We start from the raw sequence: 60,948 nt of genomic DNA, 5'->3' as shown, positions 1-60,948 counted from the left end.
CTCGTTGGAGTTAAGGGGTGAAGGACTAGTTTTGTTCTCAGTGTGGTACATGAATAGAGCCCATTTCATGGGTGACAAAACTGAGGCTTGGAGAGATGAAGACTCTGAGCTTAGACTGTTGAACTGTGCTGTGTTCCAAGGTGAGCCACAGCCTGCTCTAGACGGGGCAGGATCGGGTTCAGATGAGTATGAAGGAAAAAATGAGTGTAAAATGCTACGCGCCTGGCAGGTGGTAAGCATTCAGTATTACTCCCAGCTTCAGGGTGACCAGAGCCAAGGGGAGGGGGGCCCCCGCCTCCCAGGCCCTCCAGGATTCCTGTGGGGACATGGCCTCTCCTGCTTTTTCTACCCTTGCTCCTCTTTGCTGCCTCCACTTCCTCCTCCCCAGCCCCAGATGGGGTCTGGCTGGCTTCTCCCAGGCTGTAAAGTTATTTTCTCCTTTCAGTCCAGACTCCATTTCTATCCCCGGCTGTACTGAACAGGGCAGAGGCACTGAGCAGTTCAAGAGCTCAACTAAGCGTCTTCCTCAATCCTCCCCCACCAACGCTGACCAAACAAACACCTCACAGGAAAAGCCATGAGCTCCCGGGACAGGTGCGCCTGAAGGTAAGCCCAAACCCCTTCCCCATCAGACTGCCAACCGTGGTTTCTTCCAGAAGGTCTGGCTCCACCCTGGCTTGGCATGATCCAGACCCTTCACCCCGCCCCCCAGCTGACTTCTCGAGTCAGACACTGGATCCTGGGGTCTCCTGGCCCATCCTCACCGTAAGGCCTGCCCCCCCACCCCGAAAACACACTCACCCTCCAAACCAGTGGGCTGGGCTGGCTTCCCTCTAGCTTTGACCAACTCAAGACCCCTCCTCACTCTGTGCCCGGGGCCCTGCTGTGCCCCCAAGCAGCACCCCCCTCCTCCGGCTGTTAGCCTGGGAAGGGGGCCAGCCCCTGAGCTCAGACCTTGGCCATTCCAGTGTCTGAGGCCGCCCGCCAGCCCCGGGGAAGAGGGGGAGGTGGCAGGGTGGGCACCGGGAAGCTCTCCAATGGGGGGGGGGGACGGGACGGGGGAAGGAAAACTGGGCGTCTAGCGCGGTTCTTTCTGATCCTCTTCCGGACCCCACTGGCTTCTTCCTGGGACCTCACTGAACCTTGGCCAAAGGGCTGAGCCTCGGAGGGGAGAAGTGACTTTGGGGGGCGGTGAGGACTCCCCCCCCCACAGGTGGCAAGGACGGCTGGGGAAGAAGAGCCCACGCGGCCTCCGATCGTCCGAGTGACCCCAGGCAAAGCCCTTCTTCCTCCCCAGCCTCGGTTTCCCGCCCGGACGCGGACCGGGAGGCGGCGTACCCCGGGCCTCCCCGCCCCGCCCGGAGGAATCTGGCGGGCCGGCGCGCGGGTCCCAGGTGAGGGCTCCCTGGAAAGCGCCCAGCGGCGGGCCCGGCGGGGGAGGGCGCCCGGGGGGGCCCCGGCCGCGCACCCGCGCTCCGCGGGGCAGCCGCGACCCCGCGTTAGCCAGGAAGAAAAAAAGTGAGCCAAAAAAGAGAAAAAAAAACAAAACTGTCTCCCTGGCCCCGGGCCAGCGTCCCAGCCCCCCTCGCCCTCGCCGCCGCCGCCGCCGCCGCCGCGCTCCAGCCAGGGAAAACAACTGCTCACTTCTCCCTGCGTCCGCCCCGCGCCCTGCGCCCGCCCCGCGCGCCCGCGTCCGCCCCGCGCGCCCTGCCTGCGTCCCGGCGGCCGCGGCGAGGGGCGCGGAGCGGGCCGGCCGCCCGGCCTTCCTCCCTCGCTCCTCCTCTCCGCCTCCGCGGGCTCCCGACTCCGGCCCGGGCCTGGCCGGGACGTGTCCGCCGCTCCCCGCGGTCCCAGCCTCCACCTCTCGGCCTCGCCCCGGGGGCGCCCCCGGCCGCGCCTGCCGTCCCCTCCCCGCCCGCTCCCTCCGCTCCTCTCCACCCTCTGCGGGGTTCCCGACCCCCCGGCTCCCCCTCGCCCCCCTCCACCCCCGGGGTCGCGCGGGCCCCGGATGCCCGGGCCCCTCGGGGCTGCCGGCGGCCTGGCCCCTGCGATGCGCGGGGCAGGGGCGGCGGGGCTCCTGGCGCTGCTGCTGCTGCCGCTGCTGGGCCCGGGCGGCGGGGCCGAGGGGGGGCCGACCGGCGAGCGCGGCGCCGGCGGGGGCGGGGCGCTGGCCCGCGAGCGCTTCAAGGTGGTCTTCGCGCCGGTGATCTGCAAGCGGACCTGCCTCAAGGGCCAGTGTCGGGACAGTTGTCAGCAGGGCTCCAACATGACGCTCATCGGAGAGAACGGCCACAGCACCGACACGCTCACGGGCTCCGGTTTCCGCGTGGGTGAGCACCGGGGGCTGCGGCTGGGAAGTGCGGGACAGACCGGCGCCAGGACCAGGCGGGAGACGCGCAAGAGTAGAGGAGCCTTGGGCAGAGAAGATGAAGGGGGCGGGGGGGGGGAGATGGGGTACAGAGAGCCCACCCCCATCTGGGGCCCTAGGGAACTGAGGGGCTTGGGAGGCTGCAGTCCTCAAGGCCAGAGTTGGGGAAGGGTGCGGGCGCACGGAGGCCTGCACTTGGAAGCTTTCGGTGAGAGTTGGGGCCTAGACTGGGGTCCTGGATGGCAGAGGCAGAGGGGACAGGGCTGTGCTGGAGAGGTGGCACACACCCCTGTCGGTGCAGGAAGTCTCCAAAAGGGGGGTAAATATTTTCACAAGAAACAGAAGCCTTTTAAAAAATGTCTAAGGCAGGGCCTGCCAGGGGACACCTGCCTTCTGGGGGAGGAGCCAGGGCAGAGAGGGGGAGGCATTGAGGCCTGAGAAGTAGGGTGCAGGCCTGGAGTTGGGGCTGTTTTAGGTCACCAGTGCCTCCTCTCCTCCTGCCTCCCAAAGAGCTCCCTGTGTGCCAAGGCTGGGGGGGGGAGGTGTCCCAGTAGTAATTACCCTGTTGGACAGGGTAATTAGGCCGAGCCCAGGATGGCACCAGCAAAACAGCCCCCCTCACACATTCCTCATCCACTCCAGACCTGAGGAGCCCCACTCATGCGGTTCACCCCTCTCACGATAAGGATGTGTGTGTGTGTGTGTGTGTGTGTGTGTGTGTGTGTGTTTACACAGGCACATTGTGATTAGTTCATGTCTGTTATTGTCTCTGGTATGTGTCTGTGCTCACTTCCAGGGAGTGGATGGGAGTGTTTACATAGTGAGTCTGTGTTGGTGTCAGAATGAGTCGGTGTGTGCTTTGACTGTGCTTGTGAGTATATGTGTGCCCAGCCTCCCAGACCCCCTGGCCATCCTTGCTGTCTCCATATGTGCTGCCCACATCCCCCAGGCTCGGTGCCCAGGCCACAGTGGGCGGATGTCACCAGGAGGTCATCCACGCCGCTATGAGTGACTCATTGGGAGGCAGGAAGGAGAGGATCCTGCCTCCCCCGGCCCAGGACACACCTCTTGTGCCTGATGAGGCCTGGCCCCAGGGGGCCGGGCAGGGGAGGGGGGAGGGCAGGCTGGGCTAGGATGCTCTTGGTGTGACCCTAATTTAGCCAGGGATAGGGCTGCCCCTCTCTATGAGGAGGTCTAGGTATCCAGGAGATGCTGGAGCTGGTACAGGATCTCAGGACCCAAGGCTAGAAACAGGTCAGGTGTGAATACCTGGAGAAAGAGGGTCTCATGTCTTGTTCAGTCACCTCTTCCCTCATCCTCCTGAGCCCCAGCTCTGGCCTCCAAATGCTTTTTTTTTTTTTCCCCTGTACTGGGGCTTAAACTCAGGGCTTCACGCTCTCATTTGACTTTTTGCTCAAGGCTGGCACTCTGCCATTTGAGCCACATCTCCACTTCTAACTTCTTGCTGATTAATTGGAGATAAAAAGTTTCATAAACTTCCCTGCCTGGGCTGGCTTTGAACTGAGATCCTCAGCCTCCTGAGTAGCTAGGATGACAGGCTTCCAAACACCCTTTGTAGTAGGGAAGACATGACACTGTAACCAACCATGCCAAGCCGCACAGAGGGGCTGTAACTCAGAGAACACATGGCAGGGATGGGGCAGGACGATGGTTCTTCCTAGGGAAGATGAGTCCAGGAGGATCAGGTTTTAACAGAGGTGGCCAATAGGACTCTGGGGTGGAGGAAAAGGCAGGAATGGAATATATATACCATGGAAGGGGCAGAGGGGGATGAGCTGAGAGAAAGTTCTGGATGGTAGAGAGCCTTGAATATCCAGGAAAGAATTGGAGGCACAACAAGCCCAAGTCATTGAGTTCACACCTCAGAGCTGGGGAAGAAAATAAAATAAAGGTTCTCTCGTATGCCCAGCAGAGGATGAAAATGGTGAGCTGGAATTGTGAAATGCCAGACTTGCCTGAGGCAGGCGTCTCTAGGGATGCTGGGATTGTAGCCTGGCAGGAGAGAGACCGGAAGCCAGGGAGGGTCTGGGCATCATGACCAGACACAGAGGAGGGACAGAGGCCAGGGGTAGAGGAGAGATGGGTTTCAGGAACATTTCAGAAGCTGTAACTGGAGGAGCCTCTGTAAATGGGGGCCTGAGGCTGGGTTCCATGTATCTGAGCAAGCAAGGGTTCCCAGTGGTGACCCCAGGTAGAGAGCTGTTGATCTTGGAAAGTGTTAGGGAGAAAGTTCTGGAAGGGTCAGAGGCTGTGGTTGTGTCCACAGATGGGGTATTATTGGCAGCAGTGTGAGCCCTTGGGGGCTGGTGGGGGGTGGAGGTGGTGTTCAAAGAGCTGAGGAGAGAGGGCAGAGGACTAAATTAGGAGAAACAAGTGGAGGGGTCAGAAAGAATCCATCCCCAGGAAAGGCTGTTCCGTAAGGGTCGCCATCATCCTTTACTGCACCGTACTCTCAACAGTCTGTGTGTGCGCCCCACTGGGCCAGGCATCTGTACAGTCACTGCCTTATTTGGCACAACAGCCCCGCAGATGAGTGCAAGCGGGGACGTGAGTGCCACACAGGAGCCAACCACCATTTAAGTTGGCCACTTAAGACTTTAGAACCTGGGCTGGGAAGGTGGCTTAGTGGTAGAGTGCTTACCTTGCATGCATGAGGTCCTGGGTTCGATTCCTCAGCACCACATAAGCAGAAAAAAGCCGGAAATGGCGCTGTGGCTCAAGTGGTAGAGGCTAGCCTTGAGCTGAAGAGCTGAGGGACAGCGCCCAGGCCCAGAGTTCAGGCCCCATAATCAACCATGGTGGGAGGGGGGTTGTCAGGGAGGGCTGTTTTCACTTACATGACCAAAACCATCTTCCATGTGAGAACAGGGCCAGTGTGTGGCAAGGAAGTGGTGGGTGGGGTCCTCCCAGACCCTGACCCCCACTTCTCCTCCCCAGTGGTCTGTCCTCTGCCCTGCATGAATGGCGGCCAGTGCTCCTCCCGAAACCAGTGCCTGTGCCCTCCGGACTTCACGGGCCGCTTCTGCCAGGTGCCCGCTGGAGGAGGCGCAGCCGCGGGCACCATTGGCTCCGGCCCCGGGCCGGGCCGGGCCGGCCCCCTGTCTACAGGTGCACTAGCTCCGGAGGGTGACTCGGTGGCCAGCAAGCACGCCATCTACGCCGTGCAGGTGATTGCCGACCCTCCTGGACAGGGGGACGGACCCCCAGCCCAGCACGCCGCCTTCCTGGTGCCCCTGGGGCCAGGACAGATCTCAGCAGAAGGTACCAGGCCAGGGGGCAATCCTGGGATGCTTACCAAGGGGGGGCTCCCAAGGTGGAGCAGCCCTGAGGCCACCACACCCTGCCCCCAGTGCAGGCCCCGCCCCCCGTGGTGAATGTGCGTGTCCACCACCCGCCGGAGGCCTCTGTCCAGGTACACCGCATCGAGGGGCCCAACGCCGAGGGCCCGGCTCCCGTCCAGCACCTGCTGCCTCACCCCAAGCCCCTGCACCCGCGGCCACCTACCCAGAAGCCCCTGGGCCGCTGCTTCCAGGACACGCTGCCCAAGCAGCCGGTGAGCGAACACAGTTCAGAGCCCAGGCTGCGGAGAGAAGGGGTGTGGAGGGGAACGGACCTCAGAAGGTGGGTGAACAGGGCTGGGTGCCGCGTGTGACCCCTGTCCACGTTTCTCCCCGCAGTGTGGCAGCAACCCCCTGCCAGGCCTCACCAAGCAGGAAGACTGCTGCGGCAGCATCGGCACAGCCTGGGGTCAGAGCAAGTGCCACAAGTGTCCCCAGCTGCAGTGTGAGTGTGTGGGAAGTCCCCTCCCCACGCCACGCTCCCCGGTGCCCTCTGCACCCCCTCCCCCTTGCCATGCTGTCCTCTCTTTGCAGACACCGGGGTGCAGAAGCCAGGACCTGTACGTGGGGAGGTGGGTGCTGACTGTCCCCAGGGCTACAAAAGGCTCAACAGCACCCACTGCCAGGGTACGGACAGCGGGAGATTGGGATTCTGGGACGGAAGGGGGTGTGGGGGGAGGTGCCGAGGTTCTTGCGGCAGGCTGCTATCACTCAAATGGCCCCAGACCAAAGGGACCAAACTCTCCCTCACCACAGACATCAACGAGTGCGCAATGCCCGGCATGTGTCGCCATGGTGACTGCCTCAACAGCCCCGGCTCTTACCGCTGCGTCTGTCCACCAGGCCATAGCTTGGGCCCCTCCCGCACGCAGTGCATTGGTGAGACGGAGTGGGTGAAAGGGGTAAAACTTAAGCAGCAAGAGTCAGAGGCCTGGAGAAATTTAGCCACTCAGGAGGCTGAGATCTGAGGATCACAGTTCAAAGCCAGCCTAGGCAGGAAAGTCTATGGAACTCGTTTATCTCCAACTAACTACCAGAAAGCCAGAAGTAGAGTTGTGGCTCAAGAGTGCTAGCCTTGAGGAAAAAGAGCTTAAGGACAGAGTCCTGAGTTCAAGCTCCAAGACCAAAACACACACACACACACACACACACACACACACACACACGCACGCACGCACGCGCACACACACCAGAAGCTCCAAGACCAACACACACACCTACCCCAGAATCAAGTCAAGAGTTGACTGCAGGAAGCTGAAGGCTAGAGCAGGTAGGATCAGGGTTGATGGCGCTGGGATTCCGTGTCAGGTCCTTCATCTGTGGAAGGAAGAGTGAAAAATTGGGTGACATGAGGTCAGGGCCACCGTGGGAACTAGAGAAGCAAAGTCTGGAGCAGCTGGGCAGAGGGATGAGGGATGTGGGCAGTGCTGAGGGTCATGAGCCTGCCCTTCACCCCTGCAGCAGACAAGCCAGAGGAGAAGAGCCTGTGCTTCCGCATGGTGAGCCCCGAGTACCAGTGCCAGCACCCCCTGACCACGCGCCTCACCCGCCAGCTCTGCTGTTGCAGTGTGGGCAAGGCCTGGGGCACACGGTGCCAGCGCTGCCCTGCAGATGGCACTGGTGAGGACACGTTGGAGGGATCGTGTTGGGGGCTGGCTGGCCACGTATACCAGGCCAAACACTCATGTCTGTGTCCACTGTGGCCCCTGTCTTGTTTGCAGCTGCCTTCAAGGAGATCTGCCCCGCGGGGAAGGGCTACCACATCCTTACCTCCCACCAGACACTCACCATCCAGGGCGAAAGCGATTTTTCTCTTTTCCTGCATCCAGATGGGCCACCCAAACTCCAGCAGCCCCCTGAAAGCCCCAGCCGGGCACCATCCCCCCAGGACACAGAGGAAGAGAGAGGTCTGCTCTGACTCCATGACCCCTAACCCACAGATATGACTTCATGTTTAACTCCCTAAAACCCACTGACAGGACTTCACATTTAACTCTCTTTTAATTGTTGGTGGTACTGGTGTTTGAACTCAGGGCTCTGCTCTCTTGCTAGGCAGGCATTCTACCGCTTGAACTACACTCCTAATCCTTTTACTCTAGTTATTTTTCAGATTGGGTCTGAAGCTTGAACTCTGGGCCTGGGGCACTGTCCTTCAGCTCAAGGCCAACGCTCTACCACTTGTGCCACAGCTCCACTTCTGGTGGTTTATTGGAGATGAGTCTCCCAGACTTTCCTTCCTCGGGCTAACTTTAAATTTTGAGCCTCAGATCTTAGCTTCTTGAGTAGCTAGGATTACAGGCATGAGTCACAGGGCGCCTGGGTCGAGATATGATTTTTGAACTCTTAAAGACCTACCCTAGCCAAACATAGGCTCACTTGCAATCCTGTTCAGGAGTCTGAGATCTGAGGATCTCACTTTGAAGCCAGCCTGGGCAGACAAATCCAGGAGAATCTTATCTCCAAATAACCAGCAAAAAGCTGGAAGTAGAGTTGTGGCTCAAGTGATAAAGCACCAGCCTTAAGGGAAAAACTCAAGCAAAAATGCAAGGTCTTAGCCCAGCCCAGTGGCTCACACCCATAATCCTAACTACTCAGGAGGCTGAGATAGGATGATCCCGGTTCAAAGCCAGCCCAGGCAGAAAAGCCCGTGAGACTCTATCTCCAATGAACTACTCAGAAAACTAGAAGTGGTGAAGTGGTGCTGTGGCTCAAGTGCTAGAGTGCTCACCTTGAGCTGAAGAGCTGAGGGACAGCACCCAGGCCCAGAGTTCAAGCCCCATGTCTGACAAAAAAAAAAAAGTGCAAGGCCCTGAGAGTTCAAGCCTCAATACCAACACACGAGCACACACACACACACACACACACACACACACACACACACACACACACACACACACACACACACACACACACACACACACACACACACACACACACACACAAGACCCAGTCTAGCTCACACCCAGTTGCTCATACCCTGACCTCTTCTCCCACCTCAACTTTTAATATCTCCATCTTCTTCCTTTTTAGGGGTGACCACGGATCCAGTGAGTAGGACAGCCTGGGCGGGAGGGGTGGAGGCGGTGGGGGAGACGGGGGCCCATGCTGCTGTCACCCACAGCCAGTGAGCGAGGAGCGATCAGCGCAGCAGAGCCACTCCATTGCCACCACCACGCCTGCCCGGCCTTTCCCGGGTGAGCTGGGCACTGCAGGGAGGAGACTTCAGGGATTAAGTCACTGGGAAGTGGGGGGTGGGGTGGGGGAAAGACATTTATAATGGGATGGAAGAGGGAGCTTTAGTCACCCCTCACCCTCTGAGGAGTTTGTGTTGCTGCCTGCAGAGTTGATCTCCCGCCCCTCACCACCTACTATGCACCGGTTCCTGCCAGACCTGCCTCCTTCCCGAAGCGCCGTGGAGATTGCCCCGACCCAGGTCACCGGTAAGGCAGGCAGCAGGCCATGCCCTGCTGTTACTTCCCAAATACCCAGGAGGCCACACCCCCAGTTTATTTTTCTCCTTCTAGTGCGGCTCTCCCTCCTCCCAACAAACAATCATTCTCTACCACCAACATGCTAATGCTTGCCCAGGGCTGGGCACTAGGGAAGTTCTGGTGAACTGCAGAGATCGCACCCTACTCCCACATGAGCCAGGGAATATATGGCAGTGAACCCAATCTGAGGGCATTCATTAATTCAGTTTACACTGAATATCTATTATGTGCCTGGTTCTATTGAGATGCTGGGATTAGCATAGTAAACAAAACCAGACTGGAAAAAAAAATCCTTGTCCTTGCAGAGCAGACAAAACAACAACAAACCCAGATAAGTAAACATCTAGCCTGTCTCATAAATCCACTCTGACCCACCCACCATGCAGTGATGAGCAGGTTAAGTAAGTCAGAGAATAAGTAAAAATCTAATATATTTCAAATGCTTTGAAAGAATAAACAAAAAAAAGGAACTCCATAGGATATGATAATATATATACAGGATGGCAACGAGAGACAAGGCTTTCTGGAGAAGGCTTTAAAGATTGTTAAAAATGTGGAGCCAGGCACCGGTAGCTCACGCCTGTCATCCTAGCTACTCTAGAGGCTGAGGATTATGGTTGAAGGCCAGCCTGGGCAGGAAATTCCATGAGATTCTTACCTCCAGTTAACCATCAAAAAAGCCAAAAGTGAAGCTGTGGCTTAAGTGGTAGAGCACTAACCCTGTGAAAAAGTTGAACTCAGTGCCCTGGTCCTGGCACCAAAAATAGAATAAAAAGGAGGAGGAGGAGGAAGAGGAGGAAGAGGAAGGGGCATACAGGTTCCTGAAAGGAAAATTCCAGGGGGAGTTCAGTTTGGGCAAAGGAATAGAAGTATGAATCACTGGTGGAGGAGGGAGACACTACACTGAGATCCATGTTTCTGAACAAGCCTAGGGCATGGGCCTTGTTAGCCGGCCTATGTTTGCTGCCAGAGGCTAGGAGAAGTGAGAAAGCACTTTAATCAATGTTAGCTCAGACTGAGCAAACCTCTCTCTGATGGCCACTTCCCCCCCAAAAATTAAGATGGTCACTGGTGGCCCACACCTGTAATCTTCACTTAGGAAGCTTAGATTTGAGGACCACATTTTTTTTTTTTTTTTTGGGTCTGGTCATGGGGCCTGAACTCTGGGTTTGGCCGCTGTCCCTCAGCCCTTCAGCTCAAGGCTAGCACTCTACCACTTGAGCCACAGCGCCACTTCTGGCTTTTTTCTTTTTGCTTATGTGGTGCTGAGGAATCGAACCCAGGGCCTCAGGCATGCAAGGCAAGCACTCTACCACTGAGCCACCTTCCCAGCCCCAAGGATCACATTTTGAAGCCAGCCTGGGGAAAACGTCCATGAGGCTCTTATTCTCCAATTAACCAAAGCCAAAAGCCAAAGGTGTAATTTAGGTGGTAGAGTATCAGCCTTGAATGAAAAGGTCAAGTGAGAGCCAGAGGCCCCAAATTCAAGTCCCAGTACATGTGTGTGTGCGTGCGCGCACACACGCGCATGCACACACACACCTTCTCATACTGTGAACTAAGCATTGCTTGCCTCAATTTCAGATAAGAAAACAGTGTCAGAGAGGTTAGTAACTTGCCTGAAGTCACCCAGCACAGCCAGATAGATCCAAACATCAGATCCACTGTGGGCTACAAAGCCTCAAGAGAGCTGGCAGCCTGACTGATCCCTAAGCCTAAATGAGCTCCTGGGCTCAGGTGGAAGGGAGGCTCTTGGGATGTGGAGGACAGGGCAAGCAGGGAGGGTACTGAGGAGGTCCTGGGAGAGGTACTTCAGGCAGAAAAGAGCCCGCAAAAGCCCACTGGCATGTCAATTTGGGGCAGAGCAGAAGTCAGCCCTATTCTAGGCTGCATCTGACCACCTATCAACAGCTGTGGCACAAGTCAGGGCTCCCGGGGACACCGGCTTCTGGCCTGCCTGGGGAGGGGGGGGTGGTAATCAGCCACTCTGGAATAAGGACAGAAGTGACTGGCGCCGAGGCTCGGGGTTTAAGGTCCGGAGCGGCTGGAGGGTGGGGTATTGGGAAGGCTGGGGGGTCGAGGGGCCCCCCCTGACATGGAGATTCTTCCTGAGTGAGGAGGATGGTGTTGGGGAAAGTGAGGTCACCGTGGCCCCCTGGGCGTCGAGGTGCACAGGGCTGGGGTGGGCCTTGCCCTCTGACCCACCCCACCCCGCCCCGCCGCAGAGACCGATGAGTGCCGGCTGAACCAGAACATCTGTGGGCACGGCGAGTGCATCCCGGGCCCCTCTGACTACTCCTGCCACTGCAACCCGGGCTACCGCTCGCATCCCCAGCACCGCTACTGCGTGGGTGAGCGGGGGCGGGGCCCGGAGGGGCGGGGCCCGGAGGGGCGGGGCCCGGAGGGGCGGGGCTCGGGGCGGGGCCCGGCTCACGTGTCTCCACGCCGCCCTTGCAGACGTGAACGAGTGCGAGGCGGAGCCCTGCGGCCTGGGCCGCGGCAGCTGCCTGAACACCGCCGGCTCCTACAACTGCCACTGCAACCGCGGCTACCGGCTGCACGTGGGCGCCGGGGGGCGCTCGTGCGTGGGTGAGGGCCGCGCGAGCGTCCCCGGTGGGCGGGGGGGGCTCTGCGCCCCGAGCCTTCTGGAACACCCTCGGGCGCGCCCCTTTCCTCTCGCGCAGACCTGAACGAGTGCGCCAAGCCCCACGTGTGCGGCGACGGCGGCTTCTGCATCAACTACCCCGGGCACTACAAATGCAGCTGCTATTACGGCTACCGGCTCAAAGCCTCGCGGCAACCGCTGTGCGAAGGTACGCGCCACGCCTGCGAGCCCAGCCCCTCTGACGATCGCGGTTCAAAGCCAGCCCGGGCAAGAAAGGCAAAGCCGGAAGAAGAGCGGCGGGTTAAAGGGTGGAGCGCCAGCCTGGATGGAAGAAAAAAAAAGGGACATCGCCCCGGCCATTAAGTTCAAGTCTTACTCCTGACACGCGCGCGCGCGCACACACACACACACACACACACACACAGTTCCTCAGTTGGCCCTCGACCTGGGGTGGGACCTACCCGCGCAGCCCTGACGCTGAGGCTGGGGGTCCGGGAAGCCCAGGGGGCTCAGTTTGCCCAGGACCCTGAGAGCCAGCAAGCGACAGCGCACCTCCTTCTCCCTCCTGTGCAGACGTCGACGAATGCCGGGACCCGAACTCCTGTCCCGATGGCAAATGCGAGAACAGTCCTGGGAGCTTCAAGTGCATCGCCTGTCAGCCTGGCTACCGCAGCCAGGGGGGCGGAGTCTGCCGCGGTGAGGGCGGAGCCTGGCTTCCCGGGACGGGGCGCGTGATGGAGGGGCGGTGCCAGGTCCCCAGTGTTTAAGTGGAACTCTCTCTGCAGACATCAACGAGTGTGCAGAGGGCAGCCCTTGCACACCTGGATGGTGTGAGAACCTCCCGGGCTCCTTCCGTTGCACGTGCGCCCAGGGTTATGCGCCCGGGCCTGATGGTCACAGTTGCCTGGGTGAGTTCTACTATGCACACCGGGGCACCCACCATCCATTCCCCGGCTGAAGTCAGGGAGTGGGTCACCCTGTGAAACCAGTGGATGGGAGGACACTAATTTATAGTAAAGGGGCTGCAAAGTGGCCTCCAAGGTCTTAGGAGGCCAGGTTTACAGCTGCATTTGCAAAACATGTTACTTAAGTTTGAAGATGGAGGCACAGTTAGTAATTCTCCCTCTCCCCCCCCCCCCCCCCCAGTGTTTATTAGGCACCAAGAGGCAGGGTAGGATTCAGGGAAACAGAACTGCTGCAGGTCTGAATGGAGACTGGGTGCTCTCTGGACATACCAATAGCACTTAGAGGAAGGAGCCCTGAGCTATGTTGAAGGACAAGTAATAGAAATTAGCCAAGGATGAAAGAACAGCATGGCACACTGGAGCTGGTAGCTCATGCTCACAATCCTAGCTACTCAGAAGACTGAGATCTGAGACTCCAAGTAACAACCCAAAAGATGGAAGTGGATCTGTGACTCAAGTGGTAGATGGCCAATCTTGAGCTAAAAAGCTAAGCAAGCTGGGATGTAGCTCAGTGGCATAGCGCCTGCCTAGCAAGTGTAACATCCTGGGTTTGATCCACAGTTTATAAAAACAAAAAACAAAAAAAAAAGCCAGGCGCTGGTGGCTCACGCCTGTAATCCTAGCTACTCAGGAGGCTGAGATCTGAGGATCCTGGTTCAAATCCAGCCTGGGCAAGGAAGTCTGTGAAACTCTTATCTCTAATAAACCACCAGAAAACCAGAAGTGGCGCTGTACCTCAAGTGGTAGAGCGCTAGCCTTGAGCTGAAGAGCTGAGGGACAGCGCCCAGGCCCAGAGTTCATGTCCCACCACTGACAAAAAAAAAAAAAGACAAAAACACAGGGAAAAAAAGTAAGCAAATCATGTCTTATGACTATAATATGAGTTATTCTTATGACTATAATACTAGTTACTCAGGAGATCTGAGGACTACAGTTCAAAGCTAGCCTGGGCAGGAAAGTCTATGAGACTATTACCTCCAGTTAACTACCAAAAAGCTGAAAGTGGAGCTGTGGCTCAATGTGGTTGAACATTAGCCTTGACTGCAAAAGCTCAGGGACAGTGCCCAGGCCCTGAGTTCAAGCTCCAGGACCAGCACACACACACACACACACTGAAAATAAGCAAGAGCCTGAGGTCCTGAGTTCAAGCCCCAGTATTAAAGCATGCACAAAACAGCAGGTGGGCTGAATGAGAGCAGAGGTTTGGGATGACTGCAAGATGGTGTGATATTAGGACAAATGACCTAGGCTTGTTGGCTACAAGTCAAGATGGAGGAGGCAAGTGATTGATGGGCCCTCCAGGTGTCTAATTTGGTGACAAGGTGGGTGGTGTTGCTCTGGTCCCTGAGGGCTGTCCAGCTGGGGATGCTAGTAGAGGATGGACTGAGTAGGTTGGGAATCTTAAGCCAGACATCTCCATCTGGAACCATTCATGAGCTGGTGGGCACGGGGTGCTGAGGTGGGCCTGCTCCATCAAATGGGGGGGTAGGTTAAGGGGAACATCTGGTAGAACTTTTATGGGCACACATACAGGGGCAGGTGGGGAGAAGGGCAATAAATGAGAGCGAAACCAGAGCAGGGTATGGAGGGAGTCCGGGAGGGTTAGCTCTTGTCTGGTGAGGGCAGATGGCTCAGGGAGCCCCTGGCTTGGCCAGCAGCGTATGAGAGCCATGTGTGGGCACCGTGCTTCTGACCAGCCTTGCTGCCTTTACTCCAGTGCTTGGGTCCATGGGCAGAGGCCTTGGCCTGACCCTCTGACTCTCCCTGTGCTCCACAGATGTGGACGAGTGCGAAGCTGGGGACGTGTGTGACAATGGCATGTGTACCAACACGCCGGGCTCCTTCCAGTGTCAGTGCCCCTCTGGCTACCATCTGTCAAGGGACCGGAACCACTGCGAAGGTGAGGAGTCCTAGAGTTGGGGTACTGGCCTATCCTTCCCTACCCTAGGGATCCTTGCTACCCAGGTCTAGTCCCCATCCATATCTAAGGTGTGGTGTGGGGGTGTGGGAACGGCCCAGGCTGGGGGGAGGGGCACTGGCGGCTACATGTAGGGGGTCAGTCCAGATTCTCCACCTCCTTGGTCCTCTGCAGACATTGACGAGTGTGACTTCCCTGCGGCCTGCATTGGGGGTGACTGCATCAACATCAACGGCTCCTACAGATGCCTCTGCCCCCAGGGGTACCGGCTGGTGGGTGGCAGGAAGTGCCAAGGTATGAGGAATTGGCAGGGCATGGTAATCCACTAGACGCTGTGGCTCCCGCCTTCCCATCCCCCATCCACCCATGCTACACTCATCCATCCTGTCACTCACTTGGATGGCATGGCATGGGTAGCAATCACCGTGTTTCCATTGTAGCACAGTCACTGTAAAACTTTTTTTTTTGGTCAGTTATGGGGCTTGAACTCAGGGCCTGGGCACTATCCCTAAGCCTCTTTGTGTTCAAGGCTAGCACTCTATCACTTGAGCCACAGCACTACTTTTCCTGCTTATGTGGTACTGAGGAATGGAACCCAGGGCTTCATGCATGCTAGGCAAGCACTCTACCACTAAGCCACATTCCCAGCCCCCCTGCCAAACTCTTTACACATATATTAGTCTAGCCCACCAACCCTCTCTTAGTCTATTCACTACCAACAAGAGATAATTGGCTAAACATATATACCAAGTCAGGATGATCTTGAGTTTGAGGCCAGCCTGAGGTACATATAAAGACTGTTATATAACATCATCATCAACAACAACAAAACAAACAAAAAACAAGAGGTAACTCAACACCTACTATTTGCCCAGTCAGAGCGACAGGGCAGTTACGTGGGACTCCTAGTTGGAAGAGAGTAACATGTACACTGTTTCTCTGGGCTTAGGTACCTGGGAAAGTTTGGACTAGTAGTTAATGGGGTGACTACTAGAATTGGATCTTGAGAATAATAGGGATTATGCAAATAGAGAACTGGATTGTATTTTGCCTCCAAAACATTATGTACAAAGTACCGAGACCTGGAAGCACCTAGGTTTTTTTTTTTGGTGTCATTGTTTTTTGGTTGGTTTTGTCCTGGGGCTTGAACTCTGGGCCTGCGCACTGTCCCTCACCTCTTCAGCTCAAGGCTAGCACTCTACCACTTGAGCTGCAGTGTCACTTCTGTTTATATGGTGCTGAGGAATCGAACTCAGGGCCTCATGCATGTGAGGCAAACACTCTACCACTGAGGCACCAGCCCTAGTTATTATTTATTTTTGCCAGTACTGGAGCTTGACTCCTGGGCTTGGGCACTGTCCTAGAGCTTTTGTGTTCAAGACTAGCACTCTACCACTTGAAGCCACAGCTCCATTTCTTGTTTTCTCTAGTTAATTGCAGATAAGAGACTCATGAACTTTTCTCTCTGGTCTGGCTACCAACAGCTATTCTCAGATCTCAGCCTCCTGAGTAGCTAGGATTAACAGTGATGAGCCACCAGCACCTGGCTAATGAATACTGATGTGCTGAGCAAAGGATTTAGGACAAGGACTAGAATGAAGATTGATGGGATTTGAGTATAATGAAGTTTGCCTATAATCCTAGCCACTGGGGAGACTGAAGGACCATCTAGACTTTGAGATCAGCCTGGGCTATATAGCAAGACTCTGTCTTAAAGTAGAACAAAACAGTCAGTGATGAGTCTGAACGGCATTGGGAAGCCAAACTGAAGGTCAAGTGCCAAAGTCTTCGAGGGCTTCCTTACGTTGTCAGTGGCGGCCTTATGTTGATTTACAAAGGCTGGCACCAGTGAATATCAGACATGGACACCCCCCCCCCACTGTTGTGTTCTGTTGTATAGGTTGAAATCAAAGTGGAAATTCAGGTTCCCAACTTGTGCGGGTGAGGCCTGGGGAAGAGGGAAGGGTCTCCTTAGAGCCACTTCTGCTTCTATTCTTGCTTCCCAAGACATAGATGAGTGCAGTCAGGACCCTGGCCTGTGCCTGCCCCACGGAGCCTGTGAGAACCTGCAGGGCTCCTACGTTTGTGTCTGCCAGGAGGGCTTCACACCCACCCAGGACCAGCATGGCTGTGAGGGTGAGTACCCTCCTAGCTCTCCCCCAGACCACAGGATTCCCTGAGCTGCTGCTGAGGTTCAGAGCTAATGGCCTGATCCCACCCTCCTGAGTTCTGGGAACAGGAAGTAATCCCTTTTGCCTGTGGGGAGTTGGGGGGCTAGCCCTCTGAGGACTCTCTGAAGGCTCTTGGCTCTGCCATAGCCATAAAGAGAGCCAGGGAAAGGGGGGAGGAAGGGGGGCAATGCCCAAGGCCACCTGCTACAGGACTTAAGCTACAATTTGCCCCCCTCAGAGGTGGAGCAACCCCACCATAAGAAGGAGTGCTACCTTAACTTCGATGATACCGTGTTCTGCGATAGCGTGTTGGCCACCAATGTCACCCAACAAGAGTGCTGCTGCTCGCTGGGCGCTGGCTGGGGAGACCACTGCGAAATCTACCCCTGTCCAGTTTACAGCTCAGGTCAGGAGCCAGGCAGGCCTCTTTTCAGAGCCTGTGTGATCATCTGGAAACCAAATGGGAAAAATGGTCTCTCCTCCCCCCTCCTCCCCCCTCCCCTCCCCCTCGCCCCGGGGTAGCTGGGAAGGGACGGGAGAGCTCCAACCTGTTTCTGGTCGCCAACAGCTGAGTCCTACTTTCTTCCCTACACATGGCCTCTCTTAACCCGCAGCCGAGTTTCATAGTCTATGTCCAGATGGAAAGGGCTACACGCAGGACAACAACATTGTCAACTATGGCATCCCGGCCCACCGTGGTAAGCCCGGAGCGGCTCTGCCCTCAGCCCCCAACCTCCATCCCGCCTGCAGATTGGCTTTGGCTCTCTGGTGTAGTTGGCCCGGCGGCAACTGGAAAACCACGCCCAGTCCGTGCTGGCCACGCCCGCCAACCCTCCGGAGTGCGGCCTGGAGCTGTGGGCGGGGCCTGTCTGGGGTTGCAGCCTCCTTGTAGGCCCCGCCCTCCCCGCGCACCTGCGCTCCCGCCCGCTGAGCTGCTGGGGCAGACGAGGCCCGGCGCCCACGGGGCTCGTCACCCCACAGATATTGACGAGTGCGTGTTGTTCGGGGCGGAGATCTGCAAGGAGGGCAAGTGCGTGAACACGCAGCCCGGCTACGAGTGCTACTGCAAGCAGGGCTTCTACTACGACGGGAACCTGCTGGAGTGCGTGGGTGAGCGGGGCGCCCCTCTTCGCCCCCCCCCCGGCGGCCCGAGCCCCGCAGCCGCTCCCGCCCCCCCCCCCGCATGAGGCCTGGCCCTGCCATCATCCCCCCCCCCCCGCAGACGTGGATGAGTGCCTGGACGAGTCCAACTGCCGGAACGGAGTGTGTGAGAACACGCGGGGAGGCTACCGCTGCGCCTGCACGCCGCCTGCCGAGTACAGCCCGGCCCAGCGCCAGTGCCTGAGCCCCGAGGAGCTGGGTGAGGCCCGGGCCGGCAGCGGGGACGCGGGGCGGGGCGACGGGACCGTGGACCAAGCGGGGACCCGCGGCCGCCCCCGAGCCTGGCGAGGGGGCGCCGTGGAAGCGGCCGCGTCCCCGTCGGTCGGTCGGTGTGGAGCGGAGCGGAAGCCGGGCGGCCCCCGGCTCCTCCTTGACCTCGGGTCCCACGCAGAGCACGGTCCGGAGCGGCGCGAAGTGTGCTGGAGCCAGCGCGGCGAGGACGGCATGTGCGTGGGGCCCCTCGCGGGGCCTGCCCTCACCTTCGACGACTGCTGCTGTCGCCAGGGCCGGGGCTGGGGCACCCAGTGCCGTCCGTGCCCACCGCGAAGCGCGGGTGAGCCGGCCGCGGGGGGAGCGGGAGCGGGGAGCGCGGCGCGGTCGAAGGGGTGGGGTACACCCATGAACCCTCTGCCCCCAATTCCAGCGTCCCAGGCCCAGTGCCCGTCGCAGAGCGAGAGCAATTCTTTCTGGGACACGAGCCCCCTGCTTCTGGAGAAGCGGCCGAGAGGTGAGGCGGGGGCAGGGCGTGCGAGGCGGCGGGCTGGGGGTGATGGTGATCCGTTACTCTTCCGGCCTGACAGATGAGGACAGCTCCGAGGAGGACTCGGACGAGTGCCGCTGCGTGAGCGGGCGCTGCGTGCCTCGGCCCGGCGGCGCCGTGTGCGAGTGTCCGGGCGGCTTCCAGCTGGACGCGTCCCGCGCCCGCTGTGTGGGTGAGTGGGGCACCAGGGGCCGGGGCCGGCAGCTGGGCCGGGACCAGACGCCATGCCAAGTTCACACCTGCCATTGCCACCTGCAGACATTGACGAGTGCCGAGAGCTCAACCAGCGTGGGCTTCTGTGCAAGAGCGAGCGCTGCGTGAACACGAGCGGTTCCTTCCGCTGCGTCTGCAAAGCTGGCTACGTGCGCAGCCGCCCGCACGGGACCTGTGTGCCCCAGCGCCGCCGCTGACGCCCGCTTCGGCCTCACCTCCGAGACTGACAATGGGTGGGGAGAGTGAGCTTGGTGTCTTGCTCTGGTCTAAACTTGAGACACAGACCCAGGGACCTTCTGGGGTCCACAGACCTCTTCCTGCACCCTAACACCAGAGGTGCTCAGAGCAGGCCGCCCGTCATGAGCTGTTGGGTCTCCAGGGCACTTGTCACACCCTTCCTCCGGAGGACAGTTCCTGTAGTCTTTGCTTTCACAGCAGACTGGCTGTTCACATCAGCAGTCTGGCTGGGGCTAACTGAACCTGGGCCAGGGGTGTGAAATAGAATTTATTGTGGCTCTGATTATGTACACATGAGATGTGCCAGGCCAGGCCAGCCAGGCTCACATGGTTTGTACAATAAATACATCCGCAGGGCCTCCCCTCCGTGGCTGGAAGGCCCAAGAGGGTTCAGTCCAACTTCCGGGCTCCCAGCTTCATGGGGCCCTTGGCCGCCTTCTTCTCTGCACGTTTGGCTTCCATCTCTCGCCGCCGCTCCTCGCGCTTTTTCCTGGCCAGCTCAGCCTTCGCCTGTCCTGAGGATGGGAAGGACTGGCTTTCAGTTTCCCACCCAAAGACCTGCCTGCGGTCGGTGACCCAGAACCTCGTCTACTTCCGGGGGAAGTACTTACGGCTCTCAGTTTCCAGGCCCTCCCAGTTGTCCTCACCCCATGAGTCTGGGTCTGGCCTGGGCTGCAAAGGGAAGTGCAGACTGTGATGGTGGCCAGCTCCTCACTGACTCTACCCAACTGTACCCACGCTGGACCAGTACCTGGGCACTAGGACGCACAGACAGGGCAGCGAAGGGGTCACCCTTGTTGGACTCATTGCCACCCCAGTTATACTCGCTGGCCAGTCTCGTGCCTTCAGGGAGTGGCACGGGGGAACTGGGCTCTTGCCAGCCCTGATTCCAGGAGCCCTCGGCTTCCCAGCTGCTCCAGTCTGACTCGAGGGCCTTGCGGTCTGGGTGGCTGACCTGTGGAAGGAAAGGGGCGAGGCTCCTATTGATGAGAAGGGCCAGATCCTGCCCACCAACAGCCTGTGGCCTCAGCCAGCTCACCTGCCCAGCTTGGCTCTCTTGGCTCTTGGCACTCCAGTCATCCTGTTGGGCCAATACAGACTCAGCTTCCTGCTGTGGTGAGGGAAGGGGGGACATGACCAGTGAAACCATCAACTCCCAAAAGGACAACTAAGTTCATCCCAGTGCCTTCCTGGCTAGGGGTTCCACCCTTTTGGACATTTGCTTTCCCTGTGAAGTTGGCAAGCTGACCCCCAATCTGCTGTCACCCCTCTTTGAGGCCAGGGATGAGGTCAAGATGCCCATGGCCCACCCTCCAATCTCTGGGGTACACAGGAAATTCCCAGTAGGCTTGGTCTCGGTGTAGACCTGGGGGTGGCCTCTCCTGGGAGGCCTAAGCCTGGGACTGGGTGGACACTGAAACAGGTGATGGAGGGACAGGTATGAAGGCATGTAAGAAGTTCACAGGCTCCCCAACCATTTCCTTCCCTGCTTCCTCCCGGTGGCCCTTGGAGCTAAGGGGTGACTCAGTTGCTCACTCTGGCTTCCAGCGGCCAATTCCATGAGGCCTTCCTGCTAAGGATGCGGTCCGGGCTGATGAGGTCAGGTCAGACTCTAATATGCGCCCTTGATGCAGCATAGGATTTTAGACTAGCGCCGCTGGGGAGTTTCAGCCCCACTCACCTCCAAGCTACCCCAGTCTTCCTCATCCCATCTGTCAGCAGGGCTGCTGTCCTCTGCTGTGTCCTTGTCCTCCTCCTGTGTCTCCCAGTGACTCGAGGTTGTGGGAGTAGCAGGGACCGAGGTGGGGGCCGGGGCAGGGTGTCCTGGAAGAGGTCCCTGAGCTGTCAGGGAGATCTTGGGACAGGGTAGAGGGTGCTGAGGGGAAAGCCCACAGGGGGACTAGACCCCACTCCATCCCCTACACCCCTGTCACTACCCCAGCCTGACAGTAGCAACTCTGGGGGCCAGCACCTCCCAACCCTCTCAGCCACTGACGTGGCCGGGCTAGAACGCTTACCCTCAGGGGGTGATCGCTGGGGAGCATTGGTCTCAGCCGGTGTGGTGGTGGGGTGTGCGCGGATCAGCTTGGAGGTGAGTGAGGACATCCCTGTCACAGCCCAGCCTGCCCAGCTGGCGGCAGCTCCTCCCACCCCAGGGCTGGAGGCTGCGTGGACATCCTTCTCTGAACAGTGTGGGAGACAGAGGCAGGTATGGGCACCAGAGGCCCTGTGGGGGATGTGAAAGCATGACCTCCGCCAGCGCCCTCTGCCGGAGCTCCCCACAGCCCTCCCAGCTCACTGACGTGTTTCTGGCTTTCAGTCACCGCAGTGGAGGTGGGACACAGCAGGTGACAGTCAAGCATGTGGCAGTGGGGAGAGGGAACACCAGCCTGGGGCACTCACCCACTTCTGCCAGCTGGGTGGGGTCTTCTGACACGGACTCCAGTTTGGACAGAAAGCTTCGAATGGCCTTGAAGGCCTGTGGGGTAGCAAGGAGCTGAACTTAGGGCCTGGGCGCTGTCCCTGAGCTTTTCCTTGCTCAAGGCTAGCACTCTACCACTTGAGCCACAGCGCCACTTCTGGCTTTTTCTGTGTATGTGGGACTGAGGAATCGAACCCAGGACTTCATGCATGCTAGGCAAGCACTCTACCACTAAGCCACATCCCCAGCCTCCAGGGTTCCTGAGAACCCCAGGCCGACAAGGGTCTGGACAGACAGACCCTAGAGCCTCAGCCCAGGGCCCAGCCTTACCTGGTCCCGCACAGATTTTTCAGGATCCACAGTGAGGCCACAGAGCACAGGCAGGATCTTGTGGGCACAGTCACTCATTGAGTAGAGGTTGTGGGTAGCAGCAAAGCCCAGGACCCCTGCAACCCGGGACGGTGGAAAGGGGTCCTTAGTGGCCCGGCTGAAGGCAGAGGTGAGGACTCTGTGTCTAGTCTGGAACAAGGAGGGGAGAAAAGGAAGAGAACTAAGCACAGGGTCAACGTTATACCCAGAACCTCCTGATCGAATGTCCTTGAATGGACCGTCACGGGACCCCCTAAGTCTAACATTGTGAATTTACACCACTTGTGCGTAAATGAGAATTAACTCAAACCCCTGGATCTGGGCTTCTCCCAGACTACTTACTGGGCTCTCTGTTCAGGCTGTCTCAGGACCTCAGGGCCTGAGCAGCAGCTACCTGGGGCCAGGCCTATAGATCTCCTGGGCCTGGTATAAGCCCAGTTTACAAACAGGGGAAACAGTCTTGGGGTCAAGCAAATCTGGGCTCAGACTGCAGATCCACCTGCTACGGGTGCAGCCCACCGTGTCCAAGAGCTCAGGCCTGTGCCAGGCCTGGGAGACCAGGAGGAGAGCCTCCACACACAGGATTCCTGGCCCCAGAGGAAGCCTCGGTCCTGTGGCAGCAACTCAGGACACTCACGCTGGCGCTGAGGTAAGAGCCAATTTTGCCTAGGCAGACGGTTGTGTTGCAGCGGATGGGGCCCTGATCATCCTTGGCCTGCAGCCGGGCAAAGTGCTTCATCAGCTCCACATTGAGGTTGGTCTCGTTAAGCTTTGGGGCCAAAAGCAGCATGGACTGTGGAGTGAGGAGGACAGTGAGTACTGCAGACACAGCAAGAAGGGATGCCTGGGAGAGGGGAGGCCTCTGGCAGCCCTGCCACAGCCCTGCCAAACCCACCAGGCTACGACCTGCCTCATTCGGCAAGTTGGGGAAGGGGATCCTCCACTTCTCTGCCCCCCATTTACAGTAAGGTCTCAGAGGCATGATCACACTGCTGGCTGGATTTCTCCTCTCTGCTCAGTCTACCCAACAGGCCCAGGCAGAGGTCACTGTTGACCTCTTCATTGCTACACTTAATGGCCAATTCTCGGTCGTCAGCACGCTTGACCCTTCTGCAACTGTGACTACCCCTCATTCTCTCTCCGCCTTAGCACTTTCGCTTCTGCTCTTCCAGTGCACAGTGGTTCATGGTCCTCTGACCTCATTGGCCACCCATTTTGCTGAGATCTTAGCTGAGTTTTTGTTGTTGTTGTTTTCCCCACTCACAATTGTCAATTTACCACTTGAGCTATGCTTCTAGTCTAGAACACCTTTGCTGGTTACTTGGAAATAAGAGACCCAGAATTTTTTTTTTCACCTGGCTGACTTCCAACCACAATCCTCAGATCTCAGCCTCCTAAGTTGCTAGAATTATAGGCGTAAGCCAATGGCACCCAGCTTGACTTCTTTCATTATTTAGTTGTTATTTTTTGTTGGTACTGGGGTTTGAACTCAGGGCCTTGTGCTTGCCGAACAGGCACTCTACTACCTGAGCCAAGCCTCCAGCCATTTTTGCTTTGGTTATTTTTCAGACAGTCTTGCTTTTTAAGCCCAGGCAAGCCTGGACTGCCATCCTCTTATTTATGGTTTCTACTGTACAAGGGGATGAGGGGATGACAGGTGCACACCACTACACTTAGCTTATTGTTGAAATGGGGTCTCAGGAACTTTTCCCCCAAGATGGCCTCAAACTGCAAGCCTCCCAAGTCGCTAGAATTATAGTCATGAGCCACTGTGCCCACACTCTGTGCTGAGCGCCTATAATATTTAACAATAGTGCCCTGAGTGACAGCACCTATTTCACGGTTTTACATGCTCCTGACATGCTTTCAATCTGGAATACCCCAAAGGCTCAAGTGAAGGCTTGGTCCCCAATGCAGCCATGCTGAGAGATTGTAGTTTGGGAAAATTATTAGATCATAACAATTGGTTGCTTGTAGCTCATGTCTGTAATCCTAATTTCTCAAAAGGCTGAGATCTGAGGATCTCAGGAGCCATCCCAGGCAGATAAATCCCAAAGACTCTTACCTCCTATCAACCAGCAAAAAGCTACCAGGGGAGGCATGTCTCAAGTGGCAGTGACAGAGTGCCAGCCTTAAGCAAAAAGAAAAAAAAGGAAGTGGTGCTATGGCTCAAATGGCACAGCACTAGCCTGGAGCAAAAGAAGTCAGGGCCAGCCAGGCGCCAGTGGCTCACGCCTGTAATCCTAGCTACTCAGGCTGAGATATGAGGATCTCGGTTCAAAGCCAGCCCGGACAGGAAAGTCCATGAGATTCTTATCTCCAATAAACCACTAGAAAACCGGAAGTGGCGCTGTGGCTCAAGTGGTAGAGTGCTCGCTTTGAGCTGAAGAGCGCAGAGACAGCGCCCAGGCCCTGAGATCAAGCCCTAGGAATGGCAAAAAATAAAAATAAAAATCAGGGCTGGGAAGGTGGCTAGAGTGCTTGCCTTGCATGCATGAGGCCCTGGGTTCGATCCCTCAACACCATATAAGCAGAAAAGCCAGAAGTGGCACTGTGGCTCAAGTGGTGGAGCTCTAGCCTTGAGCTAAAGAGCTGAGGGACAGCGCCCAGGCCCAGAGTTTGGGCCCCACGTCCAGCCAAAAAAAAAACAACAAAAAACAATCGGACCTCATCAATGGGTTAATCCATTCTTGGGCTCATAATTCCACAGGTTATGGGAGGTGTGAGCACTTGGCGAGGGGGGGGGGTGTTAATTGGTGCACCTGGGAGCTGTATCTTGTCCCAGGCACTAGCCCTATTTTCTGCTTCTCACCAACCAAGAGGTGAGCCGCTCTGCTCCCCACTCTCCCTGTGCCTCACCAGAGGCCCAGAAGCAATGGAACCAAATGGTCATGCCTGAGACCAAAGCATATCTTGCCTCCATTTTGTTCCAGCAGCAGAAAATGAACACAGCTCCAACATTCATTCCTAGCCCAGATTTCTTCCCTAAATTCCACACATGCACAACCCACGGCCAGCTAGACATTTCCACCTGGCTGTCAAGCAGAGATTGGTTGAGCTTGGGCTCAACCTTTCTGGAACTCTGCACGCACCTCAGTCCTCTCAGAAAAAGGTAACAATGTGCGGAACCTTTGGGCATTTGTCATGGGGCCTGAACTCTGGGCCTGGGTGCTGTCCCTCAGCTCTTCAGCTCAAGGCTAGCGCTCTACCACTTGAGCCACAGCGACACTTCCAGCTTTTGTTCTTTTGGCTTATGTGGTGCTGGGGAATCGAACCCAGGGCCTCATGTATGCAAGGCAAGCGCTCTACCACTGAGCAACCTTCCCAGCCCCATTTTTTTTTTTTTTTTGGTTGTTTGTAGGGCCTGAACTCTGGGCTTGGTCGCTGTCCCTCAGCTCTTCAGCTCAAGGTGAGTGCTCTACCCCCACACATTTTTTTAAAAATCAGTACAAAGGGTACCTTTTGAAAGGAGTTCCATCTTCAAAGCTGCAAACCCTCTTCTTCCCATTCTCCATCAGCCTCTCATTCTCTAATAATACGCATTTCCTAACTCTGTTTCTCAACTGCCAGGCCCACTCTGTGCTGCTTGAGGACAGGGGTCTTGGGCTGCCTTGTGTCCCAGCATGAGCCACAGGAAGAGCAGAGAGGTGTTCAGTGAATAACGCTCAAAGCCCGCAGGCCACGCGCCCACTGCAACACTGCTGGCTACAGGTGGGACATGGCCTGGACCAGCACACATGCATACACACACAGCCCCTCCCACAGCTTCAGACCCACAGGCTGAACCCAGTCTATGTCCTGGAGAGCCCTCTCCACACCCTAGAAAACCAGCATGGTCACTCCTAGCCTGGCCACACCCACCTTGACCGTCTGCTCCCGGATGGCAGGATTGGTGTCCAGGAAGCCATGCACCACATGCGGAAAGACCTGGGTGTTGACGGTTGGCTCATCGAGGTATTGGATGAACTGCTCCATCTGTGGCCAAGGGCAGGGTATGAGAACATACATATCTAATCCTCTCCCCCTGCCACGCCCCACCCTGCTCCCTGCTTTCCCCCCCCAGTACCCCCCAACACAGGGCCACCCTGGCTTTCGTTTTCCTATTATGCAGACGCTGGCTGGCCAGGGCAGCTATCTGGTCCATGTGTTTGGCCTTAGGAGGGCTCGTGGGTTTGGTAGTTGGACAGGGATTGGTACTGGGATTGGTACCTGTTCCTTCTGTCTCACAAGGGCCCCCTGACTCTCTAGACCCAAGAATCTGATGCTCCCAGCAGAAGAGATGCATCCTAGCCTAGAGGGTCACAGGGACAGAGCCAAAAACTGGGGACTCTGAGCCCTATAGCCTGGGCAATGCGCTCTGTCACAGGCTCCACCTCTGAGAGTCTGGCCTGATACTTCCCTCTGCAGAGTTCAGGACAAAGGATCTCAGTGTAGGCAGGGCGGGCGCTCTCGTCACCTGCCTAGAGCTGGAGATGAGGCAGGCGCATCCGCCATAGCCAGCGAAGGGCCCAGCCAAGGCTCTCACCTGTTGGAGGAGGCGGATGCGCATGGCGCGGTCGGTGGATGAGAACATCTTGACCACCACCGGGATGATCTTCTGCTGATACTCCTCGGCACTGAGGAACTTGCCCACCTGAGGGGAGGAGCAGGAAGGGGCTCAACCACATCCATGGCAGCAGGAGGCTTCCCAGGGTGGGGAAGCGGTAGTGTTTCCTCTGCAGCCTCCTGTGCCCACACTGGGCCTTAGCCTTTCTGGGCCTCTCGGGAGGCTGCGGAAAGCTCTGTGACCATCCCAATAAATACAGGCACCTGTAGAACATGCGCACAGAATTGTGCCCCCAGTTTCTGGGGATCCAACTAAATGGGATTGAATGGCTGTCCCTTCCCTTGAGTCCCTTCAAGGAAAAAGAGTCCCCTGGAATGCGCAGGATGGGAAGGGCAGGTGCCTGAGTAAGGGTGGCCAGGACTAAGGAAGCAGGGAGAATCCAGCCCCAGAAGTCAACAGCTGAGTAGTCAAGAGGAAGGGTAGGCTGGGCACCAGTGGCTGACACCTGTCATCTTAGCTACTGTCTCCAAGTGCAAGAGCTGCAGAGCTGATTAGGTGGCCCTAAGCCACCAGGAAAGCGGCAGGAAGCTCCTCCTAGGTGAGCGTTAGCTTGTCCTGGCAGGGCTGTCCCCACCTACATCCCTCTCTTTGGCATCCCAGATGCTACACCAGCTCTCTGCTCCCCAGTTCCTGAGACTCCAGGCCTTTCAGGTCTCTCTCACAGGGGTCCCTGACCCCACTGACCTTGAAGAGGGGCGTGAGGACCACGGCCCCAGCACTGCCAAATTCAAAGGCAGTCAGCAGCTGGGGCAGCACCTTGTGCCGGCAGAAATCCTCAGGGAAGGAGTCCAGGCTTTTGCTCAGCTCTTGGAAAAACTTTTGCTTTTCGGATGGCTCTTTGATCTGAGGAGAGAAAAGGACAGAGGTCCAACCCAGCCGGAAGAAGTAGGAGTGAAGACCCAGAGCCTAACTACCTGGGTTCAAAGACTAGCTCTCCTCCTTAGCCTCTTGTGACCTTGGGCAAGTGCTCTTCTTCATAGTAATTCTTCCCCCTCTGAGGCTTCAGCCAGAAAATGCACATGAGCCGGAACAATGAAAGGAGAAGGAGAGGGGGCAAATGTGATATCTTATATTTGGAACGGGAACTGGTGGTTCATGTCTGTAATCCTAGCTACTCAGGAGGCTGAGATCTGAGGTTCATGGTTCAAAGCCAGCCTGGGCAGGAAAGGCCATGAGACTTATCTCCAATTAACCACCAGAAAACCAGAAGTGGCGCTGTGGCTCAAGTGGTAGAGCGCTTGCCTTGAGCTGAAGAGCTGAGGGACAGTGCCCAGGCCCAGAGTTCAAGCCCCACGACTGACAAAAAAAAAAAAAAAAAATTGGGGTCAGCTTGGGATACATTTTTAGTCCCTCTTGCAAAGCAAACAAAAAAAAAAAATAGCCAGGTGCTGGTTGGTCATGCTGTAACCCTAGCCACTGAGGAGGCTGAGATGTGAGGACAAAGACAAAGGGTCCAATTAACCAGCAAAAAGCTCAAAGTAAAGGTATGGCTCCAGTAGTAGAGTGCCAGCCTTGAGTGGACAAAGGGAAAATATGAGGCCCAGGGTTCAAGCCCCATGATGGTAAAAAAAATGTTGTTTGATGCAGGTAGCTCAAGCCTGTAATCCTAGCTACTCAGGATTGCCGTTTGAAGCCAGCCGGGGCAGGAAAGCCCATGAGACTCTTCTTTTTTTTTTTTATGGTCGGTCATGAGTTTGAACTCTGGGCTTGGGCGCTGTCCCTGCACTCTTCAGCTCAAGGCGAGTGCTCTACTGTTTGAGCCACAATGCCACTTCCAGTTTTCTAGTTGTTTATTGGAGATAAGAGTCTCAAGGACTTTCCTGCCATGGCTGGCTTTGAACGGTGATACTCAGATCTCAGCCTCCTGAGTAGTTAGGATTACAGGCGTGAGCCACTGGCGCCCGGCTCCTGAGACTCTTATCTCCAATTAATCACCAGAAAACTGGAAGTGGAGCTGTGGCTCAAAGTGGTTGAGCACTAGCCTTGAGCAAAAAGAGCTCAGGGACAGTGCCCAGGCCCTGAGTTCAAGTTCCAAGATCCCACCAAAAAAGTTGCCAACACAGTGCCTGGCACAACACCAAGAGCCTATCAGCAACCATGTTTTGGGGTTTGTTTTTGCTGGTACTGGGTGTTCACTTTAGAACCTTAAACTCTCACTTGGCTTTTTCTATTCACAGCTGGTGCTCTTACCACTTGAGACAGGCCTCCAGCTCAGCTTTTTTCTGTTAATTGGAGACAGAGCCTAGAAGACTTTTCTGACTAGACTGGCATCCAACTTTGACCCTTAGGATCTCAGCCTCCTGAATAGAATTAAAGGTGTGAGCCACTTGCATCTAGCTGTCCACTATTTCATCTCTACCAGAAGAATACTCATACCGGAACCAGACCCTTTATCAGCATCACCTCTACAGAAGCTCACAACCCACTTGAAGAAACTGAGGCTCAAAGAACTAAGGGTGGGGCTGGGGATGTGACTTAGTGGTAGAGTGCTTGTCTTGAATGCATGAGGCCTTGGGTTCGATTCCTCAGCGCCACATAAGCAGAAAAAGCTGGAAGTGGCAGTGTGGATCAAGGTAGAGGGCTAGCCTTGAGCTGAAGAGCTGAGGGACAGCACCCAGGCCCAGAGTTCAGGCCGCACAACCGGCAAAAAAAAAAAAAAAAAAAAAAAAGAACTAAGTGTGTAAGTGTGCTAGGCATCCATAGCTTACACCTGTAATCCTAGCTACTCAGGAGGCTGATTTGAGAATCACAGTTCAAAACCAGCCCAGGCAGGAAGTTCATGAAACTCTTAACTCCAATTAACTACAAAAAAAAAAAAAAAAAAAAAGCAGGGGGGCTGGGAAGGTGGCTCAGTGATAGAGCGCTTGCCTTGCATACATGAGGCCCTGGGTTCGATTCCCCAGCACCACATAAGCAAAAAGAAAAAAAAAAGCCAGAAGTGGCGCTGTGGCTCAAGTGGTAGAGCACTAGCCTTGAGCTGAAGAGCTGAGGGACAGCGCCCAGGCCCAGAGTTCAGGCCCCACGACTGGACCCAAAAAAAAAAAAAAAAGCAGAAGTGGCTCAAGTTGAAGAGCACTAGTCTTAGGCAAAAAAGCTTAAGGACAGTATCCTGGAGGAGTTCAAGCCCCAGGGCACACCAAAAAAGTAAGGGTGGGGCTGGGAACATGGCTTAGTGGTAGAGTGCTTGCGTAGCAAAAAAAGAAACTCAGGAACAGTGCCTAGGCCCTGAGTTTAAGCCCCAGGACTGGCAAACACACACCTAAGAAGTGGCCAGGGCACCTCTGCTGTACTGTACCCTTCAAAGGGATGTTGTTGCTCCCAAGTTTATAAGGGAGGAGACTGAGGATCGAGGTCACCAGTCAAAAGTGGCCAGAAAGTACCAGGGTGACCTAGTGAATCCCAGGCCAGCCTGGGCCATACGCCTGGTAAGACTGTGAGGATTCTGTCGCCAAACACAAGAAGGGCCAAATGCTGCACATAATGGTAGAAATTCAAGAGGCTCACACAAGAGGATTCGGAACTCAAGGCCAGCCTAAGCTATAGAATATGACCCAGTTTCCATCAATACATTAATCATGGGAGGTGGGGGGGGGGGTAACTGAGAAAGTGGGAGGGAAGGCAGAGTAGGGGAAAAGCAAAGAGGAGGCAACAATGCTGGATAAGAAATGTACTCATTAACTTGCTCATGTAAATGTAACCCCTCAGTACAGTATTTTCACTATAAAAAACTTAATTAAAAAATACATTAATCAATAAAGACCAGGCATGCTGGGCCCCGGTGGCTTACCCCTGTAATCCTAGCTACTCAAGAGTCTGAGATCTGAGGATCGCAGTTCAAAGACTTATCTCCAATAAACCACTAGAAAACTGGAAACGGTGCTGTGGCTCAAGCGGTAGAGAGCTCGCCTTGAGCTGAAGAGTGCAGGGACAGTGCCTAAGCCCAGAGTTCAAGCCCCACGACCGACCAAAATTAAAAAAAAAAAAAAAGGCCAGGCACTGGTGGCCTAGCTACCCAGAAGGCTGAGACCTGAGGATCATAGTTTGAAGCCAGCCCAGGCAGGAAAGTCTGGAGACTTGTATCTCCAATTAACAGCAAAACCCGAGAAGAGGAGCTGTGGCTCAACTGGTAGATTACCTGCCCAGCAAACACAAAGCCCTGATTTCAAAGTATCACCAAAAAATATAAATAAAAAAATGGACCCAGTGCTGGTGGCTTATCACGCCTATAATCCTAGCTACTCAGGAGGCTGAGATCTGAATTTCATAGTTCAGAGCCATCCTGGGCAGGAAAGTCTGTGAGACCCTTTTCTCCAATTAACCCCCAGAAAACCAGAAGAGGCACGGTGGCTCAAAGCAGTAGAGTGCTAGCCTTGAGTGAAAAAGCTCAGGGACAATGCCCAGACCCTGAGTTCAAGCCCCAGGATCAGCAAAAAAAAAAAAAAAAGGGGGTCTGTGTAGTACTTATTCCAGAGTCCCTGTGCATCTGGCGTACTCCCATCCCCACCACTGCTGCTTAGGAAAAGAAAGTGACCTCTGGCTAGGGATAATAAATAGTTGGAGGGGCTGGGAAGGTGGCTCAGCGGTAGAGTGCATGCCTTGCAAGCATGAGGCCCTGGGTTCAATTCCTCAGCACCACATAAGCAAAAATAAAAAAGCCGGAAGTGGTGCTTTGGCTCCAGTGGTAGAGTGCTAGCCTTGAGCTGAAGAGCTGAGGGACAGCGCCCAGGCCCAGAGTTCAGGCCCCATGACCAGACCCCCCCCCCCAAAAAAAAAAAAAGAAATAGTTGGAATGAGCCGAGCACAGGTGGCTCACACCTGTAATCCTAGCTACTCAGGAGGCTGAGATCTGAGGATCATGGTTCAAAGCCAGCCCAGGCAGGAAACTCTGTGAAACTCTTATCTCCAATAAAGCACTCAGGAAACCGTTAATGGTGCTGTGGCTCAAGTGGTAGAGTGCTAGCCTTTTGCTGAAGAGCTCAGGTACAGCACCGAGGCCCAGAGTTCAAGCCCCATGATAGACAAAAAAAAAAAAGAAAAGAAGGAAATAGTTGGGATGGGGCTGGGAATGTAGCTTAGTGGTAGAGTGCTTGCCTAGCATGTATGAAGCCCTGAGTTTGATTCCTCAGTACCACATAAACAGAAAAAGCCAGAAGTGTGCTGTGGCTCAAGTGGTAAAGTGTTAACTGGGCTCCCAGTGGCTAATGCTAAAATCCTAGCTACTTAGGAGGCTGAGATCTGAGGATTGCAGTTTGAAGGCGACTAGGGCAGAAAAGTCCCTGTGAGACTCTTATCTCCAATTATCCACTCAAATACTGGAAGGGGAGCGAGGGATTATCTCATGCCTATAATCCTAGCAACTCAAGAGACTGAGATCTGAGGTTCGCAATTCAAAGCCAGCCTGGGCAGGAACATCTGTAAAACTCTTATCTCCAATAAAATGCTCAGAAAACTGGAAGTGGTGCTGTGGCTCAAGTGGTAGAGCACTTGCCTTGAGCTGAAGAGCTGAAGGACAGCGCTCAGGCCCAGAGTTCAAGCCCTACAATGGACAGAAAAAAAAAAAGAAGAAAAGAAAAAGAAAAATAGTTGGGTTGCCTTCAAGCAGCTCAGCTCAGTGTGGAAGGCAGAGTTGGGGAGTGGAAGACAAGAGAGACCAAGGACAGAGACGAAGGCGCACTCATGGCGACACGGGCAGCTCCAGCTGCGCCATCCCGCAGTGCCACTCAACACCGGGAGGGAGGCCCTGCACACTGTCCTCCCACATCCTACTGGGGGCCAGCCAAAAATAGCCCATTCCCTGTGGACACCTTCTAAAGGAAAGGCCAGGCATGAGAAAACTTCATGTAACAAACTTCCTGCTGCCCCCACACTGGCCAGCAGGCAGCAGGCTCAGTTCCAAGCAGCTTCTTCTCAATGCCGCTCCACTGTCCACTAGCTCTGGCCCGACTCTAGCCAAGATGGCCCCAGTTCAGTTCCTTGGAGGTCTGTGGAAGTGCCTGTCACTCTTCTGCCCCAATCCCGATTAGCTGCCACCTCGCTGTGTTCTCCACACACACACGCTGGGTGGAGTGGTGAGCAGGCAGCACGCCCTCCTTTGTTCCCCACCACTAGAAGCTAGCAGATGCTGCGACTCTCCCCTTACAGAGGTGTAACAGGGGGTGCCATCTCCCCATCTTCCCATGTGCTGGTCATTCTTCCTCGTTATTATCCCCTGGCTCCAACTTTCAGACCCTGGCTTAAATCCCAGCTTTCCGAGAGTGCTTCCTGGGACACCCCACCCCATTTTCCCTCCATCCTAACCCAGAGAGCACAGGTTTGTCATTGACACGTCTGCTGTCTCTCTCCCAAAGGAAAAATTCCCAAACTTAGGGATCTAGCCTGTTCACTTCTTCCTAGGTACTTAAGGGCAGGCGCAGGTCTGATTCTCCTGTCTATGCCTTAGACCAGTTAGAAGACCAGAGCCAGGATGCTGTGTGGAGTTCTAGAGTGATGGGGCAGTCACTAAGCACCTGCTGTGTGCCCAGCTCTGCAGAGCAATGGGCTGAGAAGGTGGCTCAGAGATAGAGTGCTAGCCTTGCATGCATGAGGCCCTGGGTTCTATTCTTCAGCACCACATAAGCAGAAAAAGCCGGAAATGGCGCTGTGGCTCAAGTGGTAGAGTGCTAGCCTTGAGCTAAATAGCTGAGGGACAGTGCTCAGGCCCAGAGTTCAGGCAACATGACCGACCAAAAAACTAAAATAAAATAAAAATGCCAGAAGAGCTGGGCACCAGTGACTCATACCTGCAATCCTAGCTACTCAGGAGGCTGAAATCTGAGGATCGCCATTCAAAGCCAGTCTGGGTGGGAAAGTCCATGAGTGGCGCAGTGGCTCAAGTGGTAGAGCTCTCACCTTGAGCTGAAGAGCTCAGGGACAATGCCAGGCCCAGAGTTCAAGCCCCACGACACACAGACACACAGACACACAGACACACACACACACACACACACACATAATGTAGCTATACTGATCTTTCATAAACATATTCTTCAGCCAGGCGCCGGTGTCTCACGCCTGTAATCCTAGCTATTCAGGAGGCTGAGATCTGAGGATTGCGGTTTAAAACCAGCCCAGGCAGGAAAGTCTGTGAGACTCTTATCTCCAATAAACCACTAGAAAACCGGAAGTGGCGCTGTGGCTCAAGGGGTAGAGCGCTCACCTTGAGCTGAAGAGCTCAGGGACAGTGCCCAAGCCCAGAGTTCAAGCCCCACAACTGACAAAAAACAAACAAACATATTCTTCATGTCATTATTCCTAAACAATACAGTTTAATTACTGTTTACACAGGTTTTATAATTCATCCAGACACCATTTAAAGACTACAGGACTTAAAAAAAAAAAAAAAGCACAGGTCTCCTGCTTTGATCCCTACCACAAAATAAAGACCATAGGAGGATGTAGGTCATACGCAAATACTCCGCCATGTTATATGAGAAACCTGAACCTCTGTGGCTTTGGTTTTCTCAGGAGTCCAGGACCCAATCCCCACAGACAGCGGGGAACTAAGCAATGTGCTTTAAACTCTTGGTCTCCTCTCTGTTCTCCTATGAAGCTGGCACTGTTATCAGGGCTGAGCCAGGTTTGTACCTAAAAGGCCTAACTGCACAGTTCATGTTTGTCTTCAGAAGGTCCCTGAAAAGTGGGATGGGGCACAGAGACAAGGAATGCAGGGCGAAGCCCAAGTGAGTGGGGGCACTCACCTGAATCTCTTCCAGGAAGAGGTTGGTCTCCACAAAGCGGTTGTTCATGAAGCCATTGGGGGCCCGGCAATTCTGCAGAAAGCGGGCCGGATTGGGACGCACCTTGGGGTTGGCTCCCACCAACTCACAGTAATGGGGTACCAGGGATTTGGGGATCTGTAAGGGAAGGCTCAGTATCAGGGAAAAGATGGAGGGAGGAAGATGGCAGGAAAAGCATGGGGTGGAGCGATTAGGGACTGAATGCTTACCTTCCCAGGGTTGCGGAGGGCAGCTGCCCGAGGTAAGGGCCCATTGAAGACTTCCCAGATGAGGCAGCCCAAGCGCCACATGTCTGCTGACCTGTGGCAATAACCCCCACCTACTCAGGGACCCACACCTACAAGTGCCAGTCTCCAACCAGGCAGCCTGCAGCTACACGGCAGGCCTGCAGCTAACCCGTCAGCCCGAAGCAACTGGTTTCCTTCATCCCATTTAACAGGGTGAGCCAGGCACTGGTGTGGCTCATGCCTGTAATCCATGCTACTCAGGAAGATGAAATCTGAGAATAGTGGTTCGAAGCCAGCCCAGGCAGGAAAGTCCACGAGACTCTTTATCTCCAATTAACCACCAAAAGCCAGACATAGAGCTGTGACTCAAAAAAGGTAGAGCACTAGTCTTGAGGGAAAAAGTTAAGGAACAGCACAGCACCCAGGCCCTGAGTTCAAGCCACCGTACCACAACAAAAACAAAAACAACAACAACAAAAAAAGGAACTAAGGATAAGAGAAACAAGGACATGTATCCCTGGTCAAAAGGCTTTCAATATTCAGAACCATCTAACCCTGAGACCTGCATCCACTCTGCCCTACAGCTGTGAGAACTCGGGAAAAGGCCCCTCTCCTAAAACCCTGTTCCCTCCCCAGCCAGGCAGGAAGGGGGAGCAGGAAAGTGCCAGCTAGTATAGGGGTACAATGATGCAGGAACCTCCCGAACACCCACCACTTCTCTCTGACGGCTCTGCCACTGCTGTCAGCCAGTTCTGGGGGATCATACTGCTCAAGCTCAGGGATTCCCTTGCGTGGGGGTCCCCCACCATTGCCTTGGGCTGAGTACATGTAGTCCAGGCCCCCAAGCTTCCACTCGCCCGCTCGGTCCACGAACACGGCAGCCATGCAGACATTGTTGTGAATGAGGTTGCAGTCGTTGACCAGGAAGCTGAGTGCTTTCACGATCTGGTGCAGCCCCCAGGACAGCTCCTGCTCCTTCAGGCCACCAGCTTCCACCCGGGCCTTGAGGTACATTCCCAGGGGGGTCACAGCCTCTGTCACTACATGGAGGCACTTTTCTGTCTGGGGAAGGAGATGGGGTATCAGGGCAGGGATGAGGACACGAGGAAGGAGGGAGGGAGATAGTGAAGCAGAAACCAAATGGGGGTGCTGAGATCCATAGATGGACAGAGACAGGCTGAGAGGCAGGAGGTGAGAGACGAGAGATGGGCAGTCTGGCAAGCAGATACCTCCAGCCCATCGATGTAGGCCAGGATGTTGGGATGCCTGAGCGTTTTGAGGCGCTTGAAGGCAGCTTTGGCCACCTGGGTCTGCTCCTCGGAGCCGGGCTTCACGTCATACACGAAGATGGACACCGGGCTGCCTGTGGCCTGGGGGAGGACAGGGCGGCAGAGGGGCTTGGGATCAGATCGTCCTCTCGACCGGGCCTGGGTCTCACCGGCCCCCCATCCAAGCGGAAGGAACGGGCCGCCCGCCGGCCCCTTCCCAGGTCAGCCCTTAGGAGCATAACCGGGCGCACGTGACCCCAGGTCTGCCGGCCCTTCCGTCCCTCAATCCTTCCTCCCGCCACGTCGGCAGTGCCCGCCCCCTCCCCGGCCCGTTGCCCCGGAGCCCCGGTCGCCACGTCAGGCCAGGCGCGACGCGGCGGGGCCGGCGACGCGGACTAGGCAAGGCCGAGGTCGGCCGCGGCCTGTGGAGCGGCGCCAAACCTCACCTTCTTGCGGCCTCGGTGCAGGACCCAGGGCCCTGGTGAGCTGCCCTCGGGGGGCTCCGGGCTGAGCTCGAACGGGAAGTCCCGGACGGGGTCCCGCGCAAAGAACCACATCGTCCCGGCCGCCGCGGCGGGCTCGGGCGCCTCAGCTCCGGGTCCTCCGGCAGCCCGAGCCGGGGCGGGGATGGGCGGGGCTCTGGGGCTGAGAGATGGGCGGGGTCCTGCCTGAAGGGGCGTGGCCTCTGGCGCTGGGAGATGGGCGGGTCTGCTCAGTTGTGGGCGGGACCTGGCCGGAGATGGGCGGGGCCTGAGGTGGGGTAAAGCGGGGTTGGGGCGGGGTAGATCAACACAACAGTAGACTGACTCTGCTCTGGCGGGTCACCTAAACTGCTGTCTTTATATAAAAGGGGCGTGGCAGAGTCCATCTTTCTTTGTAAGGATAAAAGCTTGAGAAGGAACGGACGAGAATGCCACTGGTAGGCAGGCCTGGGTTGAATCCTGACTCAGTCCCTCAGTGGCTGTGGGAACTCAGGAAGATCCTGGGTCTTCGTGGGGTCTTCCCCCATCTATCAGATGACCCAGAACAGCCACACTGCAGATCCTTCCTTTCTTTGTCTAAGTTAACTGTGGAGCTGGGCACGGTGGCTCACGCCTGTAATCCTATTGGCTCAGGAAGCTGAGATCTGAGGATGATGGTTCGAAGCCAGCCAGAAGAGGCACATCCGTGAGCCTCTCATCTCCAATCAACCACAAAAAGCCAAGCTGTGCCTCCAGTGGTAAGAGTGCCATCCTTGGGTGAAAAAAAACTAAGGGATAGCACCTAGGACCTGAGTTCAAGACCTAGTACTGGTGCACATACCAGTACTACGGGATGGTCATGCAGAGGCAGTGTCAGACAGTGTGGGCTGTTCAGCACATCTTAGGAATCTCAGCTGGAGCTCAGTACAGTGGCACACACCAGTCACAGTAAATGAGGGAGGAAAGTTGCCAGTTTGATTCCAGCCTGGGCTACATAGTGAGATCCTGTTTCAAGAAAACAAATTACAGGGGCTGGGAAGGTGGCTCAGTGGTAGAGCGCTTGCCTTGCATGCATGAGGCCCTGGGTTCCATTCCTCAGCACCACATAAGCAGAAAAAGCCAGAAGTGGCGCTGTGGCTCAAATGATAGAGTGCTAGCCTTGAGCTGAAGAGCTGAGGGACAGTGCCCAGGCCCAGAGTTCAGACTCCACGACCAACCAAAAAGAAAAAGAAAAAGGAAAAAATAAGAAAAACAACTTACAGCTAGACAACCTCCTGCGTGGCTTGCAGAGGCGGGCAGCAGTGGCCATATTGACTGTGAGTGGTAGCACCGGCCATGAGGGTGTTCTGGCACTGAGGTGGAGGCAGGCAGAGGTCTAAGATGCCAGAATACAGCGGCTCGTCCTGTCGAAGAGGCACAACCTAAGCAGTTTGAGCAGGGGAAAAATGCAGAGGGGGAAGCTGAGGTTTAGTAGTTCTTTAGGGTAATTCACCCGAGGGCAAGGGCTCAGGAATATTAAGAGTCCTGTGATGGTTTTCAGTCAATGTAATGTTCTCTTACCAGCTACCTGAATTCAGGCCCGGCACAGGGGCCTCACCTGGGGAAGAAACAGGTGCAGGTGCAGGGCCACTGGGCCAGGGGAAGCTGGGAGTACACAAGGAACAGAGGAGTTGCAAGGAGGATGACACCAAGTCTAGTATAGGATGAGCAGAGGTCAGCAGGAGACATAACATCCATGCTATGCCAGCCAGGAACCCTTGACTCACACCTGTTATCCTAGCTACTCAGGAGGCTGAGATCTGAGGATCACAGTTCAAAGCCTGAGTAAGCCATGAGACTTTTTGTCTCCAATTAATCACCAAAAAGCCAGAAATGAAGCCATGACTCCAGTAGTAGAACGCTAGCTTTAAGCAAAAGAAGTTCAGGGACAGTTCCCAGGCATGTGCCTATGTGCGCACACGCATATGCGCGCGCACACACACACACACACACACACACCCACACACCCACGAGAAGGATTGGGATGAAGAAGGATTTGGCTTTCAAACACTGTTGGTGAGAATAAGTTGGTCCAACCATGGTGAAAGACAATTTGGCAATAGCTGTCAAACATTTATTTGCAAATGCATCTCCATTGCCTCAGTAATTCCAGTGGAAATCCCATACAAACCGACGTTCACATGCTCAAAGGTAGCAGGGCACGGATTGCTTATGCCTGTAATCTCAGCTAGTTGGGAGGCTGATAACAGGAGGATCACTCTTTTGAGGCCAGCTTAAGCAGAAAAATCTGTAAGACTCCACTCCATTGGGGGGGGAGGCACCTGTGTAGGTGGACACTGTAATCCATGCCTGCAGTTTCAGTAATGATAGAAAGCCAAGGAGGCAGATCATGGCTCAGGTGTGCCTGGGTTGGAAATGAGACTCTATCCTAAAGAAATCAATGAAAAGCAGGGTTGGAAGTATGGTTCAGTGGTATCATGCCAGCCCAGCAAGCTCTAGATCCTGAGTTAAACCCCCTCAGCATCACAAAAAAAAAAAAAAGACAAGCAAAAATGTAGGTGCTCTGGGCACTGGTAGCTCACACCTATGATCCTAGTTACTCAGGAGGCTGAGATTTGAGGATCACAGTTCAAAGCTAGACTGGACAGGAACGTCTGTGAGACCCTTATTAACCACCAGAAAACCGGAAGTGGTGCTATGGCTCAAGTGGTAGATCACTCACCTTGAGCTGAAGAGTTCAGGGACAGTGTCCAGGCCGGGAGTTCAAGACTCACAACGACCACCACCACCAACAACAAAAAAGTGTGTGTGTGTGTGTGTGTGTGTGTGTGTGTGTGTGTGTGTGTGTGTGTGTGTGTGTATGCAAAGTGGAAACCCTAAGAATCATATGCATGGATCATTTGCCATCAAGAAACTCTGATAGTATTTGTCTTAGTCATATCACAAAGAAGGCTCTAGAAACAAGGCTCATTGTGATCATGTTCCATCACTGACATCCCTGTTCCATGCATTGATTACTAAGGGGGGATTATGATATCACTTCTGGGACACAGCTAAGGAAACTTCACTAAGCAAATCTAGAATCCAAACATTTGTAGGACTAGACTTGTTAAGTAGTGAAAAGAAAAGAACTTCTGTTAAGTAGTTTAAAAGGGTGGGGGGAGGGGTGGCTGGGAATGTGGCTCAGTGGTAGAGTGCTTGCCTAGATGCATGAAGCCCTGGGTTCCATTCCTCAGTACCACATACACAGAAAAGGCTGGAAGTGGCTCTGTTGCTCCAGTGTCCCTTGAGCTGAAGAGCTCAGGGACAGCGTCCAGGTTAAGTTCAAGTCCCACGACCACCACCAACAACAAAAGTGTGTGTGTGTGTGTGTGTGTGTGTGCAAAGTGGAACCCTAAAAGACCTGGATGCTGGTGGCCACAGAGCCCCGTCCTGGGGAGGCCCAGCTAGCCCCGCTGCCTCCAGGAGGAGCGCGACACAACCTCCTCCTCCAAAAAGCGGCTCCCTGCGCCCTCTGCCGGCAAGGTTGCACATTGCGCCTGTGACAACGAAACTAAAGAGGCAGATTGAGAGTGGAAAAGCTCCAAAGTCAACTGTCAGTGTGGTGCCAGTGAGTCAGCTGGTCATCCTGGCTACTCAGGAGGCCGAGATCTGAGGACCAGACTTGAAGTCAGCCCAAGCAGGAAGACTCCTATCGCCCATTAACCACCAAAAAGCCCAAAGTGGGGGAAAAAAATCTCAGGAGAATAGGGTGCTAATTGTTCCACACTGGTAACTCAGGAGGATGAGATCTGAGGATCACGATTTGAAGTCAGCTGGCCCAGGAAAGTCAATGGGACTCTGATCTCCACAAAAACCTGAAGTGGATCAATGGCTCTCAATGGCTCACTCAAGTGTTAGAGCACTAGCCTTGAGCAAAGAAAGTCAGGGACAGAGTCCAGGTCTCTGAGTTCAAGCTCCAGGACTGGTGCATGCATACATGTGCGCACGCACACACACAGACACATATATGCACACACACACATACACACACACACAAAAAAAGAAAACAAGGACAACAGCCAGGCCCTGAGTACACATGTACACACGTACACACACACACACAAAAGCTAGGATTATAGGCATAAGCCATCAGCACCCACATTTTTTTGGGGGGGGGTCAGGCATGGGGCTTGAACTCTGGACCTGGGCACTGTCTCTGAGCTCTTCAGCTCAAGGTGAGCCCTCTACCTCTTGAGCCACAGCACCACTTCCAGTTTTCTGGTGGTTCATTGGAGATAAGAGTGTTACAGACCTTCCTGCCCGGCCTGGCTTTGAACAGTGATCCTCAGATCTCAGCCTCCTGAGTAGCTATGATTACAGGTGTGAGCTTACTGGATCAGACCTCCCAGGGACTCTGGATGGAGCCACTGGGAGAAATGAAACAGCTAGGGTGGCACCTTTGGGAACTAGGAGTTGGGTGTTGTAATGGCCCCTTGTATCCCAGAGCAAAATGGGGATCAGATCATCCAAGGATGAGTCAGAACTAGATGGTGGGGGGGAGGCTAGGAGGGGGGTGCACAGAGATTCCTGTGAGGCCTGACTTCCTCTCCACTTTGTGTCACAAACCCTGCCTCCGTCCTTCCAGCTCTGCAGCCATGGGGCATTCCCTTGTTACCTGTTACCTGCGTGCCATCCAGCTGTGCCAGTTCACCCTCAATATCTGTAGGATTCCTGGTTGACAGAGTGGATAAATGAAAGTGCGCCCAGAGACAAGAGGAAGAAAAAGCAGACACCCAAGCAGATACACTACACAGAAACCAGAAAAGCTGCCCCCAGCCCTCCTGAGCAGGCTCCCAAAAGGGCTACCAACTCTGAGATCACCAGCCAGGTGTCGCTTTCAGCCAGTATAGGAAAAGATCATTTCTGATGCTGGGCTCTGGTGGTTCATGCCTGTAATCCTAGTGACAAAGAGGCTAAGATCTAAGGATCAGTTCAAAGCCAACCCAGGCAGAAAAGCCCATCAGCACTCAGCCAGAACCATGATTACATGTATGAGTCACTGGTACCCAGTTTTAATGTTAAAAAAAAATTTTTTTTCCGGGCTGGGAAGGTGGCTCAGTGGTAGAGCGCTTGCCTTGCATGCCTGAGGCCCTGGGTTCGATTCCTCAGCACCATATAAGCAAAAAGAAAAAAGCCGGAAGTGGCGCTGTGGCTCAAGTGGTAGATCGCTAGCCTTGAGCTGAAGAGCTGAGGGACAGCGCCCAGGCCCAGAGTTCAGGCCCCACGACTGGACCCAAAAAAAAAAAAAAAAAAATTTTCCCTACTAGGGAATAAACTCAGGACTAACACTTACTAGAACTCAGGGCTCACAATTAGCTTTTTCTTTCCTTTATTTATTTTTTGTCATGGGGCTTGAACTCAAGGCCTGAACACTGTCCTTGAGGTCTGAACTAAAGGCCTCGACTGTCCCTGAGTTCTTTTGTTAAAGGCAAGCACTTTACCACTTTGAGCCACAGCTCTACTTCTGGTTTTCTACTGGTTAATTGGCAATAAGAGTCTCACGGACTTTCTTGCTTGGGCTGGTTTTGAACAGGGATCCTGAGATCTCAGCCTCCTGAGTAGCTAAGATTACAGTTGTGAGTCACCAGCGCCCAGCACAATTAGCTTGGAGGCAGGAACATGGACAAAGATGAGATACCACTACTACTATTCAAAGCCCCAGTGCAAGCCAGGCGCCAGTGGGAAACACCTGTAATCCTAGCTACTCGGGAGGGTGAGATCTGAAAATTGTGGATCAAAGCCAGCCCGGGGTCTTATCTCCAATTAACCACCAGAAAACCAGAAGTCGTGCTGTGTCTCAAAGTGGTAGAGCTTTGAGCTGAAGAGCTGGGGGACAGCACCCAGGCCCAGAGTTCAAGCCCTATATACAAACAAACAAAAAACCCTATAAACAACTCAAATTCACATTGAAGTTAATGGATTAATTTTTAAAAAATGGAAAGTTGGATGTTGATGGTTGGTGCCTATAATCCTAATTCTGAGGATCTAGGTTCCATGCTAGCCCAGACAAAGCTGAGCCTCTTATGTCCTATTAACCAGCAAAAATCTGGAAGTGGAGATGTGTCTCATGTCGTAGAAAGCTATCTATGCTTTCACTCTCGACTGAAAAAGCTAAGAGCACAAGTCCAGAACTCTGGCAAGTGAGTTCCTGAGTTCATTCCCAGTAATTCAAGGGGGAAGACAAAGTTGAAAAAGATGACACACTGAGGGGAGAAACCCCAAAGCCTAACTCCTCTGAATAGCTAAAGTACCATTTACCCAAACAATTCTAGGAAATGGAAACATGTTTTTGTTATTGGTGTTTTTGCTTTGTTGCTATCTTTGTGGGGTTTTTTTTATTGGGGGAGGGGGGTTGGTAAAGGAACATGAAGGGTGAACAAATGCAGTCACTGGATTCAATATACAATATGTAAAAAAACGAACTATGAACTCCAGATCTTTTTTTTTCTTTCTTTTTTTTTTTTTGGGGGGGGGGTCTGGTCATGGGGCCTGAACTCTGGGCCTGGGCACTGTCCCTCAGCTCTTCAGCTCAAGGCTAGCACTCTACCACTTGAGCCACAGCACCACTTCCGGCTTTTTTCTTATGTGGTGCTGAGGAATCGAACCCAGGGCCTTGAGCATGCAAGGCAAGTGCTCTACCACTGAGCCACCTTCCCAGCCCTCCAGATCTTTTCTTTGTTGCTGCTCTTTCTTTCCTTCCTTTCTTCCTCTTTCTTTAGTCAGTTGTGGGGCTTAAACTCAGGGCCTGGGCACTGTCCTTTGAGTTATTTTGCCACAGCTCCATTTCCAGCTTTCTGATGGCTCATTGGAGACGAGACTCATGGACTTTCCTGTCTAGACAGGTTTTAAACCCCAATCCTCAGATTTCAGCTTCCTGAGTAGATAGGATTACAAGTGTTAGCCATCAGTTCCTGGCATTACTTTCTCTTTTGTCTTGTTTGTTCATTCATCTGTCTTTAGGAGGACAAATACGGGCCCAAAAATAGAAAGAGGGTGAACAAATGCAGCAGTGGTACTCACTAGACATTGTGCTGAAAATGAATTATGCAACTTGTGGGTGGGGATAGGAGGAGAAAACTGGGAGGGAGTCAGAGGAAGGGGTGACATTGTTGAAAAAGTTATCAACTGGGCTGGGAAGGTGGCTCAGTGGTAGAGTGTTTGCCTTGCATGCATGAGGCCCTGGGTTCGATTCCTCAGCACCACATAAGAAAAAAAAAAAAAAAAGCCAGAAGTGGCGCTGTGGCTCAAGTGCTAGAGCGCTAGCCTGGAGCTGAAGAGCTGAGGGACAGTGCCCAGGCCCAGAGTTCAGGTCCCAAGACCAGACCCCCCCAAAAAATAAAAGGTATCAACTCTTTACCTGACTTATATAACTGTAATCCCTCTGTATGTCACCTTCATAATAACTTTTTTTTTTTTTTTTTTTTTGTCGGTCGTGGGGCTTGAACTCTAGGCCTGGGCGCTGTCCCTCAGCTCTTCAGCTCAAGGCAAGCGCTCTACCACCTGAGCTACAGCACCACTTCCGGTTTTCTGGTGGTTTATTGGAGATAGGAGTCTCACGGTCTCTCCTGCCCGGGCTGGCTTTGAACCGCGATCCTCAGATCTCAGCCTCCTGAGTAGCTAGGATTACAGGCGTGAGCCACCAGCGCCCGGCCATAATAACTTTTTAAAAAATGAACTATGCAACTTGTGGACAAGGATGGAAGAAAATGGGGAAAAACAAGACTGACAATGTCCAAGAAGTATTGTACTAATTACTTTGACTTACGAAGTTGTAAACTCCTTGTACAACTCATTTTTAAAAGTTAAAAAAAAAAAAAAAAGCTGGGCAGAGGTGTCTCACGCCTATAATCCTAGCTATTCAGTAGGCTGGTATCTGAGGATCACAGTCCAAAGCCAGCCTGAGCAGCCCTGAAGACCCTATCTCCAATAAACTACTTAGAAAAAGCAGGAAGTGGCAGTGGCTTATGTGGTAGAGCATTAGTCTTGAGCACAGAGAGACTCTGAGATAGTACCCAGGCCCAGAGGTTGAGCCCCAAGACTGGGGGGGGAGGAGAGAGGAGGAACCAAAAACAAAAAAACACAAAACAGAAACAAAAACATGCTTGTTAAACCAATAGTCATTTTCTGAGGACAGTACATGCAATACTGCATCTGATCACTAGATGGCAGCAAAGCCACCTAGCACCCATTGCTGCTGGTGCCTCCATTTCAAGTCACAGCAGAACATAGGAGCATTCAGCCAGCACCCAGCATGACCTTTTTGTCTTTTGGCCAGCCCTGGGGCTTGAACTCAAGGCCCAGGCACTGTCCCTGAGCTTTGCTCAAAGCTAGCACTCTACCACTTGAGCCACAGCACTACTTCTGGTCTTTTGTTTATGTAGTGCTGAGAAATAGAACCCAGGGTTTCATGCATGCTACCACTAAGCCACATTCCCAGCAAGCAATTCCATTTTTGTGTGTATGTCGCCTGTATGGACTTTTCTGCACCTTCCTGCAGCCCTTTTATTTATATTACCAACTCTAGCAAAGACAATACTGCAATTTGACCTTTGTCTCCTAAACTAAGGTTCAAATCAGGTGTTGCCTTGGGGAAGAGACTGGCTTTTTTGGGGGGGCGGGGGAGGGGTCAGTCATGGGGCTTGAACTCAGGGCCTCGGTGCTGTCCCTCAGCTCTTCAGCTCAAGGTGAGCGCTCTACCACTTGAGCCACAGCACCACTTCTGGTTTTCTGAGTGGTTTGTTCGAGATGAGGCTCAAGGAACTTCCTACCCAGGCTGGCTGAGTAGCTAGGATTACAGGCATGAGCCACCAACAGCGAGAGATTGGCTTTTATTTTAGCACCACCAGGGTCTGGAAGCAGTAAATGTAATCACCCTAGGGCATAGACTGAGGTAGATGGACCAAAGAAGTGACTTTATATGCCAGAGGGGAGGTTCTCTGGGACCCCCCCATCGTGGGGCCTGGGTGCTGGCCCTCCTCTTTAGCTCAAGATTTGCCCTCTACCACTTGAGCCACAGCACCCACTTCCGGCGTTTTGTTAATGTTGTGCTGAGGAATAGAACCCAGAGCCTCATGCATGTGAGGCAAGCACTCTTACCATTGAGCCACCTTCCCAGCCCAGCACCCATTCTTAACCCTCCCTCTGGGAGGGCACCCACCCACCTACTACCTTCCATTTCCAAGTCCCCACCCTAAGCTGACTACAGGGAAGCAAGTCCCACACAACTGTACTTTCAAACCTGATTCAGCCATTCACCAATATGGGGTGGTACACTCCCCCCCCCCCTGTCCTGGGGCTTGAACTCAGGGCCTGGACATTGTACCTGGGCTTTAAGCAGGTGTGCTGCTGGCTCACACCTAATCCTACTCAGGTGGCTCTGAGATCAGAGGGTTGTGGTTCAAAGCCAGCAGGGGCAGTCAAGTCTGTGAGACTCATCTCCAATGAACCACCAGAAAACCAAAGCAGAGCTGTGGCTCAGAGCAGTAGAACGCAAAGGAGCTAGGGAACATTGCCTAGGTCAAGAGTTCAACACAAATCACAGTAAAAGAAGCAAACCAACACAAAGGAGTTTTTCAATTTTTATTTCAAACTTTTGAAATGGCTTAATAGTGGAGCTTCTTCAAACTCTAGATGCATGGGGCCTGAAAAAAAAACAAGTGATCAGGTGCTCATGAGAATAAACTGGTGGGCTTCTGGCCAACACCAGGGCTGCATTGTTAGGTACCATTAACTCCCACCTCCTGAGCCTACCAGTGTTAACAGAGAACAGAGAGCCCTGAAGACTGTTAAAGAGTCAAAGCAAAGACACCGCGGGGACTTGAACCCCGTCCTGGGGACCAGGAGTGCCAACCACCAGCATCTTTTGCTTTTTTTTAAGCTAGGGAAAGGTCAAAAAGCAAAACCTGAGAAAACAATTTCTTGTTTTCTCAGGAAAAGAAAAACCTTTACAACCCTACTGAAGAACACTGAAGAATCTGCTTCCACTAAGATGCTAGCTTGGCCAAGTCTGAATGATCACCTGAAAAAGTCTTAGCAGAGAGTATTTGCAATCCCACCCACAACCCTGTCAACACTTAAGGCTGTCTTCTTATATGTTCCCACCCACAATTACAATTCTGAAACATGTTAAGTGGTTTTCTAGTCACTAGATAAGTGCTACATATGTAAAACATCTGATCTTAGGCGCTACTTGGCTGTGGTTTCAACTCATTTACAGGCAAATTATAATGGCCTTGTCTAGTACTGCAGCCCACCCGACCTCAGCACCACGGTTACCTTGACACCGATTATGCATCATGCCCGCACAAGGCTCCAAGCTACAGGCTGCGTCAAGGCGAGGGGTGAAGGGTCTGTGCTAGGCCAAAGGCAGGGGGTGGCCATGTGGCAGAGAAGTCGCTTGTGGGGAGACCTTGTTTTTAGCAGGCTTCTGGAAAAGCTAGGGAAAAGTGGTTGCCCGCTTTCCCCCTTTCCCTCCCCTTCAAGCACCACTGGAGTTGGGCTTTGTTAAAGGCTGCTATAAAAACAGCTATTTAAATGTTAGGATTGAGCCCAAGGATACTCAAGGTTTCTTTCTCACTCCAGACTGATAAAGGCAAGTCCTCACTGCTATTACACATCGGGTTAAGGGTCATGAGGCTGACTTCATTGACCTTATTACAATAGCGCTTTGTTGTCTCTTGCCACAGGAAGGCTCCAGTTGTCCTACTTTAAGCCTTCAGTGCCTTTAGTGAGGGGTACCTGAAAAATCTTAAAGAAAAGGCTTAGCGCCCACCTCACCCCACCCCCCCGGCCAACACACAACTTGCTCACATACTAGGTACTCCAGCATAAAGCTGAAGTATACTCAACACTATTTACCCATGACTGATCTAACTTTGCATGAAGTACAGAAAAAAAAAACTTCATCACCTGGTATCCTCATTTTGTCCACTGGTGAATTCAACTGGAAGTTCCTCCTATAGTCTGAAGAATACCATCTGAAAGAACTAGTTGTTCCCAATCCCCACATTTAAATGGAATTGTTTGGTTCGTTTATTTATTTTAAAGTAAATAGGCTATTTTTCCTTACTGGGGCTGGCTTCTCTGGCCTTTCACATGTGTCTGCTGGTCAGTGTTCCTGCATGTAAGAATTAAGACCAAGGGAGGGGAGAGAGAAACCCACACAAGACAATGCACTGAAGGCCACTGAACTGTTTAAAACATTTCCACTTGCCAGTTAATTTCTCGAGGAATGTTGCTTGTTTCAACTTATCTCTTGTCTCTGATTTTAAGGTTGAATCTGGAAAAGACTAAAGGCTTCAGTGCCCCCCTCCCCCCTACCGGAAATGAAAAAGCATTTTACCTAAAGAAGCACAGCAAAAGGTACTTGATTTCAATCACAAACATGGATCACTTAAAGCTGCAGTAATTTCAACACTCAGCCTTTATCACTCATGGATTTTCCTTCAACAATCACTACTTCCAAGCATTGGGGAATACACTTTGAATCATACTCCAGTCGTTTCACAATGCATTCTAATAGCAGCGATCAGAACAGTACTGCATTCATTACTTGCCAAAAGAACAGACAGACCTGAAGTCAAGACAACTGCTTTCTTTGTGTAGTCTGTAAAAAAAAGCTAAAACAAGTAAGCCCCATCCCCCTCCTCCCTTTCCCTCAAATTCCAGGAAAAAAAAAATTAAGTACACTGATCAGACTCACTGCAAGATCTCACACTAGAACAGAGGGCAGAGCCAAGCACGCATATCAAGTCAAAATCCTGAACAGCTTCATGAAGGATGAAATGAAGCCTCTGCAAAGGAAAATTCTTTAGAAGCCCCCATGCCCCCCATGCCTGGCTCACACTCGATGGGATGACTTTAAGCATTACAAGTTTAAACATGCACACTTTGGAAATGTGGGAAATGAACTTATGGTTCTTTAGCCACTGTCAACTGAAGACCCCTGACTTTCTGAAAACAAATGTGTAGTTACCTTTTTTTTTTACTGATTATCTCCCGCCTGTCTAAGAGGTATTTATTTCTTACTTAGAGGGTCTATTGCCATGTGGCTGATTTATTAACTGGTCATCACTTTATGAAGAATAAAATTTGTCTTTCCTGCCTTAAGTTAAATTCGGTCTTCTGCTCAACTCCTGATCTTGTCCATTAAAGTGTTCGAAGACAAGTTTCTGAAAGATTAGAGAAGAATACCCCCCAAGATTGCCCCAACACTAACTACAGACAAACAAAACTTTATTTAAATAAGGAGACAGCTTTCTAAAGCATACATTCTCTACTGAAGTATTTTATTCATTTGTATGTTTTAATGGTTTTATGCATAATATACAAGAAGCAACATTTAAATTTTAGATTAACATACTGACTCCACAGCACATAAGTTCTCCAGAGATTCAACGCTCAATTTTCTCCTTTTCGTAAGCAATATGATTAAAGGCACTAAGTAACCTCAAGGAATTAAAATCCAAATGCCTCAAAATCAAGGTGGACGTGCCACCCCATCATGGCAGCCTACAATTTAAATGGGCTGGATGGGTGAATTGCTTATAATCCTGAAATCCCCTAAGGAAGGGGTCAGGAGACAGTGCACAATTGTATCATCTCCACAGATCTTACAAATAAGCACTTATCCCTAACATGCAGAACTGCAGATACAAATTAAACTTATCTGTTAACAGCTGTCTGCTGTTTCCTGCTCCCAGAAGAAATGAAGCAACTCTTCTGATTATGAAGAGAAACCTGTCTGAGGCAAACGAAAGATTGGCACACAGCACAGCCTCCTCATCCACTTGATCCCAACTCAATTATTTCAGCTTCTTTTACTCCAGGATTAATGTATCATTTTCATTTCACTTTTTTATTCTGCTTTTGTAAAAGCAGTATTGAGATGGACATTTGATCTTCATTGTTTTTCGTCATTATTTTTGTGGATATAGCTTGTTAGGACAGAACTTTAGAATGGTAGATTCCATATTTAAATTTGTAGCTTTCACTTGCTTCTACTTTTGCATTTGCAGGCAATGCTTTCATCAGTAGTAAGGATTTCATAGTTTAGCTTATTCCCCAATGGAGGTATGACATTTATTTTTTTCTGCCTTTACTTATCGAATTCACCAAGGAGCTGTTTGTTCCCTCTGCATTCTAGGCCACACTGCCAAGCTGGTTATGATTCACATGATGTTATCTGAAAAAAGTCTACAGAAAAAAAAAGGTTTCCCCTCCCTCATCAACAAAATGCCCTCCCTCGACAATTCTTAACCACTTTACAAAGCAAACACAAATTTAAAACAATTTACAAAAAAAAAGTTAAGCATACCTTCACATCTTGTTTTGCCCATCATACAAAGAAAAATTATCCTACTCTAGGGGAAAAAAACTTAGCTTCCACACAAAACTGAAAATAGAGTCTTACTTGATAATATAAAAGCTACCATCAGAAGAAATCCCTTCAGGGTCATTAAGCCACCTCCTTTGATCTGAAGTTCCTACAGTAGTATTAAGTTACATTAAATACCTGAAAAAAATTCCAAAAGAGAACCACACACTACCATCTATAATCCAAACTTTAGTCATTCCAGTGGGCTAAGCCAACCCCCAAGTCCAGCACTTTCCTCCCACAAGCCCTATGCACACAAGTTAGTGCACTCCAAACCTAATGCCATCTTCCCCAGTCGCCCAATTCATAAACGAGGGGAACAAAAACCATACGATTGTGAGTTACTTGCCAACTTGGAAGCTGAGATTTCTTTAGTTTTCCATTCTAAGTACTTAAGCTCTGGTATGAATATCTGAAATCATAAACTAAACAATTACCTAAACCCCACCCCCATCCCAAACAGGCCTTGGCCAACTAATCGCCAGAATTTCTCCCTCCCCTTTAATGAAGTGTTTTTAAGTCACTTGGTATTTGGAAACTTAACTTCAACATTTGGCCTAGTCAAGCGCTCCTGAAGTTCTCCTGAGATGACTGAGTATGAGCCAAAGCTGCACTGTACTTTTTCAGCTTCAACTGGAAAAACTCTTCCAAGGGTAAGAAGCAGCTCCAATCCCTGAAGGTGTTCGTGCCAACAGCACAGCAGTACACGCCTTCTCTAACCCACTTTTGTCAACAGTACTATAGCATCTGTGGAAAATCTTAGAAAAAACATTTTCTCCCCCACCCTCTCTTCCCTGTTAAGACCATCCCCCAAATAATTCAAGTAAAAATAGCATGTTGAAGGGATTAATCACTTTAAAAAACCTGACCAAGGGGAGGGAAGGAAAGAATAACTACCAGCCATTTCTCCAATGGTCAGCTCCTCCAAGACAGAGCTACTGGTGCTCTAGTTTAAAGAAACTGTAAACCTGTGATGTTCTCATTATCCTGATATTGGATTTTTCTTTTTTTCTTTTACCTCGAGTCATCTGCCTGTAGGATTCTACAGACCTAAGGGGAAAAGAACTCAAAACATATTTGCCCCCCCACACACAAAATAACTTTCCACCCACTTAAACACCCAGAGTCCTTACTTACAAAATTTAATTCAGGGTGGAGGAAAACAAAATCATCTATCCACAAAATCATTTCATAATCCCCAACTAAAAAAACACTGCTTACAAATCTGCCCAAATTCTGCTGGTTCTGTAAAATTCATGTCTTCCCTCAAATTGTTTTAAAGACAAAAACTTGCCATTCTACCATTCCTCCAGGCTTGGCAGTCTGCCCTCAAAAGCTTCAGACAAGGTGTATGAGAATAGAAGCCTGAAAAAGAAAAACCTACGACACCCGGAAATCGGCCTAACCCATATAAATCCCTTTACACAGAAGTACACAACTCCCCCATTACTATTACGAAAGTAAACAAGTTACCACACCAGTTACAGACACATTGCCGACCTCGAGTTTTACCGCACCACACGCTCTTGGTAGCCTTGCACACTCATGCTGGTCTAGGATCCACTATCTATGCTCCACAACGTGCCTCCTCCTCCTCCGGGTAGTTGACAGGCCAAGCCACCAGCTAGCTTCACCAAACCGCACTGGCTCCTCCTTCCTTGGAATCCTTTCCTAGCTTCACCACCAGATCGTCAGGGATCCTTCCTTCTTCCTACACCAAATCGCACTGGCTCCTGGACTCCTATCTTCACCACGAACTCCTGCTTGCTCCTCAGTCCTAGCGTCAAACACTGGCTCCTGGAATCCTGTCTTCCTAGGTTCACTGCATCCACTTGAGTAGACCTGGATCAGCTGTTAATGCTAGTCCTCAAGATTTTAAAAACCACCTTGGCTCAAAGTGGCTCAAAGTCCAATGCAAAAAACTGCTCATTACTCGTGATCTTGAAATTTGCTATGAAAGTCCTTCTTCCAAAGTAAAGCTAATCAGCTTAAGGCCTTTTAAATTCTTCTAGCTCTTCCAAAAGCATTCTGCCTTAAATTACTTCAGTCCTTTTAGTATCTTTTTGATGTCTAACTGCCTTTTAGCTTCAAATATTCTTCTAAAGTGGCTTAGAGATTTAAGCATTACCCGCCTTAAAACTTATAAACTGCACCACTGAAAATTAAAACTGATGGGAATTTTTAAGCTGCTATTAATCACTCCTTTTCAGCTTACATTTTATCCAACTGACTTCCTATTTTTGTCTATCTTGAAAGCTTGTGTGCAGTATGCTTAGCTTCTCATTTTCCATCTGAAATACCTTGCCTTGACAGCAATTTCCAATCATTTTCTATCTTGTTCTATCTTCTAGTTTTCTTCTGTTTGCTTACTTGTTCTCCTAGGTTTCTTGCTTCTTCCTATCTTGTGGATTTTTAATTACCTCAGTTGTTCTAGGTTTCTTCCTTCTTCCTATCTCGTAGATTTAAATTACCTTGTTTTCCTAGGTTTCTTTCTTCCTATCTTGTCGATTTAAGAACTTTCTCTTCTAAGGCTGTTTCTTCTAAAGACTTCTTTTTTAAAAAATTCTTCTAGTTTTCCTATCTTCTAAAAACTTCTTTTAAAGAATATCTTCTAGTTTTCCTATCTTCTAAAGACTTCTTTTTAGAGAAAATCTTCTAGTTTTCCTATCTTCTCTGTCTTTTCTTCACCTTCCTTCTGTCTTCAACTTTTCCATTCCAATTTTTTAATCTTCAATTTTTACCCTACCACTCCCAATTAATCTTCACTGTCTTATTAGCTTTCTGAAGATATCTTATTAGCTTTCTGAAGTAGCTTTAAATTATTAACTAGGCTTTAGATGACGCAGTATTTCCTCCGCCATGAAGGTTCTTTTAAACACCTTCACCTTTTGTGTCTTTTTAACTACGGCTACGAATTACTTCCTACAAGTTTTATTTTTTTAAGTTATGTTTAAGCTGTCTAAATCGCCTTCTTCATTTTAATCTTCATCTACGAGGTTCGCTAACCTTCTCTTAAGGACTTTAGGTCCCCTTTCAGATTATTAAAAACGAGATTTATTCCGTGAGGTAGCTTCATCTTAACCTCCATCATTAACGAACTTTTTACTCCTCACCGCTTTTCTCACACTACTCTTTAAAAAAGCCATCTTTTCCATTAAAATCCTTTTTAGTTTTAGCAAAACTAACAATTTTAACACTTAGCGATTCCTTAGCTATTTACATTTGTTTAAAAAAGCTACATTTAGTTCTCTTTTTAAATGATAAAACTTATCTGTGGCTTCCTTCCTCACGCTGCGCCTCGCCTACCGTCCTGTGCTGGCTGCCTGAAAGCCTGCCGCAGAGGCCGGGAGAGGCGTATTTATACACCAATGTCGACGCACACCCACGAAGCCCGTAACCCTCCGCCGGCTTTGTGAGGGAAGAAAAAGTAGTTCCCGGAAGAGATTAAAAATAGACTCTGACTTAACAAAACTTTCCAGATTTTTTCCTTCAGGTTTCTGGAACTTGAATGCAAATATCCAGAAATACTTGACTTACTAGCAAGTATTATGAACTGAAGAATTAGGCCAAAAAGAAAAAAAATGCAGACCCTTAGGAACTTTAAAAGTAGTTCTAAACAACTTTGATGTTTGCTTAGGGTGTGTTACGAAGTGTGTTACCGGGTGTGTGGACGGCGTTGGTTTACATTTTGTGGCTGGGCATCAGTTCACATCATACCACAGAGGATCAAAAGAAAATGGAGGGTGTCCCCATCCCCCACCAGATGAAATCCTGTGACCTTATCGAGATACCACGGCTTTAATTTTGACTTTGAATGGAGACACCTGCCCGGCTTATATGGGAAGTCACCAAGTGGAATCCATTTAGAAAACGTCTCAAGCGGCCACAGAGAACCCGTGGTCGGGCCTGGGCCTCCAGCACCACCCCTGTCCCCGGAAGCTGCTCCCCCCACCCCCGGCCGGGCCTGGCCCCCGCCCCCGAGGCCTGGCCCCCACCCCCGGCCTGGCCGGGCCCCCCACCGCCGGCCGGGCCTGGCCCCCGCCCCCGAGGCCTGGCCCCCACCCCCGGCCGGGCCTGCCCCCCACCCCCGGCCGGGCCTGGCCTCCTAGGCCGGCCCCCGAGGCCTGCCCCCCACCCCCGGCCGGGCCTGGCCTTCTCAAACGTTTCAAACTCAATCTGGCCCCACGAAACACTGTGTCCCCGGCCAGGATTGAACCCTAACCTTCCACGCCTTTGTTCAAGATCCCCAAAGCTAGATCACCATGGAAACCCAGCAGAAGGGCCCCTCCGAAACCCTCCCTCTCCCCATGGCGTCGCCCTCAAGGACACAGTAACCTTGGGCAGACATCCCCAGAGAGCTGGCTGAGGGCGGCAGCTGCGCAGCTCCAGCCGAAAGGGTGTTATTATCTGACCCCGTCTAATCCTGAACTGCCCACAGTCACAGCTAAAGTAGAACCCTTCCCGGACCCCCAAACTGCCATGAGGCTTTTTTTTAATGTTTTTTTTTTTTTTTTTTTTTTAAGAAAGCAGCAGCCAGCGCCCCGCAGCCCGCCCCCCTCCAACAATCCCAGCCAGCTTCCGGCCGGGCAGCGCGGAGCGGGGACTAGGGGCTCAAAGGCTGGGGGAGGGGAGCGGCGCGCGCTTCCTCCCCGCCCCCACCCCCGCCGCGCAGGGATACGCGGGGGAGCGTGAGCCGCCGCCTGCCTTTGTGAAGCGCCGGCTCGAGGGCGGGAGCTGCCGGTTCTAACCGGCTCCAGCCGGTCCTGACCGCCTTCCAAGAGCGGTGGCGGTTGACGCAGCGCCTCCCTGCGCAGGCGCGGGCGGCCCCCACGGCCTGGGCTTGGAGGGGGTGGGGGAGGAGACGACTCTTCCTGGGCCCTGTTTTCTGCTTGGTCTCCATGTTTGGAGGTGTTGGTCTTTCTGGGGAGCCCTCGCTGCCCTCCATTGCTCTTCGGCGGGGGTGGGAGGGGGGTCATTCTCCCGTAATTAATATAGTGACGCACGACTCCTGCCTCGTGGCCCAGCGCCGCCATGCCGGCCGGGGCCGGGGCCGGGGCCGGGGCCGGGGCCGGACCGTGTGGGGCCGGGCCGGGCGTGGGGGGGGGGGGGGCCGGTGTCCTTTGGTTTTTTGTATTATATATTCATAACATTATAGAACACGTATGAATTACATATAAAAACTGAAGCAGCGTCACAAAATGGTGTTCTCAGAGTCTGAGCTTCACCACCCCCCCCCCGTGGGTGACACCCACCCTACCCCTGAGGAGCTGCGTTCCAGAAACTTCAGTGGACAGGGTTTGAAAAAGTGGGGAAGGTCGAGCTTGGGACACTTGGGATGGCAGCTAAGTAGGACAGTTTAGTAGAGGTTGACAGCCGACTCAGGCCCTGTGCATCCTGTGAATGACCGTCTGGGGAGGGTGGGGGGGTCTGCGGGAGGGGCTCCTTCACGATCGGGGTGTCAGGGTGCCCCCCCCAGGTTAACCAACGCCCCTTCCCTCACCTCCCAGCCCAATGGAACAGTTGAAGCAGATTACGGAGATTACGGAGACACAACTAGTTCAGTGTCTGACGCTGGAATTGTTTTTTTTAAAGCAGAATTTTATCTCTGAGAGGAGGAAAATGGAGTCGGGTCTCCTTAACTTACAGATAAAGATTTGAGATCCTGGGGAATTTGTAACTTGCCTAAAATGAAGTACAGTTAATTAGCAGAAGGTGTTTTTAAATCTCAGAGTGCGGTGAGCTGCACAGCTGTGGGTATTTCCCAGCTGGGGAAGGGACTAGAACTAGAACTGGCTCCTCACCCTTAAGACATCCAGGCTTAGAGAAAGCCGGAAAGGAATGTTTTAAAACAACCCCTGGGGCTGGGGGCCAAACTTATTGCCTCTAGGATGAAATTTTCAAATCACATGAGCCACACCCTCGGCTCCTCCAGTACTTTGTCACTGTCCTCACCCTCTATTCCTCCTTTTCTTCCTTTTCCCTTTTTAAATAGATTTTTCCTATACTGTGTGAGATGCTGTATAACATTTGGTTGATTCCCTGGGCTCAGTGAAAGAAGATTAATTGGAGCTCAATACTCTGGAAGGTTTTGTGCTACAGGAAATAGCTCAGTAAAATACAGAGAGAAAATTCTAATTTTCATTGGTAAGTGAAAAATATTTTTAAAGAATACTGTAGACACTAACCACTATGTTTCACTGTATGGCCCAAACATTGACTGCCTTCATCGCTCCTACTTTCTGTTTCACAAAACAGACTGGCTGTTCCAAATACTCTGTTTTCTTTTTTTTTTTTTTTTTTTTTTTTTGGGTCCGGTCGTGGGGCCTGAACTCTGGGCCTGGGTGCTGTCCCTCAGCTCTTCAGCTCAAGGCTAGCGCTCTACCACTTGAGCCACAGCACCACTTCCGGCTTTTTTCTTTTTGCTTATGTGGTGCTGAGGAATTGAACCCAGGGCCTCGAGCATGCAAGGCAAGTGCTCTACCACTGAGCCACCTTCCCAGCCCCAAATACTCTGTTTTCTGTCTTCTTTTTATCTACTGAGTCTTCTGGATTTGTGTGTGTGTGCTTATCTGTCTGTCTAGGTATTGGGGCTTTAACTTGGCTTAACTTTTCTGCTCAAAGATAGTGTTGTACCACTTGAGCCATAGCTCCACTTACAGCTTTTTTGGTGATTAATTGGAGACATGGGCTTCCCAAGGTGGCTTCTCAAGGTGTGATCCTCAGATCTCAGCCCTCATGAGTAACTAGGATTACAGAGTAACTAGGATTACAGGCATGAAATTTTTTTCTTTCTTTTTTTTCTTTTCTTTTTTTTTGTGGATCATGGGGCTTGAACTCTGGGACTGAGCTCTTCAGCTCAAGGCTAGCGTTCTACCAGTTGAGCCACTGTGCCACTTCCAGTTTTCTGAGTGGTTTATTGGAAATAAGAGTCTCTCAGACTTTCCTGTCCAGGCTTGTTTTGAACCGAGATCCTCAGATCTCAGCCTCCTGAGTAGCTAGGATTACAGGTATGAACCACTGGCCCCTGCCTCAGAAGAAATTTTTTTCTTAATTGAGGATAGAACCCAGGGACTTACACATGTTTGTCAATCACTGTATTACAGAGCTGTACCCTTGGCACTTTTTGTGTGTATGTTGGTTGTAGGGTTTGAATTCTGGGCCTGGGCCCTGTCCCTCAGCCGTTCAGCTCAAGGCTGGTGCTCTACCACTTGAGCCACAGAGCCACTTCCGGTTTTCTGGTGGTTAATTGGAGATAAGAGTCTCATGGACTTCCTGTCCAGGCTGTCTGGCTTTGAACCGTGATCCTCAGATCTCAGTCTCTTGAGTAGCTAGGATTACAGGCGTGAGCCACCAAAAGTTTGTGACAGGTTCTTAATTATTGCCCCAGTTAGTCAGTGCCCGTGGCTCACGCCTGTAATCCTCGCTACTCAGGAGGCTGAGATCTTGAGCCACAGCACCACTGCTAGCTTTTTTTGTTTATGTGGTGCGGAGGAAACAAACCCAGGGCCTCATGCATGCAAGGCAAGCACTCTACCACTGGGCCACCTTCCTAGCCCCTGGAATTTTCTTTAAACAAGATAGCTTAGTATGCTCAAGACCCTGAGACTGATTCCCAGCACTACAAAAATAGATATCAAACAACATAACATGCCCCTATGCTCAGTGAGGAGATCAATAATACATTGGATAATGGGCTTTTTTCTCAGTCCTTGGAACAGATTTTTTTCAAGGCTCTTTTTTCTTTTTCTGGCGCTGGGCAGCTGTGTTCCTTTTTAACTTGCAGTGTGCCATTGCACTCTGACCTAGTCTTCTTTTGGCCCTAAGGACACAAGTGTTAAGAGGACGAGTCTATTTTGGCCAGTCATTTCCTGCTCCCCTCAGAACAGCTCAGACCAAAAATAGAAGGCCCTGGGCTCTTGTTTCTGACAGTCACCTTACTGACAAACCTTACTGAGTGACCTTGGGCCCAAACCCAATAACTTCTCAGTGACAATTTCCTGACGTGGGCACAGAGGATGAGCTCACAGAATCAATAAAGCTGATTTATAAAATATAGTAAGCCAAGGAGTGAAGATCGAAGATTTTAGGCCTCTGGGCCGTACTTCAGGAGGTGTGGCTCTGAGGCAGCAAAAATGTAGATTCAGGACTCTGGGCCTGCTTGTCAACATGGGTGCGTGTAAGCCCCTGACTCATGCCCCGCCAGAAACTCCCAGGGAATGCCAGAATCCATCCCACCCCTGCATCAGGGAGATGAGTCAGAACTAGCCCTGACTGAGGCCTGTGTCCAGCAGGGCCTGATGGTGCAGGACTACAACCCCAGCATTTGGGAGGTGAGGCCAAAAAATCACAAGTTCCAGACCAGCCTAGGCTACTTCAGACCCTTTCTCAAAAACAGATGGGGGGGGGGGTCTTATAATCCTGAAGTTAGTCCAGCTGTTTTTTATCTAAAAGGCAAAGGAAGTCTCAAGAAAACAACTTTCTTATTTTCTAAAGACTTCCAATTTGCAGTTCCCAGCCCCCTCTCTCAGCTGCAGATCTTCTCAGAGTCGATTTCTGGAACAATCGTTTGATTTTGGGAACAATGTGAGCCTGAGAGACTGTGGCACAAACTTGGGCTCCTCCCACACAAGAAAAAAAAAATCCCGCAGAGCTCTGCAGAGCTCCATCCTGCTCAAGAGAGAGAGCTTTGTTTCCTGGGGGATTTTAGACCGCTAAAAATGAACTCTGAAACAAGGGTAAACTCAGCCATTAGAACCCACCAGATACACCCATTGCCCTACAAGACCCAAGGGTCATTCCAGCAAAACCAGTTACAGAAAGTAGAAATGGCAGTGTCATTGCCTGTCCCCACAATGAGATGGGAGTCCCCATCCTACACCCCCCCCCACCTCTCACAGAAAGTGAAGCCACCTTGGCAGAAAACCAAGGGCACCAGATTCTTTGTGATGTGCGCGCACATCAGTACTTGGACTTGAACTCAGAGCCAGGACACTGTACCTTAGCTTCTTCCACTCAGGCTGATGCTCTACCACTTGAGCCCCAGTGCCACTTCCAGCTTTTTCTGCTTATGTGGTGTTGAGGAATCAAACCCAGGACTTCATGCATGCAAGGCAAGCACTCTACCACTGAGCCACCTTCCCAGCTCCTGGGAGACTATCTCCAGTTAATCACCCAAAAAATAAAAAGTAAAACTGTGGCTCTAGTGGTAGAGCACCCGCCTTTAGCTCAAAAGCTCAAAAGTGGTGCCCAGGCCCTGAATTCAAGCCCCAGGACAGGCAAAACAAAACAAAAAGCTTCTAAGGATTGCCCAAAGGAGACCACCACGTGGTTCAGGCAGTAGAGTGTTTATTTGGGAGAGCCAGACTGTGGGGCCACACCCTAGACTAGGGCATAGTGTGTGGCAGCTCAAAATAATGGTGGAGAAAAATTGTACAGGGAAGGGGGAGCCGGGACTGTAGCAGAGGAGGAAGTGACTTCAGAGCCTGGGGGAACCTCCCACTGTGCCCCAGGTGTGCAGCAACCAGTTACCTTGTGCTAGTGGGAACATTTAGGGAGGGCCACGTGCAGGAGAGGGAGCCAAGGGGAAGAGGTCTACATGGGGTGTCTGCTTGGAGAGAAAACAAAGAGAAGGGGCCAGTTTTCCCAGGCAGACCTAACACATTCCCTCTTGGATAGAATCTTCTTTTAGGGAAGAGAACAAAGGAGAAAATGTCCAACAAGATGAATTTCCCTACCCCCTGAGAGCTCTAAGATACTAGTTCTCTAAAGTAGTTTATTGGCTACATAATGTACTGGGCTCTGGGCCCTCAATTGTGTTGTGGATCTTTCTGGAAGGCCTGTCTGTGAGAGCCAGCTGTAACACCAGGAAATGTAAGAGGAAGACTAACAACAAAGAGCAAGCTAGAATTAGAGAAGCTGGTCTGGCTGCATCATTCTGTGGCTTAAAAATTCTGCAAGGAGCTGGGCGCTGGTGGCTCACGCCTGTAATCCTAGCTACTCAGGAGGCTGAGATCTGAGGATCGCGGTTCAAAGCCAGCCTGGGCAGGAGAGACCGTGAGACTCCTATCTCCAATAAACCACCAGAAAACCGGAAGTGGCGCTGTAGCTCAAGTGGTAGAGCGCTCGCCTTGAGCTGAAGAGCTGAGGGACAATGCCCAGGCCCAGAGTTCAAGCCCCACGACCGACAAAAAAAAAAAATCTGCAAGGAACCAGGGATCAGTAGCTCATGCCTGTAATCCTAGCTACTAAGGAGGTTGAGATCTGAAGATCTACGTTCAATGTCAGCCCAGGCCGGAAAGTCCCTTGAGACTCTTGTCTCTTAACTCCTCAAAAGCCAGAAGTGGAACTATAGCTCAAATGGTAGAGCCCTAACCTTGAGCATAAAAGCTAAGGGACAGCCAAATCCCTTCATTAGCTCCAGCCCAGAGTTCATGGTTGCTAGCTTTTCATTTCCCAAGGTCTCCTGAGATCTCCTTTTGGGTCAGCTTATCTGGCTGGAGATGTTCTGATCTCCTTGTTGAAGTCTCCCTGGCTTCCTGGTATCTGCATGGTCACATTTACCCAGCGCAGCTTTGTTTTCTTAATGTGCCTGGCAGCTCTAAGGCAGCCCTGTGAGAGAGGCTGCTGTAATCTTCCTCTCAGAAAGATCAGGAAAAAGCCTGAGGGACATTCCTCCTCTTGTCCCTCTGCCTGACACACATCTGGGACTCCAGATGTGTCTAGTCAAAAGATGTTTTCTAACTGAATAAGCTGGAAAAGTACTGGAGATTCAAGACCTACAACCAGAGCACAGTGGCATATAGGGAAGAATTCAATTAAGATGCAAAATATAATGAAAATAATAGAAAAAAAAAAACTGTGTGAAAATGATGATAGCACTGCAAGAGAGTAGCATTCTTCAGCAGGCCTCTAGAGGCCGCAAGTTTGGCCTGGGGTATTACCAGGCCAAGGTTAGATGTGGACTGGCCTTCGTTTTGGTTGAAATTGGATGGACAGGTTGACTGATAGGTAGGTGGGATTTAAGTACCAGGTCTGCATCTGTGCATGATTGAACAGTCTTGAATCCAGGCACCATAGGGCCAAGAGGTCACAATAGGTCATTGTTCTTGCCCTCCATGCATGTGTACTGGGGGGTGGGGAGAAGGGGGTTCTTCTT

The 60,948-nt window shown here is 52.3% G+C and overlaps 2 protein-coding genes and 2 long non-coding RNA genes across 8 annotated transcripts in view; 3 read left to right on the top strand and 1 right to left on the bottom strand.

Moving 5' to 3' along the window:
• The first annotated feature begins 324 nt into the window (after positions 1 to 324).
• On the top strand, positions 325 to 1,695 carry LOC138824315 (uncharacterized). Of its 2 annotated transcripts, none has more exons than XR_011371060.1 (3): positions 325 to 606; positions 1,298 to 1,394; positions 1,572 to 1,695. It is a non-coding gene; the product is annotated as an uncharacterized lncRNA (long non-coding RNA). The 2 variants fall into 2 exon arrangements; XR_011371061.1 differs by having other exon boundaries at positions 1,281 to 1,394.
• Positions 1,696 to 1,751: 56 nt separating this feature from the next.
• Positions 1,752 to 19,529, top strand: LOC138824302 (latent-transforming growth factor beta-binding protein 3). 2 transcript variants are annotated; one of them, XM_070018097.1, is made up of 27 exons: positions 1,752 to 2,330; positions 5,327 to 5,650; positions 5,740 to 5,942; positions 6,067 to 6,172; positions 6,262 to 6,354; positions 6,484 to 6,606; positions 7,192 to 7,347; positions 7,449 to 7,634; positions 8,758 to 8,774; positions 8,849 to 8,921; positions 9,069 to 9,167; positions 11,444 to 11,569; positions 11,676 to 11,807; positions 11,903 to 12,031; positions 12,397 to 12,519; positions 12,609 to 12,731; positions 14,566 to 14,688; positions 14,881 to 15,000; positions 16,714 to 16,842; positions 17,116 to 17,283; positions 17,492 to 17,575; positions 17,859 to 17,987; positions 18,100 to 18,237; positions 18,430 to 18,591; positions 18,682 to 18,765; positions 18,839 to 18,970; positions 19,057 to 19,529. In XM_070018097.1, the coding sequence occupies exons 1-27, from the start codon at positions 2,009 to 2,011 to the stop codon at positions 19,206 to 19,208; spliced, it is 3,756 nt and encodes a 1,251-aa protein (XP_069874198.1). In that variant the 5' UTR covers positions 1,752 to 2,008; the 3' UTR covers positions 19,209 to 19,529. The 2 variants fall into 2 exon arrangements, with proteins under 2 accessions (XP_069874198.1, XP_069874197.1); XM_070018096.1 differs by having other exon boundaries at positions 7,189 to 7,347.
• On the bottom strand, positions 19,504 to 36,536 carry LOC138824307 (N-terminal kinase-like protein). Of its 3 annotated transcripts, none has more exons than XM_070018108.1 (17): positions 36,362 to 36,536; positions 35,877 to 36,017; positions 35,360 to 35,709; positions 34,630 to 34,720; positions 34,382 to 34,537; positions 27,330 to 27,488; positions 26,565 to 26,672; positions 25,901 to 26,014; positions 22,677 to 22,832; positions 22,001 to 22,189; positions 21,652 to 21,727; positions 21,267 to 21,431; positions 20,930 to 21,072; positions 20,288 to 20,359; positions 20,000 to 20,203; positions 19,860 to 19,920; positions 19,504 to 19,763 (listed from the first exon to the last, which is right to left on the bottom strand). In XM_070018108.1, exons 1-17 carry the CDS (start codon positions 36,470 to 36,472, stop codon positions 19,639 to 19,641), a joined length of 2,421 nt encoding a protein of 806 aa, XP_069874209.1. In that variant the 5' UTR covers positions 36,473 to 36,536; the 3' UTR covers positions 19,504 to 19,638. The 3 variants fall into 3 exon arrangements, with proteins under 3 accessions (XP_069874209.1, XP_069874212.1, XP_069874211.1); XM_070018111.1 differs by having other exon boundaries at positions 20,000 to 20,190; XM_070018110.1 differs by having other exon boundaries at positions 20,288 to 20,356.
• An 18,081-nt stretch (positions 36,537 to 54,617) lies between these two features.
• LOC138824314 (uncharacterized) overlaps positions 54,618 to 60,948 on the top strand; it is a 15,467-nt gene continuing 9,136 nt past the window's right edge. Inside the window, exons 1-2 of the long non-coding RNA XR_011371059.1 lie at positions 54,618 to 54,701; positions 55,786 to 55,937. This is a non-coding gene — a long non-coding RNA (uncharacterized lncRNA). The remainder of the gene's footprint in view (positions 54,702 to 55,785; positions 55,938 to 60,948) is intronic.

Source organism: Dipodomys merriami, unplaced genomic scaffold, assembly GCF_024711535.1.
Source record: "Dipodomys merriami isolate MVZ:Mamm:240054 unplaced genomic scaffold, mDipMer1.0.p SCAF_128, whole genome shotgun sequence".
Taxonomy (NCBI): domain Eukaryota; kingdom Metazoa; phylum Chordata; class Mammalia; order Rodentia; family Heteromyidae; genus Dipodomys; species Dipodomys merriami.
This window is presented reverse-complemented; position numbering and strand designations above follow the sequence as displayed.

What these genes read in the sequence shown, in the direction of transcription:
- LOC138824302 (XM_070018096.1), top strand. Translation starts at nt 2,009, where the DNA reads ATGCCCGGGCCCCTCGGGGCTGCCGGCGGCCTGGCCCCTGCGATGCGC. An exon ending in TGATGGTCACAGTTGCCTGG is followed by an intron (nt 12,732 to 14,565) that starts GTGAGTTCTACT and finishes TGTGCTCCACAG; the next exon opens with ATGTGGACGAGTGCGAAGCT. An exon ending in GGGTGGCAGGAAGTGCCAAG is followed by an intron (nt 15,001 to 16,713) that starts GTATGAGGAATT and finishes TTGCTTCCCAAG; the next exon opens with ACATAGATGAGTGCAGTCAG.
- LOC138824307 (XM_070018108.1), bottom strand. Translation starts at nt 36,472, where the DNA reads ATGTGGTTCTTTGCGCGGGACCCCGTCCGGGACTTCCCGTTCGAGCTC. An exon ending in TGCACCGAGGCCGCAAGAAG is followed by an intron (nt 36,018 to 36,361) that starts GTGAGGTTTGGC and finishes GTCCTCCCCCAG; the next exon opens with GCCACAGGCAGCCCGGTGTC. An exon ending in GCTCTTACCTCAGCGCCAGC is followed by an intron (nt 22,190 to 22,676) that starts GTGAGTGTCCTG and finishes TCCTTGTTCCAG; the next exon opens with ACTAGACACAGAGTCCTCAC.